Source organism: Capra hircus (genome assembly GCF_001704415.2).
Source record: "Capra hircus breed San Clemente chromosome X unlocalized genomic scaffold, ASM170441v1, whole genome shotgun sequence".
Classification (NCBI taxonomy): domain Eukaryota; kingdom Metazoa; phylum Chordata; class Mammalia; order Artiodactyla; family Bovidae; genus Capra; species Capra hircus.
The window spans coordinates 48,412,373-48,484,461 of NW_017189516.1; the positions used below are offsets into that span (position 1 = coordinate 48,412,373).

Consider the following 72,089-nt stretch of genomic DNA (forward strand, 5'->3'; position numbering starts at 1 on the left):
CCCTCATATTGAGTGTCTCTGATCCAGGGGCCCCAAGTAGTAGATGGAGGAAGCTGTAGCAGTCACAGGAGTTTGAGCAACCATGTTTAACTTAAAAGCATTCATGCAACTAGAAATAAATCCAGCTACACAGTTACAGATTCAAGAAGCAAACAGCAAAAACAGAACCATCAGATTTCTTCTGATTAAAATAGTTTTCCACCATGGGAACTAGTTAACATCTCCTAAAGTGAGACAGTTGAGGCTTCAGGAGTATCCATAGCCTGAATCGTCTTGTTCATGAGTTTAGTAAAATGAGTAACATTAGTGCTCATATCAGGTATATATGTACAGCAATGGGTATGAATAATGGCACAAGTTCTTCCTTGTGCAGCTGTCAGAATATCTAAGGCCAATCTGTTTTGTAAAACCACCTTTCTAATTTGTATTTGTTCAGCATTAAGAGCTGAAATAACTTTTTTAGGATCTTGGAAAGCCCATTGAATAAAATTAGTCAAAGCATCCACTTGTAGCATAACATCTGTAGTTCCCAGAGAGGGAACAACAGTGCAGCCAAATAATCATACCAGTGGCATGCAGACCTTGCCCACCAAGTTTTAAGATCTGGTAAATTAGCAGGTTTTTCTGGAAGCTCTGAAAGTATGAAGCCATGAGTAAAAGCTAGACCTAGGGTGCATCTCCCTATCCAGCCAAGGGGAAGCCATGCCCATAGGTAAGACCCACATATCCAGTAGGTCCTGCCTGGAGCAAGCCAGCATGACTGAAATATCCAATTCCAATCAGTGCCTGGCCAGGCAAAGGGAGGACCTGAACTGGGGTTGGAAAATACGGGAATGATTATGTTGCATATTTCCTGAGGCAAAAATCCCAATTGTTTCCAATCATTATAATTAAGTTGTTGGCTAACTTCTGGGGAAGGCTCTATTTGTTCCCAGCATATAGGGACAGTAGATATTAGATTTCATTTTTCAGGAGTTAGCCATATAATCTCATCCCATATTTGATAAACATCAGGTAAAAAGCCACGAGATCTAGACCCATTTACCTTATGTGTAGCAAAATGGTCATCAAACTAAGACAATGTATAATCAAAATTAAAAGTCACATCATGTCCACAGTTAAAGTACAAAGTGTTGCACCAGTCCATCGTAGGGTTGTTAGATGTCATCAGATTAAGAAGAGGCATCATATATGATTGTTGTCGAAGGTATTCACACACTTGGAGAAAGTATTTTCCTTGAAGTGGAGATGTCCACCATGGGAAGCCTTCCACTGACGAAGAGGGGAACGCACCACAGACCCAGCAGTTAGACCAATTGTGGGATGCAGCATGGGAGGGAGCCCAGGACAGGAAGGCATTGTCTAGAGGATCAAACGGCAGACTCGGGATTTTTGGAGTCAGCAGAAGTAGGCTCACATTGATTATCAGGCCCATCTGAAAAGAAAAAAGTCAGAGCATAGAAACTAAAGACATAAAATGACGTCACTTAGTTCTGGTTAGGGTGCCATCTCTTAACTCGAGTGTGATGCACCCATGAATCAATTCCTGGCACTTTGACAGCTGTGGGAAAGAAAGAATAACCTCATAAGTGCCTTCCCAGAGGGGACTGAGGGATTGGCCCCAAAATTCCAATGTTTTAATCAGGACCTCCATTCCTGGCTCAAATAGAGGCTTGCTTGACTCAGAGGGTGGGTCAGGAGTCACCTCTCGGAGTTCCATTAATTCCTGTTGAAGAGCTAAGTTACATAATTAGTTAATTCTAAGACTTTAGTGTCTATAACAATGTCTGCATAAGAAAGGCCTTCCCTAAATACCTTCAAAGGGGGACAGTCCCTCCTTTTGGGGGGCAGTCCAAGCCCTCATTACTTTAATCCAATTGTCCTGTGTCTCTTGAGTTAACTTGTGCAGATACCTTTTGATAGTGTCGTTAGCTTTTTCAACCTTTCCTGAGGATTGGGGTCTCCAGGAAGAGTATAAGTGATATTTTATTCCTAGAACTTTAGATACCCCCTGAGTTACACTAGCTTTAAAAGTGGAGCCATGGTCACTCTGAAGGCTTCATGGCAGCCCAAACCTGGGGATAATTTCATGGATTAAAATTCTTATAACCTCCTTAACCTGTTCACTACCACAGGGAAAAGCCTCAACCTATCAGTAAAAGTATCCACCTAAACTTGTAAGCAAAAATATCCATTAGCTTTTGGCATATACTCATAAATCAATTTCCCAGTCCTCTCCAGGATATTTCCCACATCATTGTGATCCCGATATTGCTAGCTTTTCAGTCTTTGGGTTATTTTTCTGACAAACCTCATATCTTTTGATAATGTTCTTTAAAGTTTTCATTACATTTTTACCTTCTAACAAAGGAGAAGCCATATGATAAGTACTCTGTACACCTACATGAAAACTCTTGTGTAAACCCATAAGAATTTGCCATTGAGCATTTTCAGGAATTATTAATCATCCATCCTGGGACTATAACCATCCTTTACCAGTAATATTTGCTCCACTTTTCTCATATCTTTCTAATTCCTCCTCAGTATACAGTGGTTTTTCCTGTTCCACAGAACTTGTCCAGATCAAGGAAGTCTGCAGAGAAGGGGTTTAGTAAAGTGCTGCTTTTCTGGCTTGACAGTCAGCCAGCTGATTACCTTTGGCTACTTTACTCCCATCCCTGCTGTGCCCTTTGTGATGCATAACAGCTACTTCTTTAGGACAATATATAGCAGTTAAAAGTCTCTGGATCTGAGGCAGTCCTAAGATGGTGGAGGAACAGGACGGGGAAACCACTTTCTCCCCCACAAATTCATCAAAAGAACATTTAAACCCCGAGTAAATTCTACAAAACAACTTCTGAATGCCGGCAGAGGACATCAGGCACCCAGAAAAGCAGCCCATTGTCTTCGAAAGGAGATGTTTTATCAACGGTGCTGTATAGAAGGAGAAGTCTTGAGACTACTGTAAAAATAAGATTGAAAACCAGAAGCAGGAGGCTTAAGTCCAAATCCTGAGAACACCAGAGAACTCCTGACTCCAGGGAATATTAATCGATAGGAGCTCATCAAACACCTCCATACCTACACTGAAACCAAGCACCACCCAAGGGCCATCAAGTCCCAGAGCAAGACATACCACACAAATTCTCCAGCAACACAGGAACATAGCCCTGAGCTTCAATATACAGGCTGCCCAAAGTTACTCCAAACCCATTGACATCTCATAACTCATTACTGGACACTTCATTGCACTCCAGAGAGAAGAAATCCAGTTCCACCCACCAGAACACCGACAAAAGCTTCCCTAACCAAGAAACCTTGACAAGCCACCCATACAACCCCACCCACAGGGAGGAAACTCCACAATAAAGAGAACCCCACAAACTGCCAGAATACAGAAAGGACATCCCAAACTCAGCAATATAAACAAGATGAAGAGACAGAGGAATACCCAGCAAGTAAAGGAACAGGATAAATGCCCACCAAACCAAACAAAAGAGGAAGAGATAAGGAATCTACCTGATAAAAGAATTCTGAATAGTGACAGTGAAAATGATCCAAAATCTTGAAATCAAAATGGAATCACAGATAAATAGCCTGGAGAGAAAGATTGAGAAGATGCAAGAAAGGTTTAACAAGGACCTAGAAGAAATAAAAAAGAGTCAATATATAATGAATAATGCAATAAATGAGATCAAAAACACTCTGGAGGGAACAAATAGTAGAATAATAGAAGCAGAAGATAGGATTAGTGAACTAGAAGATAGAATGGTAGAAATAAATGAATCAGAGAAGAAAAAAGAAAAACGAATTAAAAGAAATCAGGACAATCTCAGAGACCTCCAGGACAATATTAAACACCCCAACATTCGAATCATAGGAGTCCCAGAAGAAGAAGACAAAAAGAAAGACCATGAGAAAATACTTGAGGAGATAATAGTAGAAAACTTCCCTAAAATGGGGAAGGAAATAATCACCCAAGTCCAAGAAACACAGAGAGTCCCAAACAGGATAAACCCAAGGTGAAACACCCCAAGACACATATTAATCAAATTAACAAAGATCAAACACAAAGAACAAATATTAAAAGCAGCAAGGGAAAAACAACAAAGAACACACAAGGGGATTCCCATAAGGATAACAGTTGATCTTTCAATAGAAACTCTTCAGGCCAGGAGGGAATGGCAAGACATACTTAAAGTGATGAAAGAAAATAACCTACAGCCCAGATTACTGTATCCAGCAAGGATCTCTTTCAAATATGAAGGAGAAATCAAAAGCTTTACAGACAAGCAAAAGGTGAGAGAATTCAGCACCACCAAACCAGCTCTCCAACAAATGCTAAAGGATCTTCTATAGACAGGAAACACAGAAAGGGTGTATAAACTCAAACCCAAAACAATAAAGTAAATGGCAATGGGATCATACTTATCAATAATTACCTTAAGCATAAATGGGTTGAATGCCCCAACCAAAAGACAAAGACTGGCTGAATGGATACAAAAACAAGACCCTTATATATGTTGTCTACAAGAGACCCACCTCAAAACAGGGGACACATACAGACTGAAAGTGAAGGGCTGGAAAAAGATATTCCATGCAAATAGAGACCAAAAGAAAGCAGGAGTAGCAATACTCATATCCGATAAAGTAGACTTTAAAACAAAGGCTGTGAAAAGAGATAAAGAAGGACACTACATAATGATCAAAGGATTGATCCAAGAAGAAGATATAACAATTATCAATATATATGCACCCAATATAGGAGCACTGCAATATGTAAGACAAATGCTAACAAGTATGAAAGGGGAAATTAACAATAACACAATAATAGTGGGAGACTTTAATACCCCACTCACACCTATGGACAGATCAACTAAACAGAAAATTTACAAGGAAACACAAACTTTAAATGATACAATAGACCAGTTAGATCAAATTGATATCTATAGGACATTTCACCCCAAAACAATGAATTTTTTTCTTTTTTTTAAGGCCCCTGAGATACTTTCCTCATTTACTTTCCCCTCTGCCCTCCACCCCCCTCCCCAGAACATTTCTTTGTATCCTGACTGTATTTCTGTGTGTATATGATTGTGGATTATAATTGGCAGCTCCTCTCTTGTTGCTTCTCTGGATTAGTTATGGCAGTGTCAAGGCCACGTTTCCTCTAAGAACCCATGATTCTGGCTTTCCAGAGGTCTCAGTGGACCACATAACTCCCAGACCTGGTCTTTGTCTGCCACAGAGTTGACTACCATCTGTTCCTCGTTTTATCATTTGATATTGCAAGGTAGTCAAGAGAGTCTGTTTACTGAAGAAAACACTGTCAAGCTGTTGTTTTCCAGTGCCCGAGTCATGACTAGGAGAAGATAACTTGCAGACCCCGTGTATTGCATTTGCATCCAGAACATATAAAGAACTTTCTAAGTTAACAGTATGAAAACAGACAGCCCAGTTAAAACGTGAGCCAGAGACTTAAATAGACACCTCACCAAAGAGGCGATATGCATGTCAGTAGGCACAATAGATGTTCAGCCCCTCGTGGCTTGGTTCTCACAGTCTGATTTTTAACCTGATCATCTATGTTCCGTCCCAGTTTGGTGACATGCTTGCATAGTGGTGGGAGAAATCTTAAGATAACTTCATGTCAGGGTGATATTCGGAGGTCAGATCATGTTACTCCTTGTTTCCTCTTATGCCTGTGAAGAGTTTTCTGACAGGTAGGGAGATAGCCCTTTGTCACCAGTGGCTGACGCCTTACCAAAGACAGAAGCACACAATGTCTTATTAAAGGACACTACTCCACACCCATAGAGCCAGAAGGACAAGCTGGACTGGCCGTGGTGATATCTCTGCAGCCCTGGAGGGAACCGACCTAGCAAGCTTAAGTGATGCTGGCAATAAACATTCGCCAAAGAAAAAGGCCTTTTCCCCACACTTTTTACTCTTCTTAAATTAAGCTGTTCCTGACTTGAAAAAATTATCTTCTGCCAGTGAAGTGTTGTCCTCCTCCCCACGAGCTATGGTCACTTGCTGTGAAAACGGGTCATGGCAGAAAAGATAAAGCTGGCTGTCCACGGACCCCCACCCCACCTTCCTACCTTGGGGAGACAACCACAGTGATGTCAGTGTGTTTTGATTTTCACAAAGCTTTTATCTGTGATTCTTGCCCTTGTCATACAGTATTGTGATCATTTTGATGATATGTCTGTAAAATGTGAAAATAGAGATTTTGCCTGTATCCAGCTTTTCAGTGTCTTTTGAGAATGTTGTCTTCTACATAGCAATACACAGGGCACTGGTGTCCTTCAAACGAAGCCCATAGAATCACAAAGGTCCTGTCTATTTCCCCATCTGCCTCATAAATGTCTGGTGGTGGGGACCTAGAGATTGCAGTGAGTTAGTGTGCACAACTTTTTATATAGCTATATTACTGCATATACAAACAATCTGGTGCTAACGTTTCTCCAGTGGTATTCCTGGATGGTGGCTAATGGCTCACCCCGGGTCATTGCTCAGCTGAGAAGTGCTCTTTGTATCTTGAGGTTGCAGTCAGGGGTCTTGGCCAGAGACTTTGATCATGCTGCCCACCATGGAAGATGTGTACCAATTTCATGCTCAACACTTAACACTTACCTCTCAACAGATCATCCTGCTTGACCTTAATAAAATAAATGGTGTCTTTCAGTGAATGGAATGTGTCTTTGTTTTTCATATTTTTTAAGAATTGGAACTTCTTTCCCATATGTCAGATCCTTCAGCTACTGATAAATCGTGGGACTGAATCTGTGTCTGCAAGTGTTTGACTGTTTCTGCCTGTCGAGTTCAGACCAGTAAGTCTGCAGCCGGGAAAACATCAGGGACACAGGTTGTATCAGTCAGCTGTTGACACAGCCATGCTGTGTAACAACCACTATAAAATCGCAGCAGGGTGCATGGAGAAGTACCCCTTTAGAGTAGGAATTTGTAGATCATTCTGCTCCTCGTGCCTGTCATCTGCTCTTCGACACCCATGACTTTGGCCTGGGCACATCCATGGCCAATGATCAGAGAACAAGCCCAGTCACAATGATGCTGGCCCTGGGTGTGGTTATGGTGCACCTACTCACCTTCCATTGCTGCACCTGCTAACCTTCCATTGCCGCAGCAAGTCCCACAGGCCAACCCAGAATCCAGAAGGTGCAGTCTGTGCTCCACCCCATGACTGCAGGGAGCTGTGAAGCATTGGAGCCACGGGTGGAGCCCCGTCATCTCCCACACCAGTTGCTGATATGGAGTAGCACCCTGCAGTCCAGGACCTGAAGCCAAGTTACCGGATCAAAGCCACCCCTGTCACTTGAAGGTCATATGGCTGTGAGCAGTTGCTGGCCTCTGCACCCCTCAGCTTCCTCCTTCCCAGCCCTTGGGAGAGCAAGTGAGCTGATAACATCAACGTGCTTGGAACCCGCACCGGGTCAGAAGAGTGCCACACAGAGGGAGGTGTTCGCACCTCTGGTGCTGTCACTGCAGCCTGGGTCTGGAGGAAAAGCGTTCTCTGCACCTGGACGCCCCTGTTGGAGCCACCGGAGGACAGATGACAGCTGCTCCTGGTCAGCAGTGGACAGATGGAGGTCTTGCTGCTCAGGTTTTTCTCTAGATGTGCTGTGTGGGCTTCTCGCATGTGGGCTTCAGTAGTTGTGGCGTGTGGGCTTAGTTGCTCTGTGGCACGTGGCATCTTCCCAGATCAGGGAGCGAACTATTTGTCTCCTGTATTGGTGGATTCTTTATCACCAAGCCACCAGGGAAGCCCAAGAGAGTTTTCTTAGTAAGAACTACTCAAATGTAGTAGGTGAATCTTTATTTGGGATGGGGGAAACAACATTGTCACAAACGTAGGGACTTTAAGAAGTACACAAATGCTACATTCATTATTATTATTATTATTATGCTTCTACAGGGTCACTCCCACTTGTCTTGTGAGTTCTGAAAGAATGGAGGGATTCGTCCATGAGGGTGGTAGAGTTGCAGTTGTAGGCTGGGGTGGTGGGGGTGTGGCTGTGGGAGCCAGTGGTCCTCATGCTCCACGACCCATGGACTGAGATGCTCAGACTTCTGTTTCTTCAGGGTGAGCCACCTTGGGCACACTGAATGAGTCTCAGGCACAGGGACATGGGACATGCTATCTGCGTCCTCACACCTGTTGGCTTGACCACTGCAGGACCACCACACCCTGCAAGCTCAGGCATTCAGGAGTGGGGTGTTTTCTGCATTTCCCATCAAAAGAAAAGAACCTTGTATGTCACGTGTGTACACATATAGGCTGTGCACTGAGTCACACTGAGCCAGGTAAAACATCCCACTAAACCTTACCCATCTCATTCCCCCCATCCACCAGATACCCAAAATGCCTGTGACGACTCCGGTGCCCTCTCCCTCTGGGAAACCTAGGTAGTGAGGTGCAGAAGAAGGCAAAGAGGAAAGGCCCTTAACCGGTGGCAGTGAACCCTCCTTTCTCATCTCAGCAAAGCCTAGGGCAGAGGAACATCGCTGGAAGCCCCCTTTCAGCTCAAGGTCAGCCTGTTTCTAGTTTATACCCACTTAAGAAAAACTCAAGTGTGAGGCCTACCTGATGGTGTCATGCAAGCAGGATCAGACCCCGTGGGCAGGGGCCCTCCACGCACAACAGTCCATGGTCCGGGGAGCAAACCTGGACACTGTACACAAGACGTGCCAAGGGAGGACACTGTCTCCCTTCGGAGGTGTCCTCTCTAAAATATATCAGACAAACCCAAAGTGGGGGAGAGGCTTTTTATTAAAAAAAAAAAAAAACTGACCAGTTCCCTTAAAAGGTGCTGGTGCAATGAAAGACCACCAGAGGGGCAGCTCAAAACTGGCGGGAATGAAGACCCCTGACTGCAAAGACAACGCAGCCCCAGCACTGACCCTCCCCCACCCGGGGGGGAGATGCTGGACCATGTCGGGAAGAGAACCCAGCCTCGTGGTGGAAGAAGTCTGAATAAGGTGTGTAGATCACTGTGTGGTCAACGCGAAGTTCTTTTTAATTTTACAGAAGTATTGACTGAACTGAACTGAACTGAACTGATACTTGATTTACAATGTTATACTAATTTCTTCTGTACAACAAAGTGACTCACTTATATATAAACACAAACTTTTTTTCGTATTCTTTTCCATTATGGTTTATTACAGGATACTGAGTATAATTCCCTGTGCTACATAATAGGGCCATCTTGTTTATTTATCCTATATATGTATATATGTCAGTTCAGTTTAGTTCAGTCCCTCAAGTCGTGTCCAACTCTTTGCAACCCTATGGACTGCAGCACACCAGGCCTCCCTGTCCATTACCAACTCCCAGAGTTTACCCAAACTCAGGTCCATTGAGTCAATGATGCCATCCAACCATCTCATCCTCTGTTGCCCCCTTTTCCTCCCACCTTCAGTCTTTCCCAGCATCGGGTCTTTTCTAATGAGTCAGCTCTTCACATCAGGTGGCCAAAGTATTGGAGCTTCAGTTTCAACATCAGTCCTTCCAATGAATATTCAGGACTGATCTCCTTTAGGATGGATTGATTAGATCTCCGTGCAATCAAGGGACTCTCAAGAGTCTTCTCCAACACCACAGTTCCAAAGCATCAATTCTTCAGTGCTCAGCCTTCTTTATAGTCCAACTCTCATCCATGCATGACTACTGGAAAAACTATAAGCCTTGACTAGACGGACCTTTGTTGGCAAAGTAATGTCTCTGCTTCTTAATATGCTGTCTAAGTTGGTCATAACTTTCCTTCCAAGCATCTTTTAATTTCATGGCTGCAGTCACCATCTGCAGTGATTTTGGAGTCGCCCAAAATAAAGTCTGCCACTGTTTCCACATCTCTCTCTCTCATATATATATATATATATATATATATCCTTCATATATATATATTTATCCATCATATATATATGTGTGTGTGCACATATATAAATTGTTGCTAATTCCAAACTCCCAATCTTTCCCTCCCTTCCCCCTTGGGAACCACAAGTCTGATCTCTGAGTCTGTTTTCCTTCATACATATGTTGATTTCTGTTGTATTTTAGATTCCACATCTAAGTGATATCATATGGTATTTGTCTTTCTGCCACTGACTTGCTTTTTGTTGACTTAGTATGATCAGACCCATCCATGTGGCTGCAGACTGCATTCTTTTGGGTTTTTTAATTTACGGTTGAGTAATAGTTTCTCTGTATATATGTACCACATCTTCTTTATCCATTCATCTGCTGCTGGACATTTTGTTTGATTCCATGGCTTGGCTATTGTGAATAGTGCTATGAACATGGGAATATATGTATCTTTTTGAATTAGTGTTGTCTCAATATATGTCCAAGGATGGGATTGCTGGGTCATATGGTAGCTCTACTTTCAGTTTTTTAAGGAACCTTCATACTCTTCTCCATAATGGCTGCACCAACTTACATTCCTACTAACCATGTAGGAGGGTTCCCTTTTCTCCACACCTTCTCCAGCATTGTTTGTATGTTTTTTAAGGATTGCCATTCTAACCAGTATGGGCAGTACCTCACTACAGTGTTGATTTGCATTTCTTTAATAATTAGCAGTAGTCGAGGTGAATTCCTTGATTCCCAGGGTCATGCTATGGTGACTGGTGTCATTTTCACTTGGTTAATCTTTGGTGAAAAATGTGATGTTGTTGTTGTGCTTAGTCATTCAGTCATGTCCGACTCTTCCACCCCATGGACTGTAGCCCACCAGGCTCCTCTGTCCATGGGGTTTCCCATGCAAGAATACTGGAATGGGTTGCTATGCCCTCCTCCAGGGGATCTTCCCAACCTGGGGAATCGAGATCAGGTCTTCAACATTACTGGTGGATTCTTTCCCACCTGAGCCACTAGGGAAGCCCAGAGAATAGTGGGTAGCCTATCCCTTCTCCAGGGAAACTTCCCAACACAGGAATTGAACTAAGGTCTCCTGCAAGAATGTGTGGAGATGTGCTATTTGCATCTCTCTTTTTTTTTTTTTTTTTTTTCCCAGAAGCTAAGTTTTTTCAGATGGAAAAGGTGCTCAACAGGTTGCTTTCCACAATTTCAAAGGAGGATTTCCTTCTGTACCTCCTCACTCCGGCACTTTCTTCCAGTGTGTGAGGGGAGCTTTAAAGCTGAGTTGGGAATAGTTCTTCATAACAGGAAGGCCAGCATGGAGCTGGGGCCCTAGGACCTCTTGGGTTTTCAGAAGACTCCTGCTTTAAACCATCAGTAAGTGCTGGGGAGGGTGTTTATTTGTGCTTGTCCAGGTGGGTAGCTGATGTGGACAGAAGCAGTGAGCATGGGCAACCAGCCCATGGGGGCCAGGGGAGAGGGGTGGGGTGGGGTGTGGAAAGCCAGGCCCAAGAGAGGCAGGGTGCCCACACCAGGACACCAACGCCATGCCCTGGGTGTTCAGAAGCCAGACTTCAGTACTGGGGAAAAGGAACACAGGATTGCTGGCCCCTCAGTGGCAGAGGTTCAGTTCCTTCACCATCCCAGTTGTGTGCTGGGGGCCCGGGGGGGTGTGTCATAGTGGATGTGCATGTCCAGGTTTGCGCTCAGGCAGACCTGGTGGTACTACCCTCAGCCTTGAGGCGAGAAAGGAGTAGAGCTCCAACTCCGGGGGTGGAGTGGGGGGCTGCAGCCTGGGAAGGGAGGCCTGCATTTCACGGCCACGGATCTTGGGCGGCACGTGGGGAGTATGGTTCTGCATGGAAGGCAGTGATGCATGCGAGCTGATGCTCTGAGCGCTGGATGCTTCCCAGCAATCTTGCACCAAGGCACCAGATTTTAACTTTCTGCTAGGGGTTTTCCCGAATGCTTGTGTGCTTGGACTGCTGCTGCACTGCCCCCGCCCACCCCGTCCCGCTCCACACCGCGTGATTAAACACTGAATGCTGATCAGAATGCGCCCATGTCTCAAGAGGCACCATTCCAGGGGAATTGCAATTCCAGGTGGCCATTGCGGGACTCTTTTGAATGTTGGATACAAGGGCCTCCAGGCTCCTGAGGGTGGAGCGGGGGCAGGGGGAGAAGGGTCCTGTGACATCTCTGTATGAGAGAGACCCTGGTCCGGACATGTGATTTGTGTGTACATTCATGCCCAGGTTGGTTTTTTTTTTTTTTCCCCAGCATGAAAGAAGATAGGGGAAACACACACACACATAAACAGACAGTGATGCAAATGTGTGGATGGCACTAGCTGACAGCTTTACAGCAATACTGGAGCTCCGCAAGCATGCATACTTGCCCACCTTCTCATCTGGATGAAGAACCATCTGCCAGTACTGACAGGCCACCACAGACCACGGTTTCTCTGGGGGATAACCCCGTATCCCTTTAGGCCTCTCCTCAGAGCTCTCTTTCCCTGTGGTTTGCCAGCTGCCCTGGGAGCAGGGCCAGGATCTACTCAAGTGAGCTGAGGTTCCTTTAGGCCCTTCACAGGTACTCCCTTCTCCTGTATCTTTGCCTGAGTCCTTCTTTCCCTGTACAGAACAGGATGCCAAGGCTCTCAGGGACCTACGGTGCCAAGTCAGGTAAGGTGCTGGTGTATCCCATCCCTCCCCTCACATTTCTCCATTTTCCTTTTTTTTTTTTTTAAGAAACAAGATTCTGATATGAGGTTTCTTTAGGAAGTGATGAAAAAAAATGTTCTAAAGTCATGTTGATTGTTGCAGAACTCTGTGAATATGCTAAACACTATTTAATTTTACAGTTTAAACAGGTATATCTTAAAGCTACTGTTTTTTTCTGTTGTGATTCCTTTGGTGTATTTTTTTTAATTGAAATGTATTTCATTTGCAGTGTTGCATTAGTTTCAAGTATATAAAAGTGATTCTTACGTAAAAAAAAAAACAAGATTCTTAGCTACATATTTTTATCTTTTTTTAAGTTGAAGTCTAGTTGTTTTAAAATGTGGTGCCCATCTCTGCTGCACAGCAAACTGACTCAGTGATACACACACAGACATTCTTGTTTTATAGCCTTTTACACTTTGTCACAGGATACTGGATATAGCTCCATGCATTCTGCAGTAGGACCTTGTTGTTTATTCTAAATGTAGTAGTTTCTATCTACCAAACTCCTACATACAGTCCATCCTTCCACCCTCCCCCTTGGCAAACAAGTCTGTTCTGTATGAGTCTTTTGTTTGTTTTACAGGTATGATCATTTGTGTCATATCCTGGCTTCCACCCCAGATATGCAGATGACACCACCCTTACGGGATAAAGTGAATAGGAACTAAAGAGCCTCTTGATGGAAGTGAAAGAGGAGAGTGAAAAGCTGGCTTAAAACTCAACATTCAAAAAACTAAGATAATGGCATCTGGTCCTATCACTTCATGGCAAATAGTTGGGGAAACAATGGAAACAGTGAGAAACTTAATTTTCTTGGGCTCCAAAATCACTGCAGATGGTGATTGCAGCCATGAAATCAAAAGATGCTTGCTCCTTGGAAGAAAAGCTATCACCAACCTAGACAACATATTAAAAAGCAGAGGTGTTACTTTCCAACAAAGGTTCATCTAGTCAAAGCTTGGTTTTTCCAGTAGTTATGTACGGATGGGAGAAGGCAATGGCAACCCACTCTGGTGCTCTTGCTTGGAAAATCCCATGGATGGAGGAGCCTGGTAGGCTGCAGTCCATGGGGTCCCAAAAAGTCAAACATGACTGAGCGACTTCACTTTCACTTTTCACTTTCATGCATTGGAGAAGGAAATGGCAACCCACTCCAGTGTTCTTGCCTGGAGAATCCCAGGGATGGTGGAGCCTAGTGGGCTGCCATCTATGGGGTCGCACAGAGTCGGACACAACTGAAGCAACTTAGCAGCAGCAGCATGTACAGATGTGAGAGTTGGAGTATAAAGAAAGCTGAGCACCAAAGAATTGATACTTTTGAACTATGGTGCTGGAGAAGACTATTGAGAGTCTCTTGGAATGGAAGGAGATCAAATCAGGAGAACAAGGCAGGGGGAAAAGGGCATAACAGAGGATGAGATGGTTGGATGGCATCACCGACTCAATGAACATTAGTTTGAGGAAGCTCCAGGAGTTGTTGATGGAAAGGGAAGCCTAGCATGCTGCGGTCCATTAGATCATGAAGAGTCGGACACAACTAGTGACTGAACTGAACTGGCTTCCACATATAAGTGATAGGGTATAGTATTTGTCTTTTTCTGTCTGACTTATTTCACTTAGTATGATAGTCTCTTTGTTATTGCATAGTCAGAGTCATGTCCGACTCTTTTGCAGCCCCATGCCCTGTAGCCCACTGGGCTTCTCTGTCCATGGACTTTCCCAGGCAAGAATCCTGGAGTAAGTAGCCATCCCTTTCTCCAGGGGATCTTCCCAACCCAGGGATCAAACCTGGGTCTCCTGCATTGCAGGCGGATTCTTTACCACCGAGCCACCTGGGAAGCCCATGATAATCTCTAGGTGCATCCACACTGCTGCATTGTTTCATTCTTTTTTTTATGGCTGGGCGGTATTCCGTTAAATAGGCACCATGTCATCTTTGTCCATTCACCTCTTGCTGGACTTTAGGTTGTTTCCATGTCTTGGCTCTTGTGTATAATGCTGCTGGAGACATAGGGGTGCAGGTATCTTTTTGAATTACAGTTTTGTCTGAGTATGTTCCCAGGAGTGGGATGCTAGATCATATGGTAATTCTGTATTTAGTTTTTTGAGAAACCTCTTTACTGTTCTTCATAGTGGCTGCAAATTTACATTTCCACCAACAGGGTTGGAGGATACCCTTTTCTCCACATCCTCTCCAGCATTTTAAACTATGTATTTTGGAAATCAGCTTTTTATTTAGCAGTACTAGGAAGTTTTTTCTTCTTTATTCTTCCTAATGTGGAATTGTGTTATGTCCCATTGTAAGTTTATAAAATGGTTTACTGTACATATTCTCTGCCTGGGTTTTCTTTTCCCTATTTGTCCCCTTTGTAAGTTCACTTATAAAGCTCATTGGGTATGTGTGTTTCACTGACATGTTTATAATTTTATTGGGATAAATTTGTTACTGAAAAGTTGTACACAGAGGATTCCAGTGGCATTTAGACTTGTATGTGAAATGTAGTCCTCACTACAATGAGTCATGGCTCATTGACATGATGTCTCATTTCTTACAGAAGTCCCATCTGAAGCTCTCCCCTATCTTAGCAGCTGCCTTATCTAGTCTGTACTGCCATACTCCCCTGGACCATCTGTGATCCAAGACTCAACAAGAAGGGCGTGTTTCCCATGAACTAAGGGTATGTTTCCTAATGTGTTTCTTGTCGTTGGTCTGTCTCAACTCAGTCTCCCCGATGTGGGCACCACTGCTGCTAATACCTCCATGTATAAGTTGCCATCACTTTTAAGAAAAAATGTCATTAACTCCAAGTAAGATGGGTTAGGTACCATGTCTGGGGGACAAGAGAAAGGGATGAGGGGACATACCTGAAGCAGTCACACAGATCTTAAAACTGAACTGTAGAGTCTTTGAAGGAAATGTACTCCCCTCTGGCAGAGGGCCAGGAGACACAGAGAAGACCAGGTGAAGAGGGCATGCCACCATCAGCAACAGAAATGCTGCCATGGTGTCCGTGACCTAGCAACTGAGAATGCTCGAGGTGTGTACGGTGGATACAGAATGCGATGACTGCACAAGTCCAAGGAGAGAGCCTTGGCCTTACAGGCCAGACTAACTCACAGTGGCGCCAAAAGCTGTTCTGTGCTCAGAGTGAGGAGCCCAGGAGCAGAGAGCAGAGTGTGTAAGTGGGGGACATCTGCCCATAGGGAGGAGCTGCCCTTTGAACTAGCCACCCTCCTCACTAAACGCTTATTCCCTTGGAGACTGGTTAGTAGCTGCTCTGGCTTCGTTACTGTATATGTTTTGGTGTGGTAAAATAGACAAGAGATATGTATTTTTAACATCTATAAGCAGACTGTTCTGTGGCATTAAGGATATTAACACTTGTGCAACCATATCACCAGCAATCTTCAGAACTTTTTCATCTCCTCAGACTGAAGCTAACTGAAACTCACCATTGAATGGGTCCGCCCCGCCTCCCCACCCAGCCCTGGTCACTGCTGTTTTATTTTCTGTGTCTGTGAATTGGACTAGTCTGGGTCCTATGAAAAGTGAAATCATTCAGTATTTGTCTCTCTCTACCTGGCTTATTTCTCTCAGCATAATTAGTCCTCAAGGTTCATCCTTTTTGTAACATGTGTCCAAGTTTCCTTCCATTCAAAAACTGAGAAATGCCCTGTTATATGGATCGACCACATGTTGTCTGTCCATTCATCCGTGGGTGCAGAATTGGGTTACTTGCACATCTTAGCTATTGTGAATAATGCTATTAAAACATGAGTATACCACTATCTGAATCCCTCCTTTTACTTTGGGGTATGCTGTAAAGATTGGAGGCAAAAGGAAAAGGGGGTGACAGAGGATGACATGGTTAGATAGCATGAACAACTCAATGGACATGAGTTTAAGTAAACTCAAGCAGGTAGAAAATGATAGAGGAGCCTGGTGTGCTGCAGTCTGTGGAGTCACAAGGAGTCAGACTTGACTTACTGACTGAACAACAACAAATATGTCCATCCAGAAAAGAAATTCCTGAATCACGTGGTAAGTCTTTGTTCTAAAGAAACAATGTGCCATTTTTTACAGCACTTATACCAGCTTATAGTCCTACCAGAAAAGCACAAAGGTTCTGGTTTCTCCACATTGTGGCCAACAGTTTTCTGTTTGTGTAACAGCAATTCTGTTGAGTGTGAAGGAGCATTTCATTGAATGGAACATCTTTTAAGCAAGTCAAGTTAATAAGCAGGAGACTCTGATACAGATATGGAAGATAGAAAGATGTATGTAGTAGTTAATATAACTAGAAATGAACTTGTAAAAAGCATCCTTTGTGTCCCTCCTGTTTGACTTTTTATTCTACAAATATTGATTAAGCAGCTTCTCTGGTCCAAGCTTGGGTTTTGAGGGCATCTCTTTCTGTCTTAATCTTTGAATCATATTGTTTGAGAAAAACAAAGAGTCCTCTAAACATTTCTGGGAGCAGACAGATTTCAAGTTCTTGATGTATTATTGTACTGAAGAGATAGTGAAGTTGAAATGATCGAAGGGAAAATACAAAGGAAGTATTTGTATCCTGTAGATTGTGTGTGCTACATAAGGACTCCAACTTTCTGCTTACCTACTCACAGTGTCATCCTTCAGTATTGTAGTAATAGCTGACTGATGTCTTGTGAATATGATGGGGACTTGGAGCTGAATCTATAACCGGAGATAAAAGCTTTCATTTCTGTAACTTTGCCACATTCCCATTATGTGACAGTCACCTTGAGAGCTGGCCTTGTTGGTCTCCCAAAAGGAGACACTCACAGCCTGATTACCACTAGTTCAGGTGGCCTTTCCTAGGATGACCACATCCATCCTAAAGAGTGACCAGGTCATTCTCAGTTTGGCTGAGGCCACCATGGATGGTACTTTGTCTCCCCATTGCACCCATTGCAAGAGTCTCTGATGACATCCCTCGCTCCAGCAGAAGGCACCTGAGATCACATTTCTTTCACCGACACTCTGTTTTTCAAAAGGTCTTTCTTTTGCCTTATTCAGTAGTTCTCACACCCTAGTTGCACAGTGGAACCGTCCTGGAGCTTTCAAAATCTCTGCCCTTTTCACTTACCCTGAGCAATGGACTGAATCCGTAGTTGGGAAGTGTTGCCCGTTTCCTCCTCTTCCTGGATGCTTTTCCTTTTCCAGATAGCTCTTTGAGCTTCCTGCCATTTTGCCCCTAAAAGGTGAGGTAGGATGATGTACTCTGAAGCCACTTCCCATGTAACTTTAGGCAAGTTACTCAGCCTCTGTCCTGAGTGCTTCCACCTATAGAATGAGGATAAGAATACTTAGTAGTTCCTTAGAAAGGTAAATGGAGTCAATAAATATAAACCCTACAGAAGTGAAACTTTTCAAGACTATCAAGTGTGTAGGTGGATTCCACAAATGCAAAACTTTTTTTTTTTTTTAATACTTACCATGGTGATACTAAAACACTATGTACCTTGCTCACTCTTACTCTCCCACAAGTATACAGTGGAGTCTTTCTCATTCTTTTGTTTTTCCTCTACCTTTTTGCACTGATCACTGAGAAAGGCTTTCTTATCTCTCCTTGCTATTCTTTGGAATTCTGCATTCAGATGAATATATCTTTCGTTTTCTCCTCTGCCTTTAGCTTCTCTTCTTTTCTCAGCTTTTTGGTAAGCCTTCTCAGACAGCCATTTTGCCTATTTGCATTTCTTTTTCTTGGAGATGGTCTTGATCATCACCTCCTGTATAAGAGGTTCTGTGAAATTTGAGGCTAAAAACAATGCCCTCTAAATTTTGTTTTGGGAAATAGTTAACTCTATATAAAAATCTCTATGTTAACATGAGGTAGTGTATTATATGAATTAATAATTTAAAATTTCTCAATTTTAATCTCTAATAAATAAAAGATTCAACCTGCCTTAACAGAATCTCCTGAGGGTCACAATAATTTTCTTTTCTCTTACTGTGGTAAATATACATAATATAAAAGCTGACCATTTTAACCATTTTTAAGTGTACAGTTCAGTGGCATTAACTACCTTTTTAATATTGTGCAACCATTACAAAATCCCCCTGCTCTTCCAACTTCTAATTTAATGGCTCCCTCTTCTTCTGCCAGGAATTACCAGTTGACTGCTCAACTCAGAGACATTGTAACTTTCTGCTGTTCTGTTTCTCTCTGTGTTTTCAATTAATTGATGGATTAACTTTGCTGTAAGACTCGGAACTCAAACTGGGGTTCTGTAATAACCTAGAGGGGTAGGACTGGGTGGTAGGTGGGAGGGAGATTCAAGAGGCAGGGGACATATGTACACCCATGGTTAATTCATGTTAATTTAATTCATGTTGATGTATGACAGAAATCAAACTAATATTGTAAACCAATCATCAATCAATTAAGAAAAGTAATGGATGTTTTGGACAAAAAGTCAAAGTTGTGGAAAAGATGTTGTATGTGATGGGAATGTTGAAAACAGAGAGAGAAAAGTATGCATTTGTAAAGAAAGCTATTCAAAATACCTTGCTGAAAAACACATAAGTTGCAGATATTACTGTAGAAATGTTCATACTTCTGTGAAAATTAAGAAAGATATTTCCCTTTATATATTTGTAAACAGAATATATATCAAAACTCCAAAGATATCTGCATAGCAAACAGAAGCCCATGACTTACCTCTTGTTAATATTCATGTCCTTCAAAGCATTATTCTCTTGAATGTACTGTGGGTGCCAGGGAGGCTTTGGTTGCCCTGGGACAGCAGTCTGAGCCAACTTCTAAGTCTGGAAGCTGAGGTGGCATGCCATCTCCTTACTGTACTTGAATGTTTTCTGCTTAAAATGTTCAATTACCTGAACATTCAAATCCTTCCTAGTAGTAGTGAGTTAAGTGCACCCAGCTCAATTGTCTCGGTTCTTTGGCCATATGCCTCGTGGCCAAAATACCCAGAACAAAAGCAGTATTATATTTAATAAAGGCTTTTGAAAGCAGCACACAATCAAAAAAAAAAAAAGGAAAAAAATCCTAAGCAATTTAAATGGAACATTGGCAGAAATCAAGGGTGAGGCAGGAGCAAAGATTCAATGGAGGGCATTAAGGGGGTCCTAGGTGGGAGAGAGGAACAGGGTGAGAGATTTTGCCAGGGTGATACCAGCAGTCCCCTGTTATGGGCAGAATGTTCCAGATGGATGTGCATTCATAAAGATTTTTAAAAAAATTGTCTATATATCAAATTGAAGAAACAATTTAGGGAGTTCCGTGGTGGTCCTGTGGTTGGGACTTTGCTTTCCAGTGCAGTACTGTGTGGGTGTGGGCCCCTTCATAACTCATTGAGTTCTGCATTAGATTATGTACTCCTTCCTAAATGTAACTGATTCTTCACAATACAAATAGCTTTCAGAACGCCTAACCCCTCTAACTCAGTTAAAGTAACCAAGTACTCGCACATGTTACAACATGGATGAACCTTGAGAAGAGTCAAAACACAAAATATTGCCCCTCATACAAGTCTAGTCTACTCTGAATGCTGCCATATAGGCCTCTTGCAAGGATGTGCATAAATTACTTAACCAAGCCTTCTTGTTGCCCCTGAAATTTTTTCCCACTTTTCAATATTACAAAGAGACTGTGTTGACTATTTTTTTGACTAAATGTTTGTGATCAATCTTAAGTTACATCTTTGGACAAATGCTCCAAAGTAGAACTGTCTGTTTGAAAATTTGCACATTTTAAGTCTTTTAGTAAATATTTCCAGATGGCCCTTCAGAAAATTTGCTTGGCCTCTGCTCCCCAGTGCAGAGCTTGAGGGTCAAATGTATCTGGTGAGAAATAATAGTACTTAAATCTCAAATACAGTACTGTTTATCCACAGCAGTGTAAACGTAGGGGAGGAGAATGGAGATAGCGGGTTGAGTGTGTTGTTCTAGGCCAAATTTTCCAAACTCATGATGTCCTGTATTTGTTTGCAGTTCCCTTGGGTACACATCTACCATGCCCTTGCTCATCAATAGTGCCAACTGCCAAATAGTAGGTTTTGTAGTCACCACTATTGGATGGATCCTCGGCACCACTTCCATGGGCTTCGTGGAGTGGCGAGTATGGTATCTAGACAACGCCTCACAATTCTCTGGTCTGGCCTGCATGGGAATGTGGAGAGTCTGTGTCTTCCGTCAAACCAACATCACCACAGCTATCTCATGTCACAGTTACAGCTACCATGATACTTACCTACCTCTTGATATCCGTGTTTCTCAAAACCTTTTACTGATGTCCAGCATTCTAGGACTCTTGGGGAAAGCCTCTGTTATTTTTGCACTTAAAAATGTGTCCATGGGAATTCTTGAGACTACTACTACCTACAAAGCATTTGTCATTTCAGGAATTCTCAACATAGCTGCTGGTATCTGTATCTCAGTTGCTGTCACCTGGAATTACCACTCTGTGATGACTGAAGAGGGTATTGTCTTCCCATCATCTTTCAATATACCCTTCAAGCCACATGCTCAGAAAATTGGTAACACTGTTATAGTGGCATGTCTAGCTGCCTTTGCACTGTTCTTAAGCGGGTGGTTTTTTCTCTCTTACAAATTACCCCTGGATAGCCAGGTGCATCCTGAAGTATCAGGAATGTAGATTCCTGTTTGCATTGACCTTACAAAAACAAACATTACCAAAAGTTTGTGGGAAATCTTACCATGATGCTTAATCGAATTTCCAAGGACTCAAGACCATGGCAATAAAGTTTTTGGCAGAAAGTAGTAAACCATTTACTTCAGTTGTAATCTGTGTCTGATTTGATTCATTGATTCAGTTAAGGAATTTCACTTAAAAAATCTTTCCAATCTGCCAGTTTTTATTTTAATTATTGCCTAATCACAATACTATGAATCTAGTGTATGGAAATAACAGTTTCTGAAATTCTTACATTTCCCTCCTCAACTATTGCTAAAAACTGATTTATTTTCTATGCTCTGGTATTATACATCTGTCATATAAAAATTTCCATTATATGGAGAAGCAGAGATGGTAAAGGACAGGGAAGCCTGTCATGCTGTGGTCCATGGTGTTGCAGTTGGACATAACTGAGCAACAACAACAACGAGAAAATGAGGAATTCATTCCACTATATTACTGGACACCAGAATTAGTTAAATTTTTCTGTATAAGGTTTATGTATCCTTTCTTTCCCCCTCTTAAATCTTTTTAAATGATTATAAAGGAACATCTTGTCCCTTTATCCTAACAAAATGATTCCCTTGCTTAAAGAATATTAACAGTTATTCCTTGTTATCAGTGAATACTTACAATTTTTAAATGCCTCAAAATAAATTCTTCAGATCTGTTTTTATTTCAGCTTGTGCTTCATCCAACTTAGCATTTTACATGATGTACTCTGCAAATAATAAATAAGCAGGGTGACAATATAGAGCCTTGATGTACTCCTTTCCCAATTTGAAACCAGTCTGTTGTTCCACATTTGGTTCTAACTGTTGCTTCCTGACCTGCATACAGATTTCTCAGGTAAGGTACCTTTCTCAGTAAGGTACTCTGATATTCCCATCTCTTTAAGAATTTTCCAGTTTGTTGTGATCCACACAGTCAAAGACTGGCTATCCTATTGAAAGGCTGTTGCTGAGCCATGAAAGACTCTGGAATTCTTGGCCTCCAGAGGAGATGAATTCAATTCGGGGCCAGTGACAAGGCTTGATCACTCAGAGCTTTTCTGTAATAAAGTTTTATTAAAGTATAAAAGAGATAGAGAAAGCTTCTGATACAGGCATCAGAAGGGGGCAGAAAGAGTGCCCCCCTGCTAGTCTTTACCTGGATGTTATATAGCTACTAGCAGTCTGCTAATTGGAGAAAGTAAATGTCTCAAAACTCAGAGACTGACGACAGGCCCCTCACTCACAGCATGCATTGAGATTACATTGGCACAAAGTGAGTCATCCTGGACCATAAAATGATTGATATGAATCTTGAAGAAAGGCAGGTTTCTAAGCAAACATAGTCTCACTAACATAGTTTAAGAGAACATTTACACGGGTAAAACATCATGGTTTGTCAAGTCCTTCTGAGTCTTAGGCAGAACCAACTTGAAGACAGAATCTAGGGTTCATTAACATAGCTTAAGGTAAATATTTCTATAAGCAAAATGCATTGGTTAGCTTAGGGATTGAGACTAGCTAAGTTCAGGTGGAACCAGGTGTCATCACGGCAACCAAGAATTTTAAAAGGGAGGTGGGAGGGGGGTTCATGTTTGGGAACGCATGTAAGAATTAAAGATTTTAAAATTTAAAAAAAATAAAAAATTTAAAAAAAATTAAAAAAATAAAAGAAACCTCTTTTCTTTTAGAAAAGGGGAAATAATCTAACACTTGTTTGTTTTCTGCTGTCACTTAAAAGAGAGGTAAAAATGTCTGACACTTGCAGCCTATTTCCTCCGTTTGGAGACCCCTCACCTTTCTACCTGTTGCCCTCTCATTCCCCCATTTTCTTTTAGTAGAATTATGTTGCCTAGGGAAGGGACATTGTGCTCATTCTGTAACTGCTTCCAAGCTGATAAGGAGCATCATCTCTAAATTGGTGAGGCAACATATTCTCCTAACCCTCATATTGAGGGTCTCTGATCCAGGGGCCCCAAGTAGTAGTTGGAGGAAGCTGCCGCAGTTGCAGAAGTTTGAGCAACCATTTGTAACTTAAAAGCCTTCATGCGACTGGAAACAAATCCAGCTACACAGTTACAGATGCAGGGAGCAGGCAGCAAAAGCAATCAGAATTATTGCAATTAGGATAGTTCCCCATGGGGAACTAGTTAATGTCTCCAAAAGTGAGGCAGTTAAGGCTTCAGGAGTATCTATAGCCTGAATCATCTTGTTCATGTGTTTAGTAAAATGAGTAACATTAGTGCTCATATCAGGTATATATGTACAGCAATGGGTATGAATAATGGCACAAGTTCCTCGTGCAGTCGTCAGAATATCTAAGGCCAATCTGTTTTGTAAAACCACCTTTCTAATTTGTATTTGTTCAGCATTAAGAGCTGACATAGCTTTTTGAGACTCTTGTAATGCCTGTTGAGTAAAGTTAGTCACAGCATCCACTCGTAGCATAACATTTGTAGTTCTCAGAGAGGGAACAAACACTGCAGCCAAATAACCATATCAGTGAAATACAGACCTTGCCCACGAGTTCTAAGGTGTGGTAAATTAATGAAGCCATGAGTAAAACCCAGACCTAGGGTGCATCTCCCTATCCAGCCACGGGGAAGCCAAGCAAATACGTAAGAGCCACATATCCAATAGGTCCTGTTTGGAGCAAGCCAGCGTGACTGAGATATCCAGTCCCAATCAGTGCCTGGCCAGGCAAAGGGAGGACCTGAACTGGGGTTGGAAAACATGGGAATGATTATGCTAATTTCATAGCATTGTGGTCAGAGAAGATGCTTCATATGATTTCAATTTTCTTAAATTTACTGAGGTTTGATTTGTAGCCAAGGTGTGGTCTATCCTAGAGAATGTTCCATGTGCACTTGAGAAGGTGTATTCTTCTGCATTTGCATGGCATGTCTTGAGGATATCAAAGAGATCCATCTCATCTCATGTATCATTTAAGACATGTGTTTCCTTATTAATTTTCTGTTTGATATCTGTCCATTGGTGTGAGTGGGGTGTTAAAGTCTCCTACTATGACTGTGTTGCTGTCAGTTTCTCCTTTTATGTGTGTTAGTGTTTGTCTTATGTATTGAGGTGCTCCTATGTTGGATGCATAGATATTTACAATTGTTGTATCTTCCTCTTAGACTGATCCCTTGACCATTATGTAGTGTCCTTCCTTGTCCCTTGTAGTACTCTTATTTTAAGGTCTATGTTGTCTTTTATAAGGATTGCTACTCCAGCTTTCTTCTGCTTCCCATTTGCATGGAATATATTTTTCCATCTTCTCACTTTCAGTCTGTATGTGTCTTTAGGTGTGAAGTGGGTTTCTTGTAGACAACATATACATGGGTCTTGTTTTTGTATTCATTCAGCCAGTCTGTGTCTTTTGGTTGGGGCATTTAATCCATTTATATTTAAGGTAATTATTGATATATATGTTCCTAGTATCATTTTCTTAATTGACTGGGGTTTATTTTGTAGATCTTTTTTCTTCTTTTGTATTTCTTGACTATATAAGTCTCTTTAACATTTGTTGTAATGCTGCTTTGGTGGTACTGAATTGTCTTAACTTTTGCTTGTCTGAACAGATTTTTATTTCTCCGTCAATTTTGAATGAGATCCTTGCTGGGTACAGTAATCTTGGTTGTATATTTTTCCCTTTCGGGACTTTAAATATATTCTGCCATTCCCTACTGGCCTTCAGAGTTTCTGCTGAAAGAACAGCTCTTACGGGTATAGGGTTTAACTTGTATGTTACTTGCTGCTTCTCCCTTGCTGCTTTCAATATTATTTCTTTGTGTTTAGCCTTTGTTAGTTTGATTAGTATGTGTCTTGCTGAGTTTCTCCTTTGGATTATCCTGTATGGGGCTCCTTGTGCCTGTTGGACTTGATCGACTATTTCTTTTTCCATGTTGGGGAAATTATCAATATAATGTCTTCAAAAGATTTCTTTTTCTCTCTTTTTCTGGGACCCCTAACATCTGAATATTGGTGCATTTAATATTGTCCCAGAGGTCTCTGAGACTATCCATTATTCTTTTCATTGTTTTTACTTTATTATGCCCTTAAGTAGTTTTATCCACCATTTTATCTTCCAGTTCACTGATTCATTCTTCTGCTTCAGATAGTCTACTGGTTCATATTAAAGTGTTTTAAATTGGAGAAATTGTGTTGTGTGTCTCTGTATGTTCATTCTTTAATTTGTCTAGGTCTTTGTTCATTGATTCTTGCATTTTCCCCATTCTGTTTTCAAGGTTTTTGGTCAACTTTATTATCATTATTCTGAATTCTTTTTCAGACAGTTTGCCTATTTCCTCTTCATTTATTTGGACTTCTGTATTTCTGGCTTTTTCTTTCATTTGTGTAGTATGTCTCTGCCTTTTCATTTTTTTTAATTTATTATGTTTGAGGTCTCCTTCTCCAAGGCTTCAAGGGCGAATTCTTTCTTCCTTTTGGTTTCTGCCCTCCTAAGAAAGTGAAGAGGAACTAAAAAGCCTCTTGATGAAAGTGAAAGAGGAGAGTGAAGAAGTTGGTTTAAAGCTCAACATTCAGAAAACAAAGATCATGGCATCTGGTCCCATCACTTCATGGGAAACAGATGGGGAAACAGAGGAAACAGTATCAAGACTATTTTGGGGGGCTCCAAAATCACTGCAGATGGTGATTGCAGCCATGAAATTAAAAGACGCTTACTCCTTGGAAGAAAAGTTATAACCAACCTAGATAGCATATTCAAAAGCAGAGACATTACTTTGCCAACAAAGGTCTGTCTAGTCAAGGCTATGGTTTTTCCTGTGGTCATGTATGGATGTGAGAGTTGGACTGTGAAGAAGGCTGAGCACCGAAGAATTGATGCGTTTGAACTGTGGTGTTGGAGAAGACTCTTGAGAGTCCCTTGGACTGCAAGGAGATCCAACCAGTCCATTCTGAAGGAGATCAGCCCTGGGATTTCTTTGGAAGGAATGATGCTAAAGCTGAAGCTCCAGTACTTTGGCCACATCATGCCAAGAGTTGACTCACTGGAAAAGACTCTGATGCTGGGAGGGATTGGGGTCAGGAGGAGAAGGGGACGACAGAGGATGAGATGGCTGGATGGCATCATCGACTCTATGGACATGAGTTTGAGTGAACTCCGGGATATGGTGATGGACAGGGAGGCCTGGCATGCTGCAATTCATGGGGTCGCAAACAGTCGGACATGCCTGAACTGAACTGAACTGAAGGTTGGTCCGGGGTTTGTGTATGGTTCCTACAGGGTAAGATTTGTGCTGAGTTTTGTTTCTTTGTTTGTTTTTCTTCTCATTGGCAAGGGTGAGTAGGTGGTAATCCTGTCTGCTGATGATTGGGTTTTATTTTTGTTTTGTTTGTTTTTCGGATAAGGTGTCCTGCACAGGGTGCTACTATTGGTTGGGTGATGCAGGATCTTGTATTGAAGTGGTTACCTTTGTGTGAGTTCTCACTATTTGAGAGTCACTAGGGTCAGTTCTCTGGTAGTCTAAGATCTTGGAGTTCCAAGTGGAGCAAGAGCAAGTGTATTCAGTGCAGTCTCACAGCCTGAAGCAGGGGATTCAGACTGGAAACTAGAAAACTGAGGAGAGCTACATGGACACTGAGAAAAGGAGATGGGATGGAAAAGATTTCTGGTAAGTGGCCCAGAAATAAATCGTCTTCAAGGTGCATTAAGAGCACCTGTAGGAGGAAAGTGAAAGGATTCTCATTTCCACACACTAATTATCATGGACGGATTTTAGGCAAGATATTAAAAACTACATACTTGTGAAACATGAGAGAGAAAAGAATGAAATCCCAAGTAATGTGACTGTAAGGCAAGGTTGAAGGAGATACACTCTCCCTGCCATGTGACCCATCTGAGTTAACTTAGAGAGATGAGGATAGCAGGTGAGTTTGGAAGGCTATGTAAGGATATTAAACATGCCTCATTTCTCACACCAAAACGTCTGAGTTGCTCCCCATCCTCCGCTAGAGGTGTCAGGATGGGGCTTTGTGATGTCAAGGCTCACTCAGGGCCACCATTGACTGGAGAAGTGACTTGCTGACCTCATAAAGCATAAGGGTGTGGCCCCTGGGGAGGGGTATATATAGGGGTGCTCAGGAACTCTGGAGCAGACCACTGGAAGTCTTCAAAATGACTAAGGTACTGGGAAGCCACAAGGCTCTAGAGCTGTTAGGGAACAGCTGATTCCAGATGCCCAGGAGGAAAATAGGAAGTCCTCTTATCAACTGAGGTCCAAAAGAAGTGTCAAGGTGAGCTAAACCCACCCAAGCTCCTATTGCATGATGACACCACCCTATAAGACCTGCTTCCCCTGTCTTTGTCTGGCACATACCTCTTTTCTACCCAAACCTCTTCTCCTCAAGCCTTCAATTCCATCCATCATCACCCTCTTCCCCAAACCAATGCTGTTCTTTGCTCCTTCTCTTATTTTCTCCAGTCAGCTAGGGTAACCTTGAGGATGAACAAGCAAATTCAACCAAAGCTGACCAAAAAAGATTCTCAGAAACTCCCACCTCAGAGAAACTTTAGAAAATCAGAGGCTCAAAGCTCTGTAGCCAGTGTTCCAAGGTGAATGAACAGCTGAATTAGAATGAACTGGAGGAGGTCGCAGAGACTGTGGAGACCCCTGCCATTCCAGCTGGACCAGTGGGCAGCCAGTCACTTCAGAGCATGGCTAGAGAGCTCAGAAATCTTCAGGGGTCTCGCTGCTAAGAAATGACCAACAGTACAGATGTTGAATCTTATAGCAACAGCACACATTAATAATGAAAATTTACTTCAGTTCATTCAGTCTTCTCTGATTCTTTGTGAACCCATGAATCGCAACACACAAGGCCTCCCTGTCCACCACCAAATCCTGGAGTTCACCCAAACCCATGTCCACTGAGTTGGTGATACCATCCAACCATCTCATCTTCTGCCATCCCCGTCTCCTCCTCCCCTCAATCTTTCCCAACATCAGGGTCTTCTCGAATGAGTCAGCTCTTCGCATCAGGTGGCCAAAGTATTAGAGTTTCAGCTTTAGCATCAGTCCTTCCAATGAACAGCCAGGACTGATCTTCTTTAGGATGTACTGGTTGGGTCTCCATGCAGTCCAACGGACTCTCAAGAGTCTTCTCCAACACCACAGTTCAAAAGCATAAATTCTTCGGCGCTCAGCTTTCTTCACAGTCCAACTCTAACATCCATACATGACCACAGAAAAAACCATAGCCTTCACTAGACAGGCCATTGTTGGCAAAGTAATGTCTCTGCTTTTTAATATGCTGTTTCGGTTGGAGAAGCTTTATACAGTCAACAAAAACAAGACCAGGAGCTGACTGTGGCTTGGATCATGAACTCCTTATTACCAAATTCAGACTTAAATTGAAAAAAGTAGGGAAAACTGCTAGACCATTCAGGTATGACATAAATCAAATCCCTTATGATTATACAGTGGAAGTCAGAAATAGATTTAAGGGACTAGATCTGATAGATAGAGTGCATAATGAACTATGGAATGAGGTTCGTGACATTGTAGAGGAGACAGGGATCAAGCCATCCCCATGGAAAAGAAATGCAAGAAAGCAAAATGGCTGTCTGAGGAGGCCTGACAAATAGCTGTGAAAAGAAGAGAAGTGAAAAGCAAAGGAGAAAAGGAAAGACATAAGCATCTGAATGCAGAGTTCCAAAGAATAGCAAGAGGAGATAAGAAAGCCTTCTTCAGTGATTAATGCAAAGAAATAGAGGAAAACAACAGAATGGGAAAGACTAGAGATCTCTTCAAGAAAATTAGAGATACCAACGGACTATTTCATGCAAAGATGGGCTCAATAAAGAACAGAAATGGTATGGACCTAACAGAAGCAGAAGATATTAAGAAAAGGTGGCAAGAATACACAGAAGAACTGTACAAAAAAGATCTTCATGACCTGGATAATCACGATGGTGTGATCACTCATCTAGAGCCAGACATCCTGGAATGTGAAGTCAAGTGGGCCTTAGAAAGCATCACTACGAACAAAGCTAGTGGAAGTGATGGCATTCCAGTTGAGCTATTTCAAATCCTGAAATCTGATGCTGTGAAAGTGCTGCACTCAATATGCCAGCAAGTTTGGAAAACTCAGCAGTGGCCACAGGACTGGAAAAGGTCAGTTTTCATTCCAATTCCAAAGAAAGGCAATGCCAAACAATGCTCAAACTACCACACAATTGCACTCATCTCACATGCTAGGAAAGTAATGCTAAAATTCTCCAAGCCAGGCTTCAGCAATACGTCAACCGTGAACTTCCTGATGTTCAGGCTGGTTTCAGAAAAGGCAGAGGAACCAGAGATCAAATTGCCAACATCTGCTGGATCATGGAAAAAGCAAGAGAGTTCCAGAAAAACATCTATTTCTGCTTTATTGACTATGCCAAAGCCTTTGACTGTGTGGATCACAGTAAACTGTGGAAAATTCTGAGAGAGATGGGAATACCAGACCACCTGACCTGCCTCTTGAGAAATCTGTATGCAGGTCAGGAAGCCACAGTTAGAACTGGACATGGAACAACAGACTGGTTCCAAATAGGAAAAGGAGTACATCAAGGCTGTATGTAGCCACCCTGCTTATTTAACTTATATGCAGAGTACATCATGAGAAATGCTGGAATGGAAGAAACACAAGCTGGAATCAAGATTGCTGGGAGAAATATCAATAACCTCAGATATGCAGACGACAGTACCCTTATGACAGAAAGTGAAGAGGAACTACAAAGCCTCTTGATGAAAGTGGAAGAGGAGAGTGAAAAAGTTGGCTTAAACCTCAACATTCAGAAAATGAAGATCATGGCACCCGGTCCCATCACTTCATGGGAAATAGATGGGGAAGCAGTGGAAACAGTGTCAGACTTTATTTTTCTGGGCTCCAAAATCACTGCGGATGGTGACTGCAGCCATGAAATTCAGTTCAGTTCAGTTCAGTCGCTCAGTCGTGTCCACCTCTTTGCAACCCCATGAATAGCAGCACGCCAGGCCTCCCTGTCCATCACCATATCCCGGAGTTCACTCAGACTCATGTCTATCAAGTCAGTGATGCCATCCAGCCATCTCATCCTCTGTCATCCCCTTCTCCTCCTGACCCCAATCCCTCCCAGCATCAGAGTCTTCTCCAATGAGTCAACTCTTCGCATGAGGTGGCCAAAGTACTAGAGTTTCAGCTTTAGCATCATTCCTTCCAAAGAAATCCCAGGGCTGATCTCCTTCAGAATGGACTGGTTGGATCTCCTTGCAGTCCAAGGGACTCTCAAGAGTCTTCTCCAACACCACAGTTCAAAAGCATCAATTCTTTGGCGCCCAGCCTTCTTCACAGTCCAACTCTCACATCCATACATGACCACAGGTGAAACCATAGCCTTGACTAGACAGACCTTAGTCACCAAAGTAATGTCTCTGCTTTTGAATATACTATCTAGGTTGGTTATAACTTTTCTTCCAAGGAGTAAGCGTCTTAATTTCATGGCTACAATCACCATCTGCAGTGATTTTTGGAGCCCCAAAAAATAAAGTCTGACAGTGTTTCCATTGTTTCCCCATCTATTTCCCATGAATTGATGGGACCAGATGCCATGATTTTCATTTTCTGAACGTTGAGCTTTAGGCCAACTTTTTCACTCTCTTCTTTCACTTACATCAAGAGGCTCTTTAGTTCTTCTTCACTTTCTGCCATAAGGGTGGTGTCATGTGCATATCTGAGGTTATTGATATTTCTCCCAGCAATCTTGATTCCAGCTTGTGTTTCCTCCAGCCCAGCGTTTCTCATCATGTACTCTGCATGTAAGTAGGATGACAATATACAGCCTTGACGTACTTCTTTTCCTATTTGGAACCAGTCTATTGTTCCATGTCCAGTTCTAACTGTTGCTTCCTGACCTGCACACAGATTTCTCAAGAGACAGGTCAAGTGGTCTGGTATTCCCATATCTTTAAGAATTTCCCGCAGTTTATTGTGATCCACACAGTCAAAGGCTTTGGCATAGTCAATAAAGCAGCAATAGATGTTTTTCTGGAACTCTCTTGCTTTTTCGATGATCCAGCAGATGTTTTATTGAATTGATATGGAATTATGTGTCTCTGAGCTCTGATAGATAGTGGGGGTGGAAAGGGCAGGGAATGAATAAGTGTGTGAAGAGGGAGCCAGATGTGTCCTGGGAAGTTAATGACACCAGAAGGTTCAGGTAGCCAGAAAGTAGGGGGAAGATTTGGGTCCAGACTGAGCCCCAAAGATACACTCCCACAGGAGATGAGGAAGAGGACTTGGTGTTTCTGTGTGTGAGTGCAGAGGTGGGAACTTAGCTGCGGAGCCATGTCATGTGTAGGATGGAAGTGCCATTTGCTAAAAAGGCATACAAAGTAGTTGTCGCTAGAACACCTACCTCAAAGTAGTGTTTATTACACCTCAAAATATGATGTCAGCAACTAACAGCATCAAAAACTCAATCTTCCTTTCTAAAAGGTAGTCCATAGGAGTGAAATAATGGTGGTTTTCAGTATGGAGATTTCTCAAAAAGCTAAAAGTAGAACAACACATGACCTAGCAGTTTCAATATTGGATATATATTAAAACATATATACACACACACAATGTATATATATACACATAAATGTGTATAACTGAATCACTTTGCTGTATAGTAGGAATTAACACATTGTTAACCAACTGTACTTTATTTAAACGTATCATGACTGGGAAAAAAAAAAAGATTGGTATATTTCATTCTATGCAAAGTTTATATCCAAAGAAAATTGCTGTAAACAAACACAGCTCACTACTTACTGGCAGGCTTGCTGAAATACTTAAGGAGATGTATATGGATGTCTGCTGCTGCTGCTGCTAAGTCACTTCAGTCGTGTCCGACTCTGTGCGACCCCATAGACCCCACCAGGCTCCCCCGTCCCTGGGATTCTCCAGGTAAGAACATAAGAACACTGGAGTGAGTTGCCATTTCCTTCTCCAATGCATGAAAGTGAAAAGTGAAAGTGAAGTTGCTCAGTTGTGTCCGACTCTTTGCGACCCCATGGACCGCAGCCTACCAGGCTCCTCCGTCCATGGGATTTTCCAGGCAAGAGTACTGGAGTGTCTGCAATTTACCACAAAATGCACCAAGGAAAAAGATCAATTGATGATTGAATAGAGGGATGGACAAATGGATAGATAGGTGGCAAAGAAAGTATTGTAAAATGGTTTCAAAACCAGACCACTATATATACTGTCTACAAGAGACCTACCTCAAACCAAGGGACACATACAGACTGAAAGTGAAGGGCTGGAAGAAAGGTATTTCATCCAAATGGAGACCAGAAGAAAGTAAGAGTAGCAATACTCATATCAGATAAAATAGACTTTAAAACAAAGGCTGTAAAAAGAAACAAAGAAGGACACTACATAACGATCAAAGGATCAATCCAAGAAGAAGATATAACAATTATAGATACATATGGACACAACAGAGGAGCACCTCAATATGTAAGGCAAATGCTAACAAGTATGAAAGGGGAAATTAACAGTAACACAATAAGAATGGGAGACTGTAATACCCCACTCACACCTATGGACAGATCAACCAAACAGAAACTTAGCAAGGAAACACACACTTTAAATGGTACAATGGATCAGGTAGGCCTAATTGATATTTATAGGACATTTCACCCCAAAACAATGAATTTCACCTTTTTCTCAAGTGCACATTGAACTTTCTCCAGGATAGATCACATCCTGGTCCATAAATCTACCTTCGTAAATTCAAAAAATCAAAATCATTTCAAGCATCATTTTGATCACAGTGCGGTAAGATTAGATGTTAACTACGGGCAAAAAAACTATTAAAAATGAAAACACATGGATGCTAAACAATACGTTTCTGAATAACCAACAAATCACAGAAGAAATAAAAAAAGAAATCAAAATATGCATAGAAACGAATGAAAATGAAAACACGACAACTCAAAACCTATGGAATTCAGTAAAAGCAGTTCTTAAGGGAAGGTTCCTAGCAATACAAGCTTACCTCAATAAACAAGAGAAACATCAAATAAATGACCTAACTTTACATCTAAAGCAACTAGAAAAAGAAGAAATGGAGAACCCCTGGGTTAGTAGAAGGAAAGAATTCATAAAAATTAGGGCAGAAATATAAATGAAAAAGAAACAAAGAAAACTATAACAAAAATCAACAAAACTAAAAGCTGGTTCTTTGAGAAGTTAAGTAAAATAGACAAACCATTAGCCAGACTCATCAAGAAAAAAGGTAGAAGAATCAAATCAACAAAATTAGAAATGAAAATGGAGAAATCACAACAGACAACACAGAAATACAAAGGATCATAGAGACTACTATCAGCAGCTATATGACAATAAAATGGACAACTTAGAGGAAATGGACAAATTCTCAGAAAAGTATAAATTTCCAAAACTGAACCAGGAAGAAATTGAAAATCTTAACAGACCCATCACAAACATGGACATCGAAACTGTAATCAAAAATCTTCAAACAAACGAAAGCCCAGGACCTGATGGCTTCACAGGTGAATTCTACCAAAAATTTAGAGAAGAGCTAACATCTATCCTACTGAAATTCTTATGGAAAAATTGCAGAGGAAGATAAACTCCCAAAATCAATCTATGAGGCCACCATCACCCTAATACCAAAACCAGACAAAGATGCCACAAAAAGAGAAAACTATAGGTCAGTATCACTGATGAACATAGATGAAACATCCTTAACAAAGTTCTAGCCAACAAAATCCAACAACATATTAAAAAGATCAGACATCATGATCAAGTGGGCTCTATCACAGGGATGCAAGGATTCTTCAATATTTGTAAATCAATCAATGTGACACACCACATTAACAAACTGAAAGATAAAAACCATATAATTACCTCCATAGATGCATAGAAAACCTCTGACAAAATAATACAAACCCTCCAGAAAGAAGGCATAGAAGGAACACACCTCAGCATAACAAATGCCATATATGATAAACCCACAGCAAACTTTATCCTCAATGGTGAAAAATTGAAAGCATTTCCCTTAAAGTCAGGAACAAGACAAGGGTGCCCACTCTCACCACTACTATTCAACATAGGTTTGGAAGTTTTAGCCACAATAATCAGAGAAGAAAAAGAAATTAAAGGGAATACAGATTGGAAAAGAAGAAGTAAAACTCTCACATCGAAAACCCTAAAGACCACCAGAAAATTACTAGAGCTAATCAATGAATATAGTAAATTTTCAGGAAATAAAGTTAAAACACATAAACCCCTTGCATTCCTATACACTAATAATGGGAAACAGAGAAATCAAGGAAACAATCGTTTTCACCATTGCAATAAAAAGAATAAAACACTTAGGAATAAATCTACCTAAAGAAACAAAAGACCTATATATAGAAAACTTTAAAACACTGTTGAAAGAAATCAAAGATGACACAAATAGATGGAGAAATATCCTATGTTCACGGATCAGAAGAATCAATATAGTGAAAATGAGTATACTACCGAAAGCAATCTATAGATTCAATGCAATCCCTATCAAGCTATGAATGGCATTTTTCATGGAACTAGAACAAATAATTTCACAATCTGTGTGGAAATAGAAAAACTTTGAATAGCCAAAGCAATCTTGAAAAAGAAAAATGGAACTGGAGGAATAAACCTGCCTGGCTTCAGACAATACTACAAAGCTACAGTTATGAAGACAGTATAGTACTGGCACAGAGACAGAAATATCAGTCAATGGAACAAAACAAAGCCCAGAGATAAATCCACGCACCTATGGACACCTTATCTTTGACAAAGAAAGCAAGAATATACAGTGGAGAAAAGAAAACCTATTTAACAAGTGGTGCTGGGGAAACTGGTCAACCACTTGGAAAAGAAAGAAACTAGAATACTTTCTAACACCATACACAAAAAGAAATTCAAAATTGATTAAAGATCCAAATATAAAACTAGAAACTATAAAATTCCTAGAGGAAGGCATAGACAAAACACTCTCTGACATAAATCACAGCAGGATCCTCTATGACCCGCCTCCCAGAGTAATGGAAATAAAAGCCAAAATAAACAAACAGGACCTAATTAAAGTTAAAAGCTTTTGCACAACGAAGGAAACTATAAGCAAGGTGAAAAGACAGCCTTCAGAATGGGAGAAAATAATAGCAAATGAGGCAACTGACTAAGAATTAATCTCAAAAGTCTAAAAGCAGCTCAACACCAGGAAATTAAACGACCCAATCAAAAAACGGGCCAAAGAACTAAGCAGACATTTGTCAAAAGAAAACATATGATGGCTAACAAACACATGAAAAGATGCTCAACATCACTCATTATCAGAGAAATGCAAATCAAAAGCACCCTGAGGTACCATCTCACTCTGGTCATAATGGCTGCTATCAAAAAGTGTACAAACAATAAATGCTGGAGAGGCTGCAGAGGAAAGGGAACCCTTTGACACTCTTGGTGGGAATGCAAACTAGTACAGCCACTATGGGGAACGGTGTAGAAATTCCTTAAAAAACTGGAAATAGAATTCCATATGACCCAGAAGTCCCACTGCTGGGCATACACACCAAGAAAACCAGAATTGAAAGAGACACATGTACCCCAATGTTCATAGCAGTACTGTTTACAATAGCTAGGACATGGAAGCAACCTAGATTTCCATCAGCAGATGAATGGATAAGAAAGCTATGGTACATATACACAATAGAATATTACTTATTTGAATCAGTTCTAATGAGGTGGATTAAACTGGAGCCTGTTACAGAGTGAAATAAGTCAGAAAGAAAAACACCAATAGAGTATATTAACACATTTATATGAAATTTGGAAAGATGGTAACAATGATCCTATATGCAGGACAGCAGAAGAGACACTGTGGGAGAAGGCCAGGGTGGAATGATTTGAGAGACTAGGATTCAAACATGTATATTACCATATGTGAAATAGATCACCAGTCCAACTTCAATGCATGAAACAGGGCACTCAAAGCCAGTGCACTGGGAAAACCGTGAGGGATGGCATGGGGAGGGAGGTGGGATGGGGGTTCAGGATGGGGAACACATGTACACCCATGACTGTTTCAAGTCAATGCATGCATAAACCACCACAATATTGTAAAGCAATTAGCCTCCAATTAAAATAAACAAATTAATTTAAAAGAAAAAGACCCATCCACTTCAGACACATATAGACTGAAAGTGAGAGGATGTAAAAATATATTCCAATGCAAATGGGAAGCAAAAGAATGATGGAGTAGCAATCGTCATATCAGACAAAATAGACCTTAAACTAAAGAAGATTACAAGAGATAAGGAAGGACACTACCTAATGATCGATCCAAAATGAAGACATAACAATTGTATAAATATCTATGCACCCAACTTAGGAGCACCTCAATACATAAACCAAACACTAAGAGACATAAAAAGAGAAATTGACAGTAACACAATCATAGTAGAAGACTTTAACACCCCCCACCCACACCAATGGACAGATCATCAAAACAGAAAATCAATGAGGAAGCACAGTTCTTAAATGATTCATGAGATGAGATGGATCTCATTGATATCTTCAGGACATGCCATCCAAATGCAGAAGAATACACCTTCTCAAGTGCACATGAAACATTCTCCAGGATAGACATCTTGCGTCACAAATGAAACCTCAGTAAAATTAAGGAAACTGAAATCATATCAAGCATCTTCTCTGATCACAACACTATAAGACTAGATATCAATTACAAGGAAAAAACTGTAAGAAACACAAATACAGGGAAATTAAAGAACATGTGTCTAAATAACCAACAGGTTACTGAAGAAATCAAAAATTTTCTAGCAACAAGTGACAATGAAAATACAACAAATTAAAACCTATGGAATGCAGCAAAAGCAGTTCTAAGAGGGAAGTTTACAGCAATACAATCCTAACTCAAGAAACAAGAAAAGCATTGAATAATGTCAATTTACACCTAAAACAACTAAAAAAAAAAAACAGAAGAAGAAGGAAAAAAAACCCCAAATATTACTAGAAGGAAAGAAATCATAAAGATCAAAGCAAAAATAAATGAAAAAGAAATGAAAGAAAGAATAGTAAGGATGAATAAAACTAAAAGCTGGTTCCTTGAGAAGATAAACAAAATTGACAAACCTTTAGCCAGACTCAACAAGAAAAAAAGAGAAAAGAATCAAATCAACAAACTTATAAATAAAAAAGGAGAGGTTACCACAGCCAGTGCAGAAATACAAAGGATTATAGGAGACTATTATGAAGAACTCTATGTCAATAAAATGGATAACCTGGAAGAAATAGACAGATTCTTAGAAAAGTTCAATCTTCCAAGACTCAACTAGGAAGAAATAGAAATTTTGAACAACCCAATTACAAGCTCTAAAGCTGTGAACAAAAATTTCACAAAAGACAAAAGCCCAAGAGCAGATGGCTTCACAGGTGGATTCTATCAAACATTTAGAGATGAGCAAATGCCTATCCTCTAAAATGATTTCAAAATATTGTAGAGGAAAGAACACTTCCAAACTCATTCAATGAGGCTACCATCATCCTGATACCAAAACCAGACAATGACAAGACCAAAAAAGAAACTACAGGCCAATATCACTAATGAAAATAGATGCAAATAATCCTCAACAAACTTTTAGCAAACAGAATTCAAAAACACATCAAAAAGCTCAGACACCATGATCAACTTGGGTTTATTCCAGGGATGCAAGGATTCTTCAATGTATGCAAATCATTCAATGTGACAGACTATACGAACCAACAGAAAGATAAAAATCATATGATAATCTAAATAAATGTAGAAAAGTCATTAAATTTAAAAATATAAAATTATTAAAAATAAAAATTAAAAAGAAATAAGCTTAAAAAAAGGGGAAAAAAGTTGAAATGACCCAAATGTCCATCAACTGGTGATCGAATAAATAAAACATGCAATGCAATATTATTCAGCCATCAAATGAATGCAGTTTTTATACATGTTATAACACACTGTAGCTCTCAAATGACTACATTAATTAAAGGAAACCAGGAACAAAAGGCTGCCTACTGCATTATTCCGTTCATGTGAATAAATAAGTCCCATATTAGGTAATTCTCTGGAGACAGAAATTAGAGGAATGGATGCCAGATGAAGGGGAAAATGGAAAATGTCTGCCAACTGGACAATATTTTCCATTGGAGTGATGAAAATACTCTAGAATGAGGCAGCAGCTATGGTTATGCAACCTATGGATAAATTGCAAACCAATGAATTATACAGCTTAACTGGTAAATTCAGGGTACATGAACAACATGTCAATAAATAAAAAGTTTTCCTAAAAATACTACTGAACTTAACTTATGTGTCCAGGAATATTATCCTTCAAAAATAAAGGAAAAGTAGATATTCTCAAATGAACAAAAAATTAAGGAATTTATTCTCAGCACATATCTAGTCTAAGAAATGCCAAAAGAAGTTATTTACACAGGATAAGATGATATTGTAGAGAAACTATAAGTTAATAAAGAGTGTCAGGTTGAAATTTTACAGAAAACAACAAAATTCTGGAAAGCAATTATCCTCCAATGAGAAAATAAATTCAAAAATAAATGAAGGCAAAGAGAAATGAAGGGTTTTTCTTATTATTAATTGGTAAAAGACAAATGCTTCTTTGGGTTTCTCCATCTTTACCTTTCACTGATTATGAATCTTCATAATTAAAGTTATTTCATGTATACAAGATATATTTTGGCTCAGCGGTAAAGAATCCACCTGCAATGCAGGAGCTGTAGTGGACGCAAATTCCATCTCTGGGTCAGGAAGATCCCCTGCAGGAGAGCATGGCAACCCACTCCAGCATTCTTGCCTGGAGAATCGCCATGGACAGAGAAGACTGATGTGCTTACAGTCTGTGAGGTGGTAAAGAGTTGGACACGAATGAGCAACTATAGGAAAAAAAAAAAGAGAGAGAGAGAGAAAGAGAAAAAAAAAAAAACAACAGATATACCTTCTTACTAGAAACTCTGAAGATACTAGAAATAGATGAGAAAATTCTCAGCCTAAACAAAATGAAACAAAATGCCTAGACAGTAGAGCTGAATTATAAAAAACCTAGACACTGGAGCTGAAGTATAAAAGATTCTAGGCAATAAAATGTCTCCCAACAGTAGTGTTAACAGTGTGTTCCACACAAGAGAGAGGAATAATTTTTAATACGCACTCAGTAGAACAACTTTCTAGTTACATTCATAAATTAAAGGAAATAAAAATGTCAAGAAAACATAGTATAAAATCTATTGATCATCTTATATATAATTAAGGCTGTAAAACTATAAGGTACTTTTTAAGAAAAAACATCTGCAAAAGATAGTTTTAGCAGCCCTAATGAACATAATTTTATTTTCTCCATAGTCTCAAAATAACTGACAAGTAAGAATGATTTTCACTTTAAAACACAGTTTTCAAATTCAGAAGGATATTTTATGTTCAAATATAATAAGATTTTGTAATTTTCAACCTAAAAAAGTTTGTACCTTGCAGTGAATACTTTGTTTCACTGATTTAGACATACATAAAAGCACATTGTGTGTCTTTACATGGACAATTTTGTGGTACAACTGTGTATTTAGAATCAACTGTTTGAATGTGGGATGTGTATTAGGACGTTCCCTCAGGGACTACAGGCAGTGCAGGAAGTAATCTCAAGGCCTTGCAAACCATTAAGGATGCTCTGTGGAATGGAGCAGTGGTAAGCATGTCAAGGCTGTATATTGTCACCCTGCTTATTTAACTTCTATGCAGAGTACATCATGAGAAACGCTGGGCTGGAGGAAGCACAAGATGGAATCAGGATTGCTGGGAGAAATATCAATAACCTCAGATATGGAGATGACACTGCCCTTATGGCAGAAAGTGAAGAAGAACTAAAGAGCCTCTTGAAGAAAGTGAAAGGAGAGTGATAAAGTTGGCTTAAAGCTCAACATTCAGAAAACTAACATCATGGCATCTGGTCTCACTTTATGGCAAATAGACGGGAAAACAGTGGAAACAGTGGCTGACTTTATTTTAGGGGTCTCCAAAATCACTGCAGATGATGACTGCAGCCATGAAATTAAAAGACCCTTACTCCTTGGAAGGAAAGTTATGACCCACATAGACAGAGTATTAAAAAGCAAAGACATTAGTTTGTCGACAAAGGTCCATCTAGTCAAGGCTATGGTTTTTCCAGTAGTCATGTATGGATGTGAGAGTTGGACTATAAAGAAAGCTGAGTGCAGAAGAATTGATGGTTTTGAACTGTGGTGTTGGAGAAGACTCTCGAGAGTCCCTTGGACTGCAAGGAGAAACAACCAGTCCATCCTAAAGAAGATCAGTCCTGGATGTTCGTTGGTAGGACTGATGTTGAAGCTGAAACTCCAATATTTTGGCCAGCTGATGCAAAGAGCTGACTCACTGGAAAAGACCCTGATGCTGGGAAAGTTTGAGGGCAGGGGGAGAAGGGGATGACATAGGATGAGATGGTTGGATGGCATCACCGACTCAGTGGACATGGGTTTGGGTGGACTGCGGGGTTTTGTGATGGACAGGGAGGCCTGGCATGCTGTGGTTCATGGGGTCACAGAGTCGGACACGACTGAGCAACTGAACTGAACTGAAGCATAGCACCCTGTGTTGGCGACAACTGTTTAACAGGGTCTTCTCTTAACTCCCTTGTGGAAGACAATGAATTTTTAAAGAGAAGTACTGAAACTGGCCAAATGAAATTAGTGTGCATATGTATTTATATACATATTTTAAAAGTTTGTACCTTATGAATAATAAATAAAATATTAAAAGATAACATAAATGACAACAAATATTTCAACTTAAGCCAACTAAATTTGGTTTTGCAGTGGAAAAATATTTAATTACTGACATTATTTCAGAATACTGGAGTATGGAGATGGTAATCAAAACAGGACCAGGTTTCACTTGGTTTTATTCTTGTAATAAAACTCTTCATGGGCAATGCCCCCAACTATTGCCTGCACTAGATGTGGGCCACTCCCCCTGCCTCGCCTTCGGAAGGGACTGCTCCATTCTAAATTCCTTAGTTAAAACGGGCCTAATCAATATTGGTTTTGTGACCTCCAAAAACACCATTATTTTCCTTCCTTTCTTCCCTCCTTCCTCCCCCCTCTTTCTTTCCTTTTCTTTCTTATTGTACAATTGTTAAAGCTTGCTTTCCATTTATAGTTATTACAGAGTACTGGCTCTATTCCCCATGTTGTACAATACATCCTTGAGCTCATCTTCCACCTAACACGGTGTGCCTCCCACTCCCCAACCTCTGTATTGCCCCTCCCTCTTCCCCTGCCCGTTGGTAAAGTAGATTGTTCTCTATATCTGTGAGTCTCCATTTTTGTGATATTCTCTACTTTGTGGTATTTCTAGATTCTATAAGTGATATCATACAGTATCTGTCTATCTCTGTCTGAGTTATTTTACTTAATAGTATACCTTCCATGTTGCTACAACTGTCAATATTCCATTCCTTTAATGGGGCAACTTCTTTCTATGCCTCTTTAGCAAATGGCACTGCCACCCCACACATGACAAGGCTCTCCAGCTACATTTCCATCTCTGCACACATGCAGAGAAACACCAAGTCCTCTCCCTCTTCTCCCATGGGAAGTATATCCTGTAGTTTCAGGCCACTGAAATGCCACTTCCCAGGACACACATGACAGGCATACATCAGGAGCAGGAAGACGGGTGGGGATGAGGGAGCCCATCAGCTGAGGGGAGGCCAAGGGAATTGGGGGGCAAGGGAATTGGGGTTCGTGGGAGTTGTGATCTCCACAGCCACAGTGCCAGCAGAGCCTGGGAATCTTTCTACTGTACATGTCTGAGCAAATGACTATCGGAGGCTCAGTTTGGCTCACATCTGAATAGAAGCCACACACTTTGGCAAGGAATGGATGTCATCAGTGACTGGAGACAGTGTGCCAGATGACTCCAGTACATCCATGTGACCCCTTGTGAAGACAGGGTGCATGGAAGAGAACCAGGCCTCTCTTGCTAAATGCACAGACACTGGCACTTGTGCACAGAGAATGTATGCTACACGAACTGCAGATCCTGAAGTTTGAGGCAACTGACATGCCACTCCCCAGGACACACATGACAGACATACATCAGGAGCAGTCAGAAACAAATCATCCCTTGTGGGATGAGAACAAGGGTTCCAGAGGACCACAGGGGACCCAGAGGGATGAGCGCATTGGATGGTATGGCAGGGGCTGGGGATGTCAGTGTGGTGGCTGGGCAAGCGGGACTTCCAAGATGCAGAAGACCAGTGATGCCAAAGAGGTACTCCTTAACGACCTCTCTGTGCTGAGACATCCTCTCCAGTCACTGCTTCTGTTAGGATGGATGCAGCACTCCCAGCCTCAGGCTGGTCAGCATGAATCTGAACTTCCTCAACTGGTTGTTGGACCACAACTCTCTGGGATGGAACAGGATTGCTGAGGTGTGGTCCCTTTGGGCCTCCCCAGAATGGGCGATTGATGTTGGGGTTCTTGGCTGCTCAGGGAGGGCTCAGGGCCTGGTCAATCCCATGCTGATGTCCCCATGCAGCCAGCAGATCAGTAGGTCCTGCCATGAGAGGTAAGGGACAAGACACCGAGGTTGTGAGGGGGTCAGGAGGTGAGGCCTGAAGGCAGATCGTTGTAGAGGCCAGGACCCTCTCCTCTCCCCAGTGGGGAAGCTCAGGCTCATGCAGCCTGGATGCAGAGCCTGGATTCAGGTCATGCAGGTAGCTGGTGACAGGCTGAGACTGAAGGCTTGGGGGCTTCATGTGTGCTAGTCTCATTCAGAGCAGCTCCAATTATAGCACGCGAGACCCAGGCGATTCTCACGGAGGCAGGCTAAATTAAGCACCTTTGTCAGCATCATCCTTCCCTGAGTCCTTTGCTCACAGAGACCCTGGGTCTTCTTCGGTGTGAGCCCAAAGATTCAGGGTGCCGGGACCCTGAGACCTGCTGGCGCACTTGGGCCATCAGGGATGTCGCAGGCAGCAGGTGGCCCACCAGGCGAGGAGACTGCCTTCTTTAGCAGGCAGGCAGTGGAGGAAGGAGTAGCCCTGGAGGAGGGAGAGGTGGTGCGGATTGGCAAGTGTTCCAGCTGCTGGTGGAAGACATCACTGAGGAGGTTGAAGTGGGTGGCGGAGGAGGAACAGGGGAAGCTGTCCTCACAGGAGTGAGAGGAGAAGCTGGAGGAGCAGGGCCAGGAACATCCAAGGACAGGAGCCTCGATCAGCCAGCCCCCACTGGAGGTGACAGAGGCGTTGGCAGCCCTGGAGGTGGAGCTGAGCTCCGCAAATGAGAAAACCCCAAAGCCATATCCAACACTTCACCACTCAGCACCACCTCACAAGCCAGAAGTGGAAAAGGCTTCACAGGCTTCAGGTTCAGGTGGTGGGAATAGACTCGGAGCTACTTTTTAAGTCATGCAGGGCAGGCCATGCAAGTGAGTGAAGGCCAGAGGAAGTTTTCCATTAAAAAGATTTTCTGGGAACAGATGGGCTTGGGTGGAGCTGAGCCCAAGGGGGCTGGAGTCCATACTCAGAAACCCTGTATGCTCTCTCTTGTCTCTGCCTCCTAATCTGGTTAACTCCCAGTCTGCCGCCTGATGCCACCTTTCCTGTGCACCTTCACACTCAGACTGTCCATTCAGTACAGATATTTCTTTAGCACCTGCCTCTGGCCAGATTATGTTCCAGGCATGGACAGCCGTGCAGAGACAGACAATAACCCCAGTCCTTCTGGAGCAGAAATTCTACAAGAGGCCAATCCCTCCTACCTCACCCCAATTTATCTCTCTCTCTGGAAGCCTCAGGCAAAGTGTCCAGGGGAGATGTACGTGCACTTCTCACCAGGAGTCTCCGGATGTGATGTCTTCAATGTGAGGCCTTGGCCTCAGGTCAGCAGATGCCACGTAGCCACACCTACAGGGGACAAGGGTAGAACCGGAGATTGGACGGAGCATCACTCAGCCCAGAAGACGGGGCCCGAAAGCGCCCTCACTGTCATTCTCAGGAGATCAAGGAAGCCAGTTTCGGCCACCCAGAAACAATTCCTGCTGGGTGCTGACGGAAGCTAGAGCCTGAGAGGGAGGCCCGTAGACTCCGCTCAGTACAGGGAGGTCTCAGGATCTGCTGTGATTCAAGGAAAGCTGCACATGCCTCCGGGGAAGCTCCCCGGAACCCGCCCACCCTGGCCCCGCCTCTGCCGTCCGCCAGGAACACAGAAGCACATGACAGGAAGTGACGACCACGCACACACGCTGCGGCTGCGAAGCCATCTTGGAGAGCTGCTGTCGTCTTAGAGAACTGCCGTGTAGGGTGCCCAGACGGAGGACTCCCAGGTCTCACAAGGTGTCCAAGTGTGAGGTGACGTGAGTTACAAGTGCGGGGACACACGTCCGGCATGACCAAGCCTTTCCCTCTGAAAATGGGGGCCGGACAAACCCCGGCCACCCTGCCCCTGTTGTCCCCTGGAAGATTCGGGCCTGCATCTTAAGCCCCAAGTCCAGCCACGTCACCCAGGTGGTCTCCGAGAGGACGGCTTCGGTCTGGGGCTGGTGGACTCCAGTTTTCCTCAGTATTGGGAAAACACCTAGCCCTGTAGCTAAAGGAGGGACCCTCGGGTGGGGTACTGAGGGTCTCACACCCAGAACAGCGGCCACGTGAAACCCCCACCCCGCGACTTGGCCTCGGAGCATGCGGGTAGTATCCGGGCAGCTCTAACGGCTTCGGGGCACCCTCATTGCTATCTCGCATGTGGGACAGTGAGTAAGGAGGGGACGTCGGTCTGAGGGGTTGATAGCTGGTCAGTACAGGGAGGATGTCAGGGCTCAGGAGGAGCCAGGGTGAAGACCATCCTCCCCGACACATGGGCCAATCAGGACCCTCTCCTGTGGTCAGCGCTTCCTCCTAGCCAAACACGGGGAAGGGAGGCTGCGGTCTGAGTGGGGAGGTTAGAGCTTGCTTACAGAAGGGCGGGTCCTGGGACCCTTCGGTGGGAGTCTGAGCGCCCCCTCCTCTCCTTCTCCAGAGTCACAGGGAAGGTGGCAGCATCAGCTTCAGAGCAGAAGAGGGATCGGGGTGGGTGCTAGGGGGTCATTCCCCGTTTTTCATCCTAACTCTGAATGTGAACTGAAAGGACATGCCTCCCCTGCCAGCCCCCACAGGCCCCCGTCTAACGCCCAGGCAGGGCTGTCTGGCTGCGCCCCAGGGCTCACTCTCACTTCCTCCTCAGGGGTCTCAGGGGACAGGCTGACTAGGAGAACAGACTTGTGGGTCCTAGAGCAGTGGTCTTGCGAAGCGGAGTTGGTTTAAGCTGGGGACGACTCTCCCTGGTGAAGGTGCTCACAACATTTCTTTGTCCTTCCTCCAGGCGCCCTCGTTGCCTGCCTTCCTAACTGCACGCCCGCCTGCGGTCCTTGACCTGTGTCATCATGCCTCGGAAGCACAAAAACAAGCATCATGCCCACGGGAAACGTCACCAGGTCCAGGGGGATACTCAGGAGGCCCAGGCCAGTGCTGCTGCAGCCCCAGGAGAGGAGTGCCCCTCCTCCCCCACTTCTGTCCCTCAGGGTTCTCCCCCGAGCTCCTCTGCTGCTGGCGATCGCCAGGAGCTTCAGGGAGCCATGGCCCCTAGTTCTCCCGATGCAGAGGCTTCCTGTGCAGGAGCTGATCAAGGTGCCCAGGGCCCCAAGGAGGAAAGTGCAGATGCCGCCCGAGCAGCCCTGCTTGCTCGGAGCATTCGCAAAGATCCTCTCATGCGGAAGGCCAGCATGGTGATGGATTTCCTGCTGGAGAGGTACACCAAGAAGGAGCCCATCACAAAGAGTGCCCATGCTGAATGTCATCGGAAGGAAGTACAAGGAGCACTTCCCGGAGATCCTGAGCAGAGCCTCTGAGCGCGTGGAGCTGGTGTTTGGCCTGGAGCTGAAGGAAGTCGACTGCAGCAGGAACATCTACGCCCTCGTCAACAAGTTTACTCTCGGGGTTGAGGAAGGTTCAAGTAATGAGGAGGAGCTGCCCAAGTCTGGTCTCCTCATGGCGCTCCTGGGGGTCATCTTTATGAAGGGTAACCGCGCCACCGAGGAGGAGATCTGGGATTTCCTCAATGTGTTGGGGATCTATGCTGGGAGGAAGCACTCCATCTTTGGGGAGCCCAGGAAGCTCATCACCAAAGATCTGGTGCAGAAGGGGTACCTCAACTACCGCCAGGTGCCCAATAGCGATCCTCCAATCTACGAGTTCCTGTGGGGCCCGAGATCTTATGCTGAGACCAATAAGATGAAGGTGTTGGAAGTTCTGGCCAAGATCCAGGATACGGTCCCGAGTTCCTTCCCAGACCTCTATGACGAGGCTCTGAGAGATCAGGCGGTTAGAGCAGGGCTGAGAGGCATTCCCATTTCTCCAGCCATGGCTGAAGCCAGTGCCCCTTCCAGGGCCAAGTCCTACAGCTCCTCCCACATCTAGGGAGGGGTCAGGGCATCTTGTTCCCTTTGAGTTGGAAGAGAACAGTCCACCTCAAAAATAGCGCAGGGTAGTAGGGGTGGGGGGAACAAAACCCATATGTTCTTCACAGTTTTAAGTAGTATGGGAGTTTAGGTGCAGTTTTAACAAAATATGCATGTTTTCCTTTTATCCATATGAATACTATCTAGTCAAAAATAGATAATTTCGGTAGGTAGGTTAGAGGTGTTTTATAATTTTAAATGTTACTGCTCTTCATAAGGTTTATTTTGCTTCAGAATCTAGGTTTATTAATGTCATGGAGTCATGTTTACTGCTATTAGGTTTATGACTAGGAGTTCGTTATTTGTAAACAAGTTGAAAAGACTTCAGCATTTTCCTTATGGTCCAGAATGAGGTGATATAGCATTGGAATAGGATTTTACTTGGAAATGTGTAAGAATCCTAGAGATAAATATTTGGGATCAGAAAGCATTCAGAGTAAACGAAGGTTTCTTCTTCATTTGTCTTATCTGTCCTCTTTCCTTATAAAAGCTAATAACATGGACTTAGATTTGTGTAGCTTATTCAAACTGTATGACACTTAACTCATAATAAAATAGAGTCTTTGCTCATTATTTCTGTTTTCTGCCAAATAAATTGACCATCTTCTGTTTAGAAGGCTTTCTTATTGTACTGGGTTGGTAAGAAAATGGAGACCAAGCCACTGCCCATGGAATTTTGAGTCTAGCAGCAGATACCATATACGGAAGGTGGTGAGCTAACTCTAAGGAATAAACAAATCATAAATTTAAATGGGGGAGGTGTGGAAGAGGAGGTTCCAACTGAGAGCAAGCATGTCTAAGTTACCTGATTAAGGCAGCATTGGGTCTTGGGAAATGTCTAGTTCCTCGGTGGGAGGTCATTTTCAGTCCAGACGCATGATGGGCTAGATGAAGCTGTGGGAGTGATGCCAGAACTCATACCATGGTTCTCAGATGTAAGGCGTAAACCTAAAATATATCTAAACCATATATTGCTACTGCTAAGTCACCTCAGTTGTGTCTGATTCTGTGCAACCCCATAGATAGCAGCCCACCAGGCTCCCCTGTCCCTGGGATTCTCCAGGCAAGAACACAAGTGGGTTGGCATTTCCTTCTCCAATGCATGAAAGTGAAACGGGAAAGTGAAGTCACTTAGTCGTGTCCGACCCTCAGCGTCCCCATGGACTGCAGCATACCAGGCTCCTCCATCCATGGGATTTTCCAGGCAAGAGTACTGGAGTGGGATGCCGTTTATTTACCATTATTTGGGGATATCTGAAAACCATAGGGAATCTCAACATAGGGAATGGAAGGGGCCCTGTGCACTTGAGCCAGGGCAAGTGAACACTCACACTATGTGTTTTCATCAAAAGCTGTCCAAAGTGTTTCTGAGAAATAAGGGTGATACCCATTGAAGCGAGATGCCACGATGTCCCTGGACTGTCTCTCTTTTTCTGGAATGGGAGCACCAGAACTTGCTCTGTAAATGGGCAGTTTAAATAGGTTATGTTTAGTGTAACTTGGCAAACTAAGGGAGGGCTCAATTTTTACTGTCAGTGGTATTAAATTAGGGTGGTTTGGGAAAACACACACACACACACACACACCTGAGAGGGAAGTTGCTGGTCCTTGAGACAGATGAACTTGTACTTGCATCCATGTGGAGAAGATAACCCCGAACACATTAAAATGTGCTCAAATAGGGAAAATACTGTTTGGTTTTACTTGCTTGGAAGCATCAGTGCTGATATGGATTTGATTATTGTTTGGAGTTGCATATTCTCTAATATAGGCTGGAAAGAAATTATGTGATGGAAGTTTGTGATCATTCGGGGTCAAAATCACCTTCGTAATAACTGCCATTCATTCAACGTACCAAAGCTTCCCTCATACTGTGCCAGGTGATTTACATACATCACACATGTCTGTGGTCCTACACTATAGACTTTTTTTTTTAGTTTATATTTTCACTTTATTTTACTTTACAATACTGTATTGGTTTTGCCATACATTGACATGAATCCACCACAGGTGTACATGCGTTCCCAAACATGAACCCGGATAAGAAAGCTGTGGTACATATACACAATGGAGTATTACTCAGCCGTTAAAAAGAATACATTTGAATCAGTTCTGATGAGATGGATGAAACTAGACTTTTTCAAACACAATTTGCAGATAAAGAAGCTGGAATAAAGAAGCTCAAATTCAAAGCTCATAAATGATAGGAGCTGGACTGAACCCCAGCACTGAATTCCTCCAGAGCCCACACTGTGCCACTCCTCCAGGATGAGGCCAACCTTGGGTCACTTTGCTTTCTGAACATTAGTCCAAAAGGTAATTCACATATTAAATAGCAGAATTTCATACCCCAAACACGGTTTTGGAATAAAAAGCCCCAGAAATAAGGAAAAAAAATATGAAAATAAAAGTGAAGTATGAATAAAGATGGAGACACCATTCAGTGACAATTTACCAAGGAAATGTCAGTAAACCACAAAAGATAAGGGATGCACAAAGTCATTTAATTGAGCCCCTTCCTTTCAGAGAGTAAATCTGTTAGAGTAAAGGTTCTACAAGAGGCTGTGTCTGGTCAGTGAAGAGAAGGAAGAGATCACCGTGTGTTCTCTGATAGCACACCACCTATGCTGGGGCCACCTCCCGGACTGCAGCTTCCCCATCACTCCTGGGTCTCAACCCATTCTCTGTGAGATTTGGTGCAGGCAGACTAAGACTTTTCAAAGACGTGGCATTTTCCAAGAAGTCTTTCATAGAAGAGACAGGAGTCAAGGTAAAGACAGATGAATGAGGAACTGAAGTCACAGAGAGACTGGCCTGTGTCTGCTCTCAGAAGGCCAAGACAGGGCTGCCAGGCTGCACATTCCCTCACTTCTCTTCACGGCTTGCAAGGACATGGTCTTTGCTCTACATGGGTCACCTCAGGCTGAAAGAAAGTGGAAATCCAGAGTCCCCCAGGAGTCAAGGTGAGGCACCTGAGTCAGGTCATACCCCTACACTGAACACAGAGGGCCCCAAGAAGCCTCAATCCTGATGTCATCCCTGAAGGCACAAGTAGGAGCAGACTCGTGTGGCATTCCCAGACTTTCCCTCTCTGGCATCACAGGTAGGGAGGAGCTTAGTCTGAGGAGAGCTCCCTTACGTAAACAAAGGAGCCTCACACCCTGCCAGGAGTCAAGCTTTGGACGTATGAAACCCCCTGACCTCAGAACCCTGAGGAAACCGCACAGAACCCTGCCCTTCCTGGTATCCCTTGGATACCTGCTCATTGTTGACATGATATGCCCATTTCCTTCTATGATGTCACAAGCGGGACTGGGACATGGTCCCAGGGGTATAGCCTAGGGCCAGAAGTGGGATTATTTCCAGGTTTTCCAGAAACCAACTGAATACCCTGAAGACGAAGGGAACCACACACCCCATAACCATATGATTCATCTCATCCTCTGCGCCTCAGAAGACCAAGGATGGGTATGGACGGATGAGGAGAATCTTACTTTCTCCTAGGGGTCTCACGGAGATGCTTGTCCTACTATAAGAAAAGTATAGTAGTAGAAGGGGCGGACCTAAGGGGAAGGGAGGGTAGAATTTCAGGCCACAACAGAGGTCAAAGCAAGGACTGAGGGATCATCTACCAATAAAAAGAAGTGATAATGAATCCAGCCCTGGTCCTTATAGCCCTTGAAGAACCAGGGCAGAGCTATCAAGCTGAAGTTCCACCAACATTTATTTGTATCAGGTGTGTTGGAGGTGAAACCCTTAGTATGAAGGTGCAGATACCATTCCAAGAAAGGGGTGGGGATACCAGGCCCTATGGGGAACCAAAGGAGGCACTCTTAATTCGTGTTGAGGACTCCAGAGGCAGGGACAGAAAACTTCTCAGTGTGCACTCAGTACTGGGTGATAACTAGTGCCTGAGGTGATGCGGTGAGGACCTCTTCACTTCTCAGAAATCCCAGGGAGCTTTGTGATGCCAACTGCAGAACTGCAGAGGGAATAGGTCCTATGACTGGCCACTAGTTGGGTTGGTGGTCTTGAATGTGAAATAACAGATGCCTCTGTGTAGGAGACTACCAGCCCCTTCTGTCACCCCAGCATGCCCGAGGCAGCGGTAGCAGGATGCAGCCTAAAGATTACTCTAATTTCCTTCTATATGTTTCCCAAAGGACAGGCTGATTAAGGGAATAGGAACCCTGGGGGTTTTCAGAACAGTGCCCTCAAGAAAACCACAAATGTAGCCTTCCTGATAACCAAGGTGGTATTCCCCTGCTGCAGCTGCACACTCAACCTTCGTCATCCTGTGGGCCCTTATCACCTGCCCTCCTACTCACACTTCTAATCATTGTCTCCCAGAGCAGTCATCATGCCTCAGGGTCAGTCTCATAAGCTCTGCATCTGTGAAAAACGCCACCAGGCCCGATATGAGCCCCAGAGTCACAAGGGAGTTCAGCCCACTGCAGTAATGGAAGAGCTTCCCTCTACCTTCTTCTCTTTTAGAAGATAAGTCACAGAGCTCATCAGCTACTGGGTCAAATAGCACTTCCCAGGGGTCTTTGGAAGCCCCATCTACTACCAGCACTTTTTCAACTACTGCTGACCCAACATCTGATGAAGAAGATAGCAGTCAAGATGAGGAAGATTCACGTTCCTCATCTTCTACCGAAAACACCTACCATGATACTCTGAACAGCATGACAAGTTTGTTGGAGCAGTTCCTTCTGTGTAAGTATAAAATGAAGCAGCCCATCATGAGGAAGACATGCTGAAGATTATCCACCCAAGATACCATCACCGATTTGCCGAGATTCTCAAGAGAGCCTCTGAACACATCGAGGCTGTCTTTGCAGTTGACTTGAAGGAAGTTGACTCAACCATCCACTCCTATGACCTCGTCAGCAAACTGAACCTGCCCAACAACGGGAGGGTGTGGGATGGTAGGGGCTTACCTAAGACCGGTCTCTTGATGACAGTTCTGGGTGTGATCTTCGTGAAGGGCAGCTGTGCCGTTGAGGAAGACATCTGGAAATTCTTGAATATGATGTGAGTATATGCTGGGAGAAAACACTTCATCTACAGAGAGCCCAGGAAGCTCATCACCAGAGACTTAGTGACAATGAAGTACCTGGAGTACCGCCAGGTTGCCCACAGCGATCCTCCACGTTACGAGTTCCTGTGGGGCCCACGAGCCCATGCTGAAACCAGCAAAATGAAAGTCCTGGAATTTTTGGCAAAAGTCAATGATACGGTCCCCAGTGCCTTATCACAATATGAAGAAGCTTTGCGAGATGAGGAGGAGAGAGCTCGAGCCACAGTTCCAGCCAGGCCTGGCACCACTGTCCCTTCCAGGCACGATCCACTGCCACGTCCAGCAGCTTCTCCCACCCCTACCGTAGACGAAGACTTTTAAAAGATCATCCAGATAAGAAAATGTGACATCAAAATAGGGACTTTTGCCAAAATGGGAAGCAATCCCGAAATAAAACTGCTGGAACAATGGAATGAAAAAATAAAATGAAAAAAGTTTCAAAACATGATCAACCTTGATTGTTCTCCATCTTTTCGGTCTTCTGTTTTGTAAAACTAAATAATTTATACCTTGATATGGTTCGTGAAAAATGCAGGAGGTATTAAATCTTAACAAGTTAGACCTCTTACTGTCTTCATTTATTTTTTGAGCACCTGCTCTTTGAAAGGCTCTATGCTAGTTCTGGTGAGGCTAAGATCAAGACCTAGCCTATCCCCATACAACTTTAGAAAGAAGGAGCTGCAATCACATAAGCAAGATCCTGAGATAGCCTTTAGGAATGACAGGAAAGTAAAAAGACTATCTAGGAAGAAATCTCTACCTCGGGTAACGTACGGATCTGTTAGGCTCTCCACAACAAAATCCCGAAGAATGGGTGGCTGAAACAAAGGAAATTTATTTTCTCAGAGTTCTAGAGGCTGCAAGTCCAAGGTGAGGTCTGGTTTACCCTGAGGCCTCTCCCCTTGGCTGTCAGGTGGCTACCCTCTTCATTGGCATTCCTTTTGAGTGCATATATCCCTGGTGCCTCCTTTTGTGTCTGAATTTCTTCCTACAGTCACACTGGGTTAAGGCCCACCCTAATGACTTCATTTTACCTCAACCATCTCTTTAAAGACCTTATTTCTAACTACAGTTGCATTCTGAAGTACTCTGAGTTATGACTTCAATATGCATTTGTCGAGGGGACACAATTTGGCCCCTAACAGACAGAAATCTAAGGTGTCTCTGCTCTTATCTCAATGCAAGAGATTCCAGTGCACAGACTGGTATTCTGCGCACATCATCTCCAGGGATTTTCTGGGATTTAAGGTTGAACTCCCTTGAGGTATGTAGGGAAGGGAAATTACTCCCTTTACCCCTTTAGAATTCTTGTGGTTAGACTACTAGTAAACTGACACAAGACAGGGTAACAGGAGAAAAAGACAAATTGCAATTCATGTGCACAAGAAGTGTCATAGAAATGGGACCTAAGAAGTGAGCAAAGCAGGCAGCTTCTTTATTTAGTAGACAACAAAACAATTTGTGAGGAATCGACAGGACAAATCCACTTAGGTGTAAGGTACTCAACTAGTAAGGAATCTAAACAGAATCTGTACCCAGGGTAGTAAACTAAAGACTTAACAAGGTTTGTGTATACAGGCTTCTCTGCTTGAACTGCCTATTTCTGGTTAGAAGGGTTTCCCTCTGCCTCCAGATGCAGGCAGTACATCCTTCATATGAGATGTATTTCCTGCTCTCAGGGAGGCAGAAACCGGGGGGCGGCAGAATTTCCCTCCTCTGTTGGCTGTTTCTTAAGTAACTTGAATTCAAAATAATCAATACGCCACTGTGGTATATTTGGGGGCAGAGTGCCCTAAGCCTTGACAGGTCCCTCCTCTGAAACTTGCCTGCAAGACTCACATGATAAAAGCTGATCTGCTCACTGTGGAGAGAGAGAATGGACTAGTGGAGTCCTCCATTTCATGGCAGCAGTTGCATAATTCTGAGAACAGGTCAGTTTATTTAAAGAGTGGTATTCCCAAAGCTAGGTCTAGGGTGCAAGCAGTATCAGGTAGTTATTAATAAGAGGCATTTCTATGGAAACAAAAGAGAAGCAGACATTAATGATTGGAGCTGGTTATCAACCAGTTTCTGAGCCCAGGGGGTGGTCAGTCAAGAAGTTTTCTAGGTGTCGGGATCAAAGCAACTATTGCAGTTTGAAATGTCTCTATCACTGTTAGCAATATCTTTGGGTGATCAGGAGAAGGAAATGGCAACCCAGTCCAGTGTTCTTGCCTGAAGAATCCCAGGGATGGCGGAGCGTGGTGGGTTGCCGTCTATGGGGTCGCACAGAGCTGTGCACGACTGAAGCGACTTAGCAGCAGCAGCAGCAGCAGCAGCAGCAGCTGGGTGATCAGGTTGACTTTCTGAGTGGCTCGTACAGCAACAGGCATGAAGTCTATTTGAACATGAGCTGTTGTGACAGTTCCTCTGGTCTTTGCATCAAGTCATCTAGCTTCACGTTGCAGGACTTCAGGAAAATGTCAATGTTAGTTCTCAGTGATTCAAGTCAAAAGAATGGGAAAGTGAGCGGATCAAGTTGACAGAGCTATATCGTTCGGAGCTCACTGTCTCCCCACAGATACATCAAAAGGATGGGGGAAATTGGGAATTTTAGTAAGAAAGTTGCAGCTAGATATGGGTGGACACTAGAAAAATTCAGGATCCGACCCAATTTGAAGGCAAATAATAAAACTTCAAGGACACATAATACCACTAGAACCTAATATCCACACATGTGTAGTATACTTTCTATTGAACCATTTTTTTCTGTCTATCATCTTCCTCATTTCTACCGAAGACAGGATAACTAAGACCTAATTTGTTTGCAAAGTAAGTGTAAATTCAAAAAACTTGGCCTGATTATTTATCTAAGTACAATAATAATAACGATTTGCCATATAGGCACTTTTAAATCTGCTTTGCTGGAACAGTTCGTAAGGAGTCTCCAGAAGGAAATTTGAATAGCCTCTTAAGGCTAGGAAGCTACAGCAAGGATTTGTTGTCAAACCTAGAGATCTGGATGAATTCCTCTTTTCCTGAAGTCCTCAAAACATCTTAAGGTTCCTGTGCTTGCCAGAAGTGATCTTCCTTACTCACCTGGTAAGGCTGATGAGAATTCTGTCAGCAAGGTCCCAGGCTGTCTTGCCAACGGATTTTTATGGCTCTCTATGGTTAACCTTAGTTTCCTCAAGTTATCTGGTCATATCCAAGTCTACCTGTATCTGACAAATATGACATTCCAGTCAAACTCTCGGTAGTATAATCAATGTTTACACTTGTGTCCCACTATAAGAACAGATTCTTACTGAACTTTTGAAAAATAACTATTTTCCTAAGAAAACAAGAACACTGAGATTTTCTAATTTATGGAGTGATACAGTAGGGAGAGAAAAACTAATGTTTCAATTCTAATGACAAAGGTACAATTTATCAAATTGTTGTGTTAAAAATTTTCCTTATATTTGGAAAATGAAAGATTTTTAAGACAGTAATCTTTCAAAAAAATCAGGAAAATTATCATCATATTTGTAATTCATTAAGCCCCATGTTCCTAATTCTTATATTGCTAGAGTGCAGTTTTTGTATTGTTTCTGTCAATCTTCCCTGATGTTTGTGGGTCATAGGGACAATGATAATTTCAATAAGCCTGCCAGATTTTGGTTAAAGCTTGTATAATTTGCCCAGGGAAACGTGTGCCTGGATCACAGTTGATAAACCAAGCAGAGAACACATCTTCTCACACGTTCTTTGCCACTGTAAGGGAATCAGCCTTGCAGCAAGGGAAGGCTTCAACTCATCCAGAAAATATAGGAATGACAAGAATATTTTGAAGACTCATCTCTTCCATTCAGTCTCTTGGTCGTGTCTGACTCTTTGCAACCCCATGGACTGCAGCATGCCAGGCTTCCCTGTCCATCACCAACACCCAGAGCTTACTCAAACTCATGTCCATTGAGTAGGTGATGCCGTCCAGTCATTTCATCCTCTGTCGTCCCCTTCTCTTCCTGCCTTCAATCTTCCCCAGCATCAGGGTCTTTTCCAGTGAGTCAGTTCTTCACACCAGGTCGCCAAAGTACTGGAGCTTGAGCTTCAGTATCAGTGCTTCCAACGAATATTCAGGACTGATATCCTTTAGAATTGACTGGTTAGATCTCCTTGCAGTCTAAGGGACCCTCATGAATCTTGCCCAGGAAGAACAAGATGGCAAGAGGAGTTGGTGGACGTGGAATACATCTCTCTCCATGGATACATCAGGAATACACCTTCAGAACAGACGTGCATGCAGAATACCAGCTGAGAGTGGACAGGAGTACATGACCAGCAGAAAAGAATATATAGACCCACGCAAAACTCAAGGTCAAGCCCTGAGCCTTTAGAGTGGGTCCACTGGCTCCAAGATCCTAGACTACCAGAGAACTAACCCTAGGATATCAAATAGTGAGAACTGACACAAAGGAAACCACTGGAATACAAGACCCAGCATCACCAAACCACTGATAGCCCCTGTGCAGGACGCCTCATCTAAACCACAAAGAATAAAGACAACTACTAACAAAAGCAAGAACACAAAAGAAATAATCCATGAGGAACAATAAATCTCCATTGAACTTGACCCTATGGGTGCCCAGGTGGGGGAGTACTCTGGGGCTGACACAGGTGTGCAGGCCACAAAGGAAACAGACAACAGGATCAGCTAGAAAAGGCTTTAAACTGGAGCGGTTGATTCTTCCCCTGGGCCATGGGACCATGAGCCTCTACTGCTTCACTGAAGGAACCTGAGGCAGCATCTCAGAGCCGCATGCCACGATCATGGGGCACCAAAGTTTGGGATGGACATGGCAGTATGGCCCAGAGGTCATGCAATAACCAGCACAAGCTTTGTTAGTGGATGACAACTGGCCCTTGTAAATGATCAGCTTAAGAGACTGTCACACATGGACTAAAAGAGAAAAGCTTGTATCACAGTAATTGTACAGGACAGGAATTCATCTCAGAACGTTCGAGCAATGCCCTTGCAGTCGACTAAGAGCCAACAGTGAGAACCGTCAGGCTAAGGAGCCCCTTTACTTTCTCTGCTGGGATTGTGTGGGGCATGGCTGGGGACAGGGGTGGTTTTATACCAGAAAGGGAAGGGTTTCCAGGCTCCATCTGCAGTGAATATGAAGATCCTGAGTGAGATGTCAGGGGTTCCACACCACAGAAGCCATTCTCCCATCGTTCCCTCTCACTTATCTTACCTGCAGCAGCCATTTCCAGGAAGCCTTAGGCAGAAGCGTCCAGATGAGATGCTGGTGCACTTCTCACCAGGCGTTTTGGGATATGACATCTTCCAGGTGAGGCCTTGCCCTAGGTCAGCAGATGGCACGTAATGCAGCATTATGGTCAGAAGAAGACAGGGATAGTGGACAGGGAGCATCACTCAGCACACATGTTCCCCAGAGTGCCCTCACTGTCTGTCTCAGCAGCTCCAGGAAGGCTGTCAGGCTCGGGCTCCCAAATTCTTCCTGCTTGGTTTACTGAGAGAAGTGAGAGGCAAGGAGTGAGGCCAGTTGACTGAGATCAGCAGGGACATCCCAAGACCCACTATGAGTCAAAGAAGGGACCACACCCCCCTCTTGCCGGAAACTCCCCCAGAACCCTGCCCACCCAGGCTCTGCTCCTGCTGTCCTCCTGGAGCCCAGATGCACATGATAGGAAGTGACGGCCCTCTATCCACGCTGGGGTGTGATGCCATCTTTGAGAGGGCTGCTATCTTTGAGACCTGCTGTAGCTGTGCCCAGAGGGAGGATTTTGAGGTCTCATCAGGGGTCCAAGTCGGAGGTGACATGAGTTACAAGTGCACTGGATAGTTACAAAGATACGCCCTGGCACTCCCAACACCTTTCCCATCCGAAAAGCGGGGACTTCACAGCCGCCTGGCAACCCCGCACCTGCTCTACGCCTGGAGGCTCGGGCCTGGCTCTTAGGTGCAATGTCTATCGGCTACGCACTTGGGTTCTCAGGACATAACCTGGGTCCAGGGGTGGTGGATCTAGGTGCGGGGTTGTTGGACCCTCAGTAGAGGGAAGTCTTGGATTCTTTGGAGTGGAGGAGGGACCCACAGGGGGACTGAGTGTCTCAACACACCTAACCCCTCAACACGCCTAACCCCTCACCCTGCGTGACTTGGCCAGAGAGCAACCGGTCAGCATCTGGGCAGTTCTAAAGCTGGAGGGGCTCCCTGACTGCGATCACCAACACGGGATAATCGGGGAAGTGGGGACCTCGTTCCGAAGGGCTGGCAGCTGGTCAGCAGAGGGAGGATGTCAGGGCTCGGGAGGAGTCAGGGTAATGACCATCCACTGCATCACAGGGCTGACTCAGGACAGTCCCCTGTGGCCAGCACTTCCTCCCAGCCTAACACGGGGAAGAGGGGCTGCAGTCTGAGATGGGAGGTTAGAGCTTAGTTTTGAAGGGGCAGCTGGCAGGCAGCAGAACAGCAGGTTCCGTGATCCTTTGGTCGGGGGCTCAGCGCTCCCTCCTCTCCTCCTCCTGGGTGACAGGGAAGGTGTCAGTGTCAACTTCAGAGCAGGAGAGGGAACATGGTGGGGGGGGAGGGGTTGGATATGGGGGTCTTGCCACAATTTTTATCCTGACTCTGAATGTAAACTGAGAGAAACTGCCTCCCCTGTCAGCCCCCACAGGCTCCCCACTAACGCCCAGGCAGGGCTGTCTGGCTGGGTCCCAAGGCTCACTCTCACTTCCGGTTCAGTGGTCACAGGGGACAGGCTCACCAGGAAAACAGGAGCCCTGTGGGTTCCAGAGCTGTGGTCTCAAGGACCCTGCAGAAGCGCCCTTGGTTCAAGCTGGGGTGGACTCTCCCGACTGAAGGTGCTCACAATACCTCCTTATCCCTCCTCCAGGTGCCCTCCTTACCTGGTTTCCTGCCAGCATTCTCGCCTGCTGTTCCTGATCTGTGTCATTATCCCTCGGAGGCACAACAGTAAGTCCCATGCCCACGGGAAACTCCACCAGGTCCAGGGGGACACTCAGGATGCCCAGACCAGTGCTGCTGCAGCCCCAGGAAAAGAGTGCCCCTCCTCCCCCTCTTCTGCCCCTCAGGGTTCTCCCCCGAGCTCCCCTGCTGCTGGCAATCTCCAGGAGATTCAGGGAGCCATGGCTGCTAGCTCTCCTGATGCAGGGCCTTCCTGTGCAGGATCTGATGAAGGTGCCCAGGGCCCAGAGGCGGAAAGTGCAGGTGCCTCCCAGGCAGCCCCTGCCACTCAGAGCACTCGCAAAGATCCTCTGGCCAGGAAGGCCAGCAAGCCAGTGGAGTTCCTGCTGGAGAAGGACACCAAGAAGGAGCCCATCATTCAGAATGCCCTGCTGAAGGTTGTCAGCAGGAAGTACTGGCAGCCCTTGCCCAAGATCCTCAGGAGAGCCTCTGAGTGCATGGAGCTGGTGTTTGGCCTGGAGCTGAAGAAGATCATCTCACATGCTAGCAAAGTAATCCTCAAAAATCTCCAAGCCAGGTTTCAACAATACAAGAACCAAGAACTTTCAGATGTTCAAGCTGGATTTAGAAAAGGCAGAGGAACCAGAGATCAAATTGCCAAAATCTACTGGATCATCGAAAAAGCAAGAGAGTTGTAGAAAAACATCTATTTCTGCTTTATTGACTACACCAAAGCCTTTGACTGTGTGGATCACAACAAACTGTGGAAAATTCTTAAAGAGATGGGAATACCAGATGACCTTACATGCCTCCTGAGAAATCAGTATGCAGGTGAAGCAGCAACAGTTAGAACTGGACATAGAACAGCAAACTGTTCCAAATAGGGAAAGCACTATGTCAAGGTTGTGTATCGCCACCCTACTTATTTAACTTATATGCAGAGTACATCATGTGAAATGCCGGGCTTGATGAAGCACAAGCTGGAATCAAGACTGCCAGGAGAGATATCAATAACCTCAAATACACAGATGATACCACCCTTATGGCAGAAAATGAAGAAGAACTAAAGAGCCTCTTGATGAAAGTGAAAGAGGAGAATGAAAAAGTTTGCTTGAAACTCAACATTCAGAAAACGAAGATCATGGCATCCGGTCCCATCACTTCATGGCAAATAGATGGGGAAACAATGGAAACAGTAAGAGACTTTATATTTTTGGGCTCCAAAATCACTAGACATGGTGACTGCAGCCATGAAATTAAAAGACACTTGCTCCTTGGTAGAAAAGCTATGACCAAGCTAGATAGCATATTAAAATGCAGAGACATTACTTTGCCTTCAATGGTCCATCTAGTCAAAGCTATAGTTTTTCCAGTAGTCATGTATGGATGTGACAGCTGGACCATAAAGAAGGCTGAACACCAAAGAACTGATGCTTTTGGACTGTGGTGCTGGAGAAGACTCTTTAGAGTCCTTTGAACTGCAAGGACATAAAACCAGTCCAACCTTTAGGAAATCAGTCCTGAATATTCATTGGAAGGACTGATGCTGAAGCTAAAACTCCAATACTTTGGCCATCTCATGCCATTCATTGGAAAAGACCCTGATGCTGGGAAAGGTTGAAGGCAGGAAGAGAAGGGGATGACAGAGGATGAGATGGTTGCATGGCATCACCTACTTGATGGACATGAGTTTGAGCAAGATCCAGGAGTTGGTAAAGGACAGGGAAGCCTGGTGTGCTGCAGTCCAAGGGGTTGCAAAGAGTTGGACATGACTGAGTGACTGAACTGAAAGCCTTTGACTGTGGGGATCACAACAAACTGTGGAAAATTCTAAAATAGATGGGAATACTAGACCACCATACCTGTTGCCAGATTAATGTGTCTGAAGGTTAAGAAGTAACAGAACAGCACATGGAACAGTGGTCTGGTTCTAAAGTGGGAAAGGTGTATATCAAGGCTGTATATTTTCGTCCTGCTTATTCAATTTGTACGCAGATTATATCATGCAAAATGCTGGCCTAATAAATCACAAGCCGGAATCAACATTGTTGTAAGAAATATGAACAACCTCAGATATGTAGATGATACCTCTCTAAAGGAAGAAATCAAAGAGGAACTAAAGAGCATTTTGATGAGTTTGAAAGAAGAGAGTGAAAATGCCTATTTCACAGTCAACATCCAAAAAACTAAGATCATGGCATCTGTTCTCATCATCTCATGTAAAATAGATGCAGAAAAGTAGAAACAGTGGCAGACTTTATTTTCTTGGGCCCCAGTATCTTTGTGGATATTAAGTTCAATCATAAAACTAAAAAATGCTGGCTCCTTCAAAGGAAAGCTATGAGAAACTTAGACAGCATATTTAAAACAAAAATATCAATTTTTCAAGAAAGGTACCTATAGTCTAACCTATGATTTTTCCAAGTAGTCATGTACACATGTGAGAGCTGGGCCATAAGGAAGACTGAGTGCCGAAGAATTAATGCTTTCAAACTCTAGTACAGGAGAAGACTCTTGAAAGTCCCTTGGACAGCAAGGAGATCAAACCAGTCAATGTTAAAGGAAATCACCCTGAATGTTCAATGGAAGGACTCATGCTGAAGCTGAGCTCCAATACTCTGTCCACCTGATGCTGTGAAAGATTGAGCGCAGGAGAACAGGGTGACAGAGGATGGGATGGTTAGATGGCTTCACCAACTAAATGGATGTGAGCCTGAGCAAACTTTAAGAGATAGTGAAGGGGAGGGAAGTCTGGCATGCTGTAGTCCATGGGATCGCTAACAGTCAGACACGAGTTAGCAACTGAAGAAAAGCAACAAAGAAATTGAAATGTCAGGCACCTACAGTAACAGCAAACAGTAAACACAATGTGAACACAAGCACACATACAAACACACCAATACAACATACCTGTTATCAAGCTAAACATAAACTCTCATGCTAAAAGCCCACTTAAATCAGTTCATATTATCCAATAGCTTATGTTCAGCCTTCAACCAAAAATTATAAACTATGTTAAAAAGCAGGAAAGTCTAGTCTGATGAAACAATGAAAGAAATTAATCACACTCAGATATAGGATACCATTTTGAATATCAGATTAGGATTTTAGAATAGCCATAATTCATATAGCTTATACCATCCCTCATTGCTCAGCAGTAAAAAATCCACCTGCCAATGCAGGAGACGCAGGTTCGATCCCTGGCTGGGGAAGATATCCTGGAAAAGGTAATGACAACTCACTCCTGTATTCTTGCCTGGGAAATCCCATGGAGAGAAGAAACTGGTGGGCTATAGTGCCTGTGGTCACAGAAGTGTCAACCAAATAATAATTTTAAAGAACAGTAATCAAGGCTTGTGGAAGAATTACAAGGAACAAGGAATGTATACAACTAGAGGAGCCTGGTGGGCCACAGTGCATGACATCACAAAAGCCTCAGAAAAGACTTAGCAACTAAAAAACAATGCAGAATGGGAGTAATATAAGAAGCAATAGAGAAAGAAGCAGAATATATAAATTAATAATGACTGAGAATTTCCCCAAATTAATGAGAGCCAGTAAACCACAGATTTAGAAAACTCAGAGAACATCAAGCAGGACAAACAGAAAAAATAAAATAAAATCTACACCTAAGCATATCATATCCAAACTTCAGAAAACCAAGAAAAAGAGAATTCTTGAGAAACACTAGAGAGGAAAAAAAAAAAAACTTACTATAGAGGAAAAAGAGTAACAATTACCTAAGATTTTTTTTCAGAAAGGGCTTCCCTGGTAGCACAGTTGCTAAAGAAATTGCGTGCTATGTAGGAGACCTGGGTTTAATCCCTGGGTAAGGAAGATCCCCTGGAGAAGGAAATGTCAAACCACTCCAGTATTCTTGCCTGGAAAATCCCATGGAAAGAGGAGCCTGGAAGCCTCCTCCATGGGTCACAAGAGTCAGACACGACTTAGCTACTAAACCACCATGACCATCTCTTCAGAAACCATGCTATCATGAAAAGACTAGAGTTAACTTTTTAAAACATTGAAAGAGAGAGAGAGATAAAAAAAGAAACACTAAAACCAACCTAGAATTCTGTAACCAGGGGGGAAAAATCCTTCAATGGTAATGAGAAACAGATCCTTATATGGACAAACAAAAACTGATGGAAATTTGTCACCAGTAGATCTACTCTGCAAGAATTGCCAAAACAAATTCTTCTGGGAAAAGGAAAATGATATAGGTCACAAACTTTGCCTACATAAGGAATGTAACAGAGTTAGAGAAAAAATAAATGAAGATCTAATAAAGCCCCTTTTTATTATGTTCAATTGAGCAAAAACATAGCTGTTTTTCCAAAATAATAATATAACTACAATATATCCACTGATTATATATTCTGAATAAAAGGAATAAATGGCAGAAATGATATAAAGGACAGAGAGGAAGAACGAGGAATATCTGCTACAAGATACACAGATCAACCTTCAAGCAGGATCGTGTTATTCTAAGAGGATTTGAATAAGTTGCAATTGTATGATGCAAACTCTGCAGAAACCACTAAAAAATGTTAAGTATAGCTGATATGCTAAAGAAAACAGAAAACAAAATAAAGTTAAATCTTGATTCAAAACTGGAGAATGCAGAAAAAGATTATTAAAAAAGGAACAAAATATAAGTTCAATAAATAGAAAACAGTTACAAATATTGTTAATCCAATACTATGCATAATCACTTTTCATGCTAATAGTCTAAATATACCAATTAAAAGGAAGATATTGATGAAAAGAATTAAAACAACAAAAATATACCTAACCTTATGCTGTGTATAAGAAATCCACTGTAAATTTGAAGATAAAATAGATTAAAAATAATGTGATGGAGAAAACTATACCATGCTAATATGAGTGGGAAAAGAAGGTGGACTACCTAAATTTACTTCAAACAAAGCAGTATTCAAAACAAGAAAGTCAGGAGTAAAGATAGGCATTATGTAATGATTAAGTGGTCAATTCTCAAAGAAATCGTAACAACCCTTAATGTGTTTGGACCAAAAAAACTGTGTTAAAATACACAAGGCAAATACTGATGATGCATAAATACTCTTACACCTAGAGATGTCAACACCTGTCTTTTAGGAATTGTCAGACTCAGTAGGCAGAAAATCAGCAAGGTGTAGTTGAACTGAAAAGCACTAACAATTAGCTAGATCTAAATGACATTTATAGAATACTTAACAACAGCAGAAAACACATTGTTTTCAAATTCACATGGAACATACAGCAAGACAGATCTCATTCTATGCCATAAAACTCACATTATCAAACTTAAAAGAATAGAAATAATATAAAGAGTGCTCTTACACTGGCATCAAAATAAACTAGAAATTGACAACAAAATGATAGCAGTAACATTGAGAGTATTTGGAGATTAAAAAATATACTTCTAAATAACATGTAGGCCAAAGAGAAAGTCTAATAATAAGTCTTGAAATATTTTCAACTAACTGAAAACAAAATTACAATTTATCAAAGTTGTGGGATATAGCAAAATATATAAAGAGATATATACAGCGTTGAATGCCTATATTAGAAAAACCTAAATTTAATAATTTACCCTTCCATCTTAGTAAACTTATGAAAGGAAGAAGAGGAAAAAGAAATAAAGCAGAAATTAATGACACTGGAAAAAAGAAGACAATAGAGAAAAACAACAAAACCAGAAGCTGTAACTCTAAAGAAAAAAAAAAAGATAAAATTCTCAGCACCCTAATCAAGAAAAAAAAAGAGAAAACACAAATTAAATTATGAATAGTAGAAATGAAAGAAGAGTCATGATGACTGATATGATGGACATTAAAAGGATAATAAATGAATAGCATAAACAACTTTGTACCTTCAAATATAAAAGTTAAATTAACAAATTGCTTGAGGATATAACTAACCAAAATTTTGAAAGGAAAAATACTTAGTTTGAATAGGTCTGCCTCTATTAAAGAAATTTAATCTATAAGTAATAGGCTTCCAATAAAGACATCAACAAGCCCAGATGATTCCACTGATGAAATATAACAAAAATTTAAAGAAGACATGATAACAGTTCTCTACAATCTATTTCAGAGAATAGAAACAAAGGGAACACTTCTTCATTCCTTCCATCAGGCCACCATTACATTTTAATTTCAAAACCAGAAAAATAAACTAATAGAAAAAAAAATTCACACAAAGATTGTATTAAGAGAATGAAAAGCTAAGTTACAAACTGGGAAGAAAGAATTGTAAGACACATATCTGAAAATAAATATGTAGCAAAAACATACAAAGAACACTTACAACTCAACAATAAGAAAACAAGGAAGTCAATGTAAAAATGCTTAAAAGTGCTGAATAGACCTCTCACTGAAGAATATAAGCAGATGGTAAAGAGCATATGAAAAGATGATCTACATCATATGTCTTCAGGGAATTTCAGATTAAAACAACAATATAAAAATAACCTATAATAGGGCTAACGCAAAAACAAACACCTCACGATATCACATACTGGCAAAAATGTGGACAAGCAGGAACTCTAACTCATTGCTAAAGGTAATGCAGTGATTACTTTGGAAACTGTCTGGCAATTTATTTTAAGCTAAACATAGTCTGATCATATGATCTAGCAAATGAACGCTAAGGTATTTACTCAAAAGTGTCAAAAAGGTATGCCCATCCAAAAACTTTCAAATAAATTTTAATAGCAGACTAATTCATGGTTGCCAAAAACTAAAAATCACCAAAGATGACCTTCAGTAGATGAGTGGGTAAGGAAACTATGGTTATCTACTTGATGGAAAGCTATTCAGTCCTGGAAAAAAAAAGTTTCAAACCATAAACAGATATAGAGAAACTTCAATGTATATTGATTAGCATGAAGAGCCAGTATAAAAAGCCGACATACTGTATGATGTCATCAGTGTTATATTCTGGAAAATGCAAACCTTTAAAAGAGTAAAAAGTTCAGTATTTGTCAGTGGTTCCAAGTGAGGTTTTGAGGGATGGACAGGTGGAGCATGGGAGATCCATGGGGGATTCAAACTCCTCTGCACGACACCATATTGGCTGAGTACAAAATAAGCATTTGCTAAACACTAAAGAACTGTAAAACACATAAAGTAAAATACATTGTAAACAATAGAAAATAGTTAATAATAATGTATTGATATTAGTAGATCAACTGTGACAAATAAACTCATACCCATTGAACCAATACAAGATGTTAATAATAGAAGATACCAAGTGGAGGAAGAGTGGCTGTATGGGAACTGTCTATAACTATCTGCTGAATTTTTTCTAATCCTGAATCTGTTCTTTTAAAAAAGAAATACAGAGGGGCAACAAACACATGAAAAGATGTGCAACACTGCTCATCATGAGAGAAACGCAACTCAAAATTACACTAAGGTGTCATCTCATAATGGTCAGAATGGCCATCATCAAAAATTGTACAAGCAGTAAATGCTACAGAGAGCTTAGAGAAAAGGGAACTCTCTTCCACTGTTTGTGGGAATGGAAATTGATATAGCCACTATGCAGAACAGTAGGAAAATTCCTTTAAAAACTAGGATTAAAGCTATCACATAACCCAGCAATAGAAATACTGTGCATATACACTGAGAAAGGAATAACTGTAAAGACACTTGTATCCAAAGTTCATTGCAGCACTATTTACAATAGCCAGGACATGGAAACAACCTAGATTTCAACTGAGAGACGAATGGATAAAGAAGTTGTGGTAGATATATACAATTGAATATTAGCCATAAAAAGGAATGAATTTAAGTCACTTGTAGTGAGGTGGGTGCACCTATAGCCTGTTACAGAGAGTGAAGTAAGTCAGAAAAGAAAAAGAGTGTACATTCATGCATAAACATGGAATATAGGAAATGGTACTTGTGAACCTATTTGCAGGGCAGGAATAGAGACACAGATGTAGAGAATAGTTATACGGATGCAGCAAGGGAAGGAGAAGGTGGAATGAATTGAGAGTGGCACTGACAAATATAGAGTACCATGTGTACAACAGATAGCAAGTGCAAAATTGTATATAATACAGGGAGCTCGGCCTGGTGCTGTGTGACCGCCTAGAGGGGTGAGATGAGTGGGTGGGAGAAAGGCTCATGAGGCATAAGAGACATGTATACTTATAGATGATTCATTCTGGTGTATAACAGAAACTAATACAACATTATAAAGCAATTATCTTCCAATTAAAACAATTTTTTAAAGCTCTACTAATTTGAAAAATAGAAAAAAACTATGGATAAGAACACACAGCCAGTACCAAGTTATATGCAAAAATGCCAAATAAATAAGATTCAGGAAAATGAAAAGCAGAAGATGATGGTAAAAATTTGATCCTCGAATTAAAATCCTTAGAGAATAGGCACAAAAAATATTGACAAATATAAGGAACTTCAGAAATCTGGTATAAAAAGATCAACACAGCAAAATCAAGAGACTGCTCTGGAAGAATCAACAATTACTCGGATCATGTAATAGAAAATACAACATAAACAAAAGCAACCATATAAAAAATATACTTACAAAGAAATCTTAGAATAATGTATACAGCCCACATGGAAGCAACAAGAAGAATTCCCTGAGGGCTTTAGGGAAAAGAGGTGTCAAACAAAATACCATGTTATGTGTATTCAGGAGGAGCAGATATTGTAAGACTGTCAATTTTCCTTAACTCCTTTACAGATTTAATACCACATCCAGAGCAGCTAAGACCCCAGTCAACCATGGGCTGCTGTTTTCTGTATCCAGAAAAACAAACAAACAAACAAACAAACTTATCCAAGGAATAAAGAAAACTATTAACAAAAGGAAAAACACAAAATTACATAATCCCTGATGGACAATCGGTCTCCACTGAACTAGACCATATGAGTGCCCAGGTGGGGGAGTACTCTGAGGCTGACACAGGTGTGCAGCCTACAAGGGAAGCAGACAACAGGATAAGCTGGAAAAGGCTTGAAAGTTGAGCCCCTGATTCTTCAAGTATGCCCTGGGACCATGAATCTCTACTGCTTCACTGAGGGTATCTGAGGCAGCATCTCAGAGCCCCATGCCAGGACCATGGGGCACCAAAGTTTGGGTTGGATGTGGCAGTATAGCCCACAGGTCATTAAAAAACCAGCACAAACTTTGTTGTGTGTTTGCTGAGTTGCTCAGCTGTGTCCAACACTGCAACCCCATGGACTAGAGCCTGACAGGCTCCTGTGGCCATTTTGATTCTCCAGGCAAGAATACTGGATTGGGTTTCCATGCCTTCCTCTTGGGGATCTTTCCAACTCTGGTATGGAACCCAGGTCTCCCACATTGCAGGTGGATTCTTCACCATCTGAGTCACCAGGGAATGTTAGTGGATTACAACTGTGCCTTTTAAACGGTCACCTTAATAGACTATTGCACAGGGACCAAAAGAGAAAGACTAGTATTATAGTAATTATACAAAAGGACAGACATTCATCTCAGAACTTAAGAGCAATGCCCCTGTAGTCAACTAAGAGCCTACAGTGAGAACTGTCAGGCTAAGGAGCCCCTTCCTTCACTTACTCTGCTGGGATTGTGTGGGGCATGGCTGGGGACAGGGGTGGATTCATGCCAGAAAGGGAAGGATTTCCAGGCCTTGCTAGCAGTCAATATGAAGATCCTGAGTGACATGTGAGGGGTTCCACACCACAGAAGATAGTCTCCCATCCTTCACTCTCAGCTTGTCTTACCTGCTTCAGCCATTTCCAGGAAGCCTCAGGCAGAAGTGTCCAGATAAGCATCAGGCAGAAGTGTCCAGATGAGATGTACATGCACTTCACACCAGGAGTCTGGGGATTTGATGTCTTCCATGTGAGGCTTTGTCCTCAGGTCAGCAGATGGGCCTTAGCCCAGCACTTACAGTGGTCAAGGGAAGACACAAAGAACAGAGAGCATCACTCAGCACAGAAGAAGGGGCCCCAGAGAGACCTCGCTGTCAGTCTCCAGAGCTCCATGAAGGCTTTTAGGCTCGTACTCCTAAATACTCTCTGCCAGGGTTGCTGACAGAAGTGAGAGGCAAGGAGTGAGGCCAGTTGACTGAGCTCATCACAGTGACATCCCAGGACTCCCTAAGAGTCAAGGAAAGCTCCCGTGCCAATGCTGCAGGAAACTCCCCTGGAACCCCACCCATCAAGGCCCCACCCCTGGTGTCCTCCTGGGGCCCAGATGTGCATGACAGGAAGTGACATCTTCCTAAACACGCTGGTGCAACGCCATCTTTGAGAGTGCCGTTATCTCTGAGAGCTGCTGTGGATGGTGACCAGACAGAGGAGTCCCAAGTCTTATCAGTCGTCAAAGTTGGAGGTGACGTGAGTTACTAGTGTGGGGACACATCTCCGCACCCCCAACCCCTTTTCCGGCCAAAAAGAGGGGACCGCACAACCTCAGGCCACCCTGCCCCTGCTCTCAGACCAGAGGATCCAGCCTAGTTCTTAGGCCCCAAGACCATCTGCTAACCCCTAGGGGGTGTCGGGAAAGAATGCCTGGGTTAGGCTCTGCTGAACTTCGGCTCTGCTCAATAGAATAAGAGCCCCGAGCCCTGTGGAGTGAAGGCGAAACATTCAGGGGGACTGAGGGTCTCCACGCCCCAGAACGGTGGCTACACGTAACACCCCACCCACCGCGACTCAGACGTGGACCATCTGGGCAGCACCCCGGCAGCTCTAAAGAATGAGGGGCTCCCTTACTGTGATTGAGGGCACGGGACACAGAGAGGAGGGGGACACAGAGAGGAGGGGACCACGGTCCAAGGAGCTGGCAGCCAGTCAGCAGAGGGAAGATGTCAGGGCTCGGGAGGAGTCAGGGTGACGACCATCCTTCCCATCACATGGACCACTCAGGACCCTCCCCTGTGCTCAGCATTTCCTCCCGGCCAAACACAGGGAAGGGCAGCTGCGGTCTGAGAGGGGAAGTTAGAGTGTAGTCATAAAGGGGCAGCTGCCAGACAGCAAAAGGGCAGATCCCGGGACCCTTTGGTGGAGGGCTGAGCAGTCCCTCCTCTCTTCCTCTGGAGTGACAAGAAAGGAGGCAGTGTCAGCTTCAGAGCAGGAGAGGGAACAGGGTGTGTGCAGAGTTGGGGTGGGGGTGGGGTTCGGATATGGGGGAGTCTTATCCCAATTTTCATCCTGATTCTAAATGTGAATTAAGAGAACCTGCCTCCCCTGCCAGCCCCAACAGGCCCCCCTCTAACAATCAGGCAGGGCTCTCTGACTGTGCCCCAGTGCTCACTCTCATATCTTCCTCAGCGGTCTCAGGGGATAGGCTCACCAGGAGAACAGGAGCCCTGTGGGTCCTAGAGCACTAGCCTGAAAGACCCCTCAGAGGCAGCCTTGGTTCAAGTCGGGGAGGACTCTCCCCAGTGAAGGTGCTCACAGAATCTCCTTGTCCTTACTTTAGGTGCCCTCGGTGCCTTCACGCCCACCTGCAGTCCGTGACCTGTGTCATCATGCCTTGGAGGCACAACAATAAGTACCATGCCTGTGTGAAACGCTACCAGGTCCAGAGGGACACTCAGTGTCCCCAGGAGGCCCAGGCCAGTGCTGCTGCAGCTGCAGAAGAGGAGTGCCCCTCCTCCCCCTCTTCTGCCCCTCAGGGTTCTCCCCCGAGCTCCCCTGCTGCTGGTGAAAGCCAGAAGCTTCAGGGAGCTTCGGACACTAGCTCTCCTGATGCAGGGCCTTCCTGTGCAGGATCTGATGAAGGTGCCCAGGGCCCAGAGGAAGAAAGTGCAGGTGCCTCCCGGGCAGCCCTGGTCACTCAGAGCACTCGCAAAGATCCTCTGGCCAGGAAGGCCAGCATGCTGGTGGAGTTCCTGCTGGAGAAGTACGGCAAGAAGGAGCCCATCACACAGAATGCCCTGCTGACAGTCATCAACAGGAAGTATAGGCAGCACTTCTCCAAGATCCTCAGGAGAGCCTCTGAGCGCATGGAGCTGGTGTTTGGCCTGGAGCTGAAGGAAGTCGACCGCAGCAGGAACATCTGTGTCCTCATCAGCAAGCTCAGCCTCGGGGGTGACGAAGGTCTGAGTGATGAGAAGGGGCTGCCCAAGTCCAGTCTCCTCATGGTGCTCCTGGGGTTCATCTTCATGAAGGGGAACCGGGCCACCGAGGAGGAGGTCTGGGAATTCCTCAGTGTGTTGGGGGTCTATGCTGGGAGGAAGCACCCGATCTTTGGGGAGCCTAGAAGGCTCATCACCAAAGATCTGGTGCAGAAGAAGTACCTGAAGTACCTCCAGGTGCCCAATAGTGATCCTCTGTGCTACGAGTTCCTGTGGGGCCCAAGGGCTTGTGCTGAGACCAGTAAGATGAAGGTGCTGGAGGTTCTGGCCAAGATCCATGATATGGTCCTTAGTTCCTTCCGAGACCTCTATGACGAGGCTCTGAGAGATCAAGCGGAGAGAGCAGGGCTGAGAGGTGCAACGCAGGATCCAGCTATGGCTGAGGCCAGTGCCCCTTCCAGGGCCAAGTCCTGCAGCTCTTTCCACATCTAAGGAGGGAGGCTTGGGCACTCTGTTCCCTTTGTGTTGGAAGAGAGCAATCATGCTCCTAAATAGTGCAGAGTGGTAGGGGTGGAGGGAACAATACCCATGTGTTCTTACAGTTTTAAGTAGTAAGGGAGTTTACCTGTAGTTCATTTTAACAAAATATGTATCTTTTCCTCTCTATCCACAGGAGAAATATCCAGGGATATTTCTTTGAATCATCTTTGAAAGATGATTCAAAGTAGATAGATAAAGAGATGAGGGAGGTGTTAAGTATTTTGTAATGTTACTACTTTTGATAAGGTTTATAGTGCTTCAGAATACAAATGTATGGATCATATAAACCATAGTTCTTTGCTGTTTTAAAGTTTTGAAAGCCACAGTCTGGGTATTTGTAAAACACATTGGAAGTACTGAATATATTGTTCACAATCCAAACAAGGTAACATGACTTTGGAACAGAATTTTCTTGAAGAGTAGTCAAGCTTCTAAAGAGTGAAAGGTGGTAGGAGTGAAGCAAACCAAGTTTAGATCTCATTACTGTTTTAGATGACTAACTTCTACACATTATTTATTTCCTTTTCTCCAAATGTTTTTACTTCTGAGTTTGTTTTTGTTCAGAATATTAATTTGGTAATGATATTGCTGTTACATTTATTGCTGTTTTAAGAGCTTTAA

The 72,089-nt window shown here is 43.0% G+C and overlaps 2 protein-coding genes and 1 pseudogene across 2 annotated transcripts; all 3 read left to right on the forward strand.

Annotated features, from left to right (window-relative positions):
• The first annotated feature begins 15,672 nt into the window (after positions 1-15,672).
• Positions 15,673-21,248, forward strand: CLDN34 (claudin 34). Its single transcript, XM_018043704.1, has 2 exons — positions 15,673-15,788; positions 20,585-21,248. The coding sequence occupies exons 1-2, from the start codon at positions 15,673-15,675 to the stop codon at positions 21,246-21,248; spliced, it is 780 nt and encodes a 259-aa protein (XP_017899193.1).
• A 24,555-nt stretch (positions 21,249-45,803) lies between these two features.
• LOC102182781 (melanoma-associated antigen B4-like) lies at positions 45,804-46,935 on the forward strand. Its single transcript, XM_013977177.2, is given in 2 exon segments — positions 45,804-46,199; positions 46,201-46,935. Coding segments are annotated over 2 exon segments (1,032 nt in total). The 3' UTR covers positions 46,837-46,935.
• Positions 46,936-49,785: 2,850 nt separating this feature from the next.
• Positions 49,786-52,307, forward strand: LOC102186678 (annotated as a pseudogene).
• Positions 52,308-72,089: the final 19,782 nt, after the last annotated feature.

Excerpts from the sequence above, each read along its gene's own strand:
- CLDN34 (XM_018043704.1), top strand. The coding sequence starts at position 15,673 with ATGACTGCACAAGTCCAAGGAGAGAGCCTTGGCCTTACAGGCCAGACT. Across the intron at positions 15,789-20,584 it reads AGGAGCAGAGAGCAGAGTGT|TTCCCTTGGGTACACATCTA; the intron begins GTAAGTGGGGGA and ends ATTTGTTTGCAG.